The following is a 72,089-nucleotide window of genomic DNA, read 5'->3' as shown; positions in this document are numbered from 1 at the left end:
TTAGAATGCAAGAAAGTGCATAAAACCTACTAAAATTAAAGAAAAAGGCTAGTGAAACTAGGCTAAGATGACTTGTCATCAACGCGTTCATAGGGAAAGATGATGATTGTCACGTTCATCACATTCATGTTGAAGTACGAATGAATATCTTAGAAGCGGAATAAGTTGAACTGAATAGAAAACAGTAGTACTTTGCATTAATTCATGAGAAACAGCAGAGCTCCACACCTTAATCTATGGAGTGTAGAAACTCTACCGTTAAAAATACATAAGTGAAAGGTTCAGGCATGGTCGAATGGCCAGCCCCCTAAACGTGATCAATAGTCTTCTAAGATGAACAATTGATTAAAACTGAGACCAAAGATGTCTAATACAATAGTAAAAAGTCCTATTTATACTAAACTAGTTACTAGGGTTTACAGAAGTAAGTAATTGATGCATAAATCCACTTCCGGGGCCCACTTGGTGTGTGCTTGGGCTGAGCTTGAAGTTTACACATGGAGAGGTCATTCTTGAAGTTGAACGCCAGTTTGTAACGTATTTCTGGCATTCAACTCTGGCTTGTAACGTGTTTCTGGCGTTTAACTCTAGACAGCAGATAGAACTGGCGTTCAACGCCCTTTTACGTCGTGTAAACGCGGCCAAAGTATGGACTATTATATATTTCTGGAAAGCCCTGGATGTCTACTTTCCAACGCAATTAGAAGCGCGCCATGTTGAGTTTTGTAGCTCCAGAAAATCCACTTTGAGTGAAGGGAGGTCAGAATCCAACAGCATCAGCAGTCCTTCTTCAACCTCTGAATATGATTTTTGCTCAAGTCTCTCAATTTCAGCCAGAAAATACCTGAAATCACAGAAAAGCATTCAAACTCATAGTAAAGTCTAGAAATGTGAATTTAACATAAAAACTAATGAAAACATCTCTAAAAGTAACTAGATCCTACTAAAAACATACTAAAAATATTGCCAAAAAGCGTATAAATTATCCGCTCATCACAACACCAAACTTAAATTGTTGCTTGTCCCCAAGCAACTGAAAATCAAATAGGATAAAAAGAAGAGAATATACTATAAATTCCAAACTATCAATGAAACATAGCTCCAATCAGATGAGCGGGACTTGTAGCTTTTTGCCTCTTGAATAGTTTTGGCATCTCACTTTATCCATTGAGGTTCAGAATGATTGGCATCTATAGGAACTCAGAGTTCAGATAGTGTTATTGATTCTCCTAGTTCAATATGTTGATTCTTGAACACAGCTACTTTATGAGTCTTGGCCGTGGCCCTAAGCACTTTGTTTTCCAGTATTACCACCGGATACATAAATGCCACAAACATATAACTGGGTGAACCTTTTCAGATTGTGACTCAGCTTTGCTAAAGTCCCGAATTAGAGGTGTCCAGGGTTCTTAAGCACACTCTTTTTTTTTTTTGCTTTGGACCTTGACTTTAACTGCTCAGTCTCAAGTTTTCACTTGACACCTTCACGCCACAAGCACATGGTTAGGGACAACTTGCTTTAGCCGCTTAGGCCAGGATTTTATTCCTTTAGGCCCTCCTATCCACTGATGCTCAAAGCCTTGGGATCCTTTTTATTACCCTTGCCTTTTGGTTTTAAGGGTTATTGGCTTTTTGCTCTTGCCTTTTGGTTTTAAGAGCTTTTGGCTTTTTTTGCTTGCTTTTTCTTTTTCTTTCTATTTTTTTCGCTAATTTTTTTCTCTTTTTTTTTCTGCAAGCTTTGTTCTTTGCTGCTTTTTCTTGCTTCAAGAATCATTTTTATGATTTTTCAGATTATCAAATAACATGTCTCCTTGTCATCATTCTTTCAAGAGCCAACATATTTAACATTCTTAAACAACAACTTCAAAAGACATATGCACTGTTCAAGCATTCATTCAGAAAACAAAAAGTATTGTCACCACATCAATATAATTAAACTAAGTTCAAGGATAAATTCGAAACTCATGTACTTCTTGTTCTTTTGAATTAAAATATTTTTCATTTAAGAGAGGTGATGAATTCATATTCACTTACTTTAAGGCATAGACACTTAGACACTAATGATCATGTAGTAAGACACAAATATAAATAAACATAAAGCTCAAAAATCGAAAAACAGGAATAAATAGACAAGGCGATTAAGGAATGAGTCCACCTTAGTGAGGATGGCGTCTTTCTCTTCTTGAAGAACCAATGGTGCTTTTGAGCTCCTCTATGTCTCTTCCTTGTCTTTGTTGCTCCTCCTTAGTGATTTTTGGTATTTCTATCCTCAATTGCTCCCAATAATTATGTGGGTAAAATGTATCCCCTGAGGTATCTCAGGGATCTCTTGATTTGCAGTCAAATGTTCTACCACTAAGCTATAGATCCTTTACATTAATCTCTCCATCTCTCATGACTTGGAGGTGGAAGCTTTTGTCTTCCCTTTTCTCTTCTCTCTTCTTTCTCTTTTTTTTTTTTGAGGTTTCTCTGGCCTTAGGTGCCATCAATGGTTATGGAAAAGCAAAATAAGCAATGCTTTTACCATACCAAACTTAGAATGTTGCTCGCCCTCGAGCAAAAGAAGAAAGAATAGATGATGAAGAAGATGTGGAAAAAAAAACTACGATTATTAGGAGGGAAGGTGGGGATCCTGTGGGGTCCACAGATCTTGAGATGATCATGTGAGCTCCACAGATCTTGAGGTGTCAAGGATTTACATCCCTGCACCAATTAGGCATGTAAAATGCCTTTGCATGCAATTCTGGCGTTTAAACGCCAAATTGATGCTTGTTCTGGGCGTTCAGCGCCCAGATGCAGCATATTTCTGGCGTTGAACGCCAGCCAGATGCTTGTTTCTGGCGTTCAGTGCCAGCTCTTCTTCACTGTGCATTTCTGGCGTCTGAACACCAGGATGCTGCTTGTTTCTGGCATTCAACGCCAGAAACATGCTCTGTTCTGGCGTTGAACGCCAGACAGATGCTCCTTACTGGCGTTTGAACGCCAGTGAACTCCTCCTCCAGGGTGTGCTATTTTTTTTCGCTGTTTTTTATTTTTCTTCAATTTTTCAGTTGTTTTTGTGACTCCACATGATCATGAACCTATAAAGACATATAACTAATAAAAATATAATTAAATAAAAATTAGGTTGCCTCCCAACAAGCACTTCTTTAATGTCAATAGCTTGACAGTGGGCTCTCATGGAGCCTCACAGATGTTCAGAGCATTGTTGAGACTCCCCAACACCAAACTTAGAGTTTGGATATGGGAGTTCAACACCAAACTTAGAGTTTGGTTGTGGCCTCCCAACACCAAACTTAGAGTTTGACTGTGGGGGCTCTGGTTGACTCTGTTTTGAGAGAAGCTTACTGTGCCTCTTTTCCATGTTTACAGAAGGATGTCTTTGAGTTTTAAACTCAAGGGAGTCCTCATTCAATTGAAGAACTAGTTCACCTCTGTTAACATCAATCACAGCTCTTGTTGTGGCTAGGAAGGGTCTTCCAAGGATAATGGATTCATCTTCATCCTTCCCAGTATCTAGGATTATGAAATCAGCAGGGATGTTGGTGCACGAAATTGTGATGTCCAGGCTCGAACAATCCCTGGCAACGTGAGCAACTTGGTACGCGTAATCGTGATTACACTTTAATGATGTAGAATTCATGGCTCTTTCTTTCCCTGGCATTGACACCAATAACATGGTGCCAATACCATGGTTCACAACTTCGATACAACTGACCAGCAAGTGCACTGGGTCGTCCAAGTAATACCTTACGTGAGTAAGGGTCGAATCCCACGGAGATTGTTGGTATGAAGCAAGCTATGGTCACCTTGTAAATCTCAATCAGGCAGATATAAAGTGATACTGGTGTTTTTGAATATTATATAATAAAATAGGGATAGAGATACTTATGTAAATCATTGGTAGGAATTTCAGATAAGCGAATGGAGATGCTTTTCGTTCCTCTGAACCTCTGCTTTCCTGCTATCTTCATCCAATCAGTCTCACTCCTTTCCATGGCTGGCTTTATGCAAGGGCATCACCGTTGTCAGTGGCTACATCCCCTCTATCACAGCACGGCCATTCATCTGTCGGTTCTCGATCATGCTGGAATAGGATTCACCCTCCTTTTGCGTCTGTCACTAACGCCCAGCACTCGCGAGTTTGAAGCTCGTCACAGTCATTCAATCATTGAATCCTACTCGGAATACCACAGACAAGGTTTAGACTTTCCGGATTCTCTTGAATGCCGCCATCATTCTAGCTTACGCCACGAAGATTCTGGTTAGGAGATCTAAGAGATATTCATTCTAGCTTATTTCATGTAGAACGGAAGTGTTTGTCAGGCACGTGTTCATAGGGGAGAATGGTGATGAGCGTCACACATAATCATCACCTTCATCACGTTCTTGGGTGCGAATGGATATCTTAGAAGCGAAATAAGATGAATTGAATAGAAAACAGTAGTACTTTGCATTAATCTTTGAGGAACAGCAGAGCTCCACACCTTAATCTATGGAGTGTAGAAACTCTACCGTATGAAAATACATAAGTGAAGGTCCAGGCATGGCCGAGATGGCCAGCCCCCAAAGTCTAAGAACAATGCATTCAAAGATGATCCTAAGATCCTAAGATGATCAAAAGATGCCTAATACAATAGTAAAAGGTCCTATTTATAATAAACTAGCTACTAGGGTTTACATGAGTAAGTAATTGATGCATAAATCCACTTCCAGGGCCCACTTGGTGTGTGCTTGGGCTGGGCTTGAGTGTTGCACGTGTAGAGGTCCTTCTTGGAGTTGAACGCCAGTTTTTGTGCCAGTTTGGGCGTTCAACTCTGGTTTTGGCTCCTTTTCTGGCGCTGGACGCCAGATTTGGGTAGAAAGCTGGCGTTGAACGCCAGTTTACGTCATCTATTCTTGGCCAAAGTATGAACTATTATATATTGCTGGAAAGCCCTGAATGTCTACTTTCCAACGCAATTGGAAGCGCGCCATTTCGAGTTCTGTAGCTCCAGAAAATCCACTTTGAGTGTAGGGAGGTCAGAATCCAACAGCATCAGCAGTCCTTTTTCAACCTCTGAATCTGATTTTTGCTCAAGTCCCTCAATTTCAGCCAGAAAATACCTGAAATCATAGAAAAACACACAAACTCATAGTAAAGTCCAGAAATGTGAATTTAACATAAAATCTATTAAAAACATCCCTAAAAGTAACTAGATTCTACTAAAAACATACTAAAAACAATGCCAAAAAGCGTATAAATTATCCGCTCATCACAACACCAAACTTAAATTGTTGCTTGTCCCCAAGCAACTGAAAATCAAATAGGATAAAAAGAAGAGAATATACTATAAATTCCAAACTATCAATGGAACAGAGCTTCAATCATATGAGTGGGACTTATAGCTTTTTGCCTCTTGAATAGTTTTGGCATCTCACTTTATCCATTGAGGTTCAGAATGATTGGCATCTATAGGAACTTCAGATTTCGAATAGTGTTATTGACTCTCCTAGTTTAGTATGATGATTCTTGAACACAGCTTCTTTATGAGTCTTGGCCGTGGCCCTAAGCACTTTGTTTTCCAGTATTACCACCGGATACATAAATGCCACAGACACATAATTGGGTGAACCTTTTCAGATTGTGACTCAGCTTTGCTAAAGTCCCCAATTAGAGGTGTCCAGGGTTCTTAAGCACACTCTTCTTTTGTTTTGGACCTTGACTTTAACCGCTCAGTCTTAAGTTTTCACTTGACACCTACACGCCACAAGCACATGGTTAGGGACAGCTTGGTTTAGCCGCTTAGGCCAGGATTTTATTCCTTTAGGCCCTCCTATCCACTGATGCTCAAAGCCTTGGGATCCTTTTTATTTGCCCTTGCCTTTTGGTTTTAAGGGTTATTGGCTTTTTGCTCTTGCCTCTTGGTTTTAAGAGCTTTTGGCTTTTTCTGCTTGCTTTTTCTTTCTATATATATATATATATATTTTTTTTTTCGCCTATTTTTTTTTTCTGCAAGCTTTGTTCTTTGCTGCTTTTTCTTGCTTCAAGAATCATTTTTATGATTTTTCAGATTATCAAATAACATGTCTTCTAGTCATCATTCTTTCAAGAGCCAACATATTTAACATTCTTAAACAACAACTTCAAAAGACATATGCACTGTTCAAGCATACATTCAAAAAACAAGAAGCATTGTCACCACATCAATATAATTAAGCTAAGTTCAAGGATAAATTCGAAACTCATGTACTTCTTGTTCTTTTGAATTAAAACATTTTTCATTTAAGAGAGGTGATGGATTCATAGGACATTCATAACTTTAAGACATAGTTACTAACTACTAATGATCATGTAATGAAGACACAAACACAGATAAGTACATAACATAGAAAACGAAAAACAAAAGAAATAAGAACAAGGAATGAATCCACCTTAGTGATGGTGGCGTTTCCTTCTTGAGGAACCAATGATGTCCTTGAGCTCTTCTATGTCTCTTCCTTGTCTTTGTTGCTCCTCCCTCATTGCTTTTTGATCTTCTCTTATTTTATGAAGCATGATGGAGTGCTCTTGATGTTCCACCCTTAGTTGTCCCATATTGGAACTCAATTCTTCTAGGGAGGTGTTGATTTGCTCCCAATAGTTTTGTGGAGGAAAGTGCATTTGAGGCATCTCCGGGATCTCATGGTGATGAGCTTCCTGCGCCTCTTGAGCTCCATGAATGGGCTCTCTTGCTTGCTCCATCTTTTTCTTCGTGATGGGCTTGTCCTCTTTAATGAGGATATCTCCCTCTATGAAAGCTCCAGCAGAGTAACATAGATAGCAAATGAGGTGAGGGAAGGCTAACCTTGCCATAGTGGAGGACTTGTCAGCCACCTTGTAGAGTTCTTGAGGTATAATCTCATGAACTTCCACCTCTTCTCCAATCATGATGCTATGGATCATGATGGCCCGGTCTATAGTAACTTCAGACCGGTTGCTAGTGGGAATGATTGAGCATTGAATGAACTCCAACCATCCTCTAGCTATAGGCTTGAGGTCCAATCTTCTTAGTTGAACTGGCTTGCCTTTGGAGTCAACCTTCCATTGAGCTCCTTCTACACATATGTCCATAAGGACTTGGTCCAACCTTTGATCAAAGTTGACTCTCCGTGTGTAGGGGCGTGCGTTCTCTTCCATGTTTGGCAAGTTGAACGCCAACCTCACATTCTCCGGACTAAAATCTAAGTATTTCCCCCGAACCATTGTAACATAGTTCTTTGGATTCGGGTTCCTACTTTGATCATGGTTCTTGGTGATCCATGCATTAGCATAGAACTCTTGAACCATTAGGATGCCGACTTGTTGGATGGGATTTGTTAGAACTTTCCATCCTCTTCTTTGAATTTCATGTCGGATCTCCGGATACTCATTTCTTTTGAGTTTGAAAGGGACCTCAGGGATAACCTTCTTCTTGGCCACAACATCATAGAAGTGGTCTTGATGGGCTTTGGAGATGAACCTTTCCATCTCCCATGACTCGGATGTGGAAGCTTTTGTCTTCCCTTTCCCCTTTCTAGAGGATTCTCCGGTCTTAGGTGCCATCAATGGTAATGGAAAAACAAAAAGCTTATGCTTTTACCACACCAAACTTAGAATATTGCTCGCCCTCGAGCAATAAACAAAAGAATAGGAGAAGAAGAAGAAGAAATATGGAGAGGGAGAGGGAGATGTGGTTTCGGCCAAGAGGAGTGTAGAGGGATGTGTTGTGTGAATTTGAAGGAGAATGGAGGTCTTTATATAGGGAAGGGAGGGGGGGTTAAGGTTCGGCCATATGGGTGGGTTTGGGTGGGAAATTGGTTTTGAATTTTGAAGGTAGGTGGGGTTTATGAGGTAGGTTTATGGGGAAGAGTGGATGGATGTGAGTGGTGAAGAGTTTTTAGGGAAGAGTGTTTATGGGGTTGTGTGAAAGAGAGCGGTGAGAAGAAGTGAGTGGAGGTAGGTGGGGATCTTGTGGGGTCCACAGGTCCTAAGTGGATCCTATGGGGTCCACAGATCCTGAGGTGTTCAAGGATTTACATCCCTGCACCCATTAGGCATGTAAAAATGCCTTAGCACACAACTCTGGGCGTTCAGCGCCAGGTTGGTGGCCATTTTGGGCGTTCAACGCCCATTTGTATGCCATTTCTGGCGTTGAACGCCAGAACCATGCCTGTTCTGGCGTTCTGCGCCCAGAAGCTGCCCATTTTGGGCGTTCCGCGCCAGAACCATGCTCTGTTCTGGCGCTGAATGCCAGACAGATGCTCCTCTAGGGTGTGATTTTTCTTCTGCTGTTTTTGATTCAGTTTTCAATTTTTATATTTATTTTGTGACTCCACATGATCATGAACCTACAAATACATGAAAAACTATAAAAATAAGAATTAGATAAACATTGGGTTGCCTCCCAACAAGCACTTCTTTAATGTCAATAGCTTGACAGTGGGCTCTCATGGAGCCTCACAGATGTTCAGAGCATTGTTGAGACTTTCCAACACCAAACTTAGAGTTTGGATATGGGAGTTCAACACCAAACTTAGAGTTTGGTTGTGGCCTCCCAACACCAAACTTAGAGTTTGACTGTGGGGGCTTGGGTTGACTCTGCTTTGAGAGAAGCTTTTCATGCTTCCTCTTCAAAAGAAAATGCCATTTAACAAAGACGGACTGGACTCTCCCGTACTGAAGGCAACGCAAAGTTGCCAATGCTTCTAGTGCGAATCTTGCTTTCGAAAGGATCAGAGCCTAGTGTACTCTCTGTTCTTTCTAGTCTGGGTCTGCTTTGCCAATGCACTGATAGCTATGATTCTTCGATCTCGAAAGTGAAAAGATAAGGATTGGATGCTGTTCAAAGATCTCCCCTGCTTACCTTTAGCGGGGATCAAAACAACTTTTATAAAGAATATCTAAATAATAGACTGGTACTGGCTGGGCGAAGTAGGCTCGCAGGTAAAGGATCAGGCCTAGGCCTAACTCTAATGGAAAGGGTACTGGCACTAGAGAAATGACCCTAAGGGAGTCCTCATTCCATTGAAGGACTAGTTCACCTCTGTCAACATCAATCACAGCTCTTGCTGTGGCCAGGAAAGGTCTTCCTAGGATGATGGATTCATCCTCTTCCTTTCCAGTATCCAGGACTATGAAATCAGCAGGGATGTAAAGGCCTTCAACTTTTACTAACACGTCCTCTACTTGTCCATAAGCCTGTTTTCTTGAACTGTCTGCCATCTCTAATGAGATTTTAGCAGCTTGCACCCCATAGATTCCCAGTTTCTCTATTACAGAGAGGGGCATGAGGTTTATTCCTGAACCAAGGTCACACAGAGCCTTAAAGATCATGGTGCCTATGGTACAGGGTATTATGAACTTTCCAGGATCCTGTCTCTTCTGAGGCAATGTCAGTTGATCCAGATCACTTAGTTCATTGATGAACAAGGGAGGTTCAACTTCCCAAGTATCAATGCCAAATAATTTGGCATTCAGCTTCATGATTGCACCAAGAAACTTGGCAATTTGCTCTTCAGTAATATCCTCATTCTCTTCAGAAGAGGAATACTCATCAGAGCTCATGAAGGGCATAAGGAGGTTCAATGGAATCTCTATGGTCTCTAGATGAGCCTCAGAGTCCCTTGGTTCCTCAGAGGGAAACTCCTTATTGATCACTGGACGTCCCAGGAGGTCTTCCTCCTTGGGATTCACGTCCTCTCCTCTCCTCACAGGTTCGGCCATGATGCTTATGTCAATGGCCTTGCACTCTCCTTTTGGATTCTCTTCTGTATTGCTTGGGAGAGTACTAGGAGGGATTTCAGTGATCCTCTTACTCAGCTGGCCTACTTGTGCTTCCAAATTTCTAATGGAAGACCTTGTTTCATTCATGAAACTTACAGTGGCCTTAGATAGATTAGAGACTAAGTTTGCTAAATTAGAAGTATTTTGTTCAGAGTTCTCTGTCTGTTGCTGAGTGGATGATGGAAAAGGTTTATTATTGTTAAACCTATTTCTTCCACCATTATTAAAGCCTTGTTGAGGCTTTTGATCCTTCCATGAGAAATTTGGATGATTTCTCCATGATGAGTTGTAGGTGTTTCCATAAGGTTCACCTAAGTAATTTACCTTTGCTATTGCAGGGTTTTCAGGATCATAAGCTTCTTCTTCATAAGAAGCCTCTTGAGTACTGTTGGATGCAACTTGCATTCCATGCAGACTCTGAGAGATCATATTGACTTGCTGAGTCAATATTTTATTCTGAGCCAGTATGGCATTCAGAGTATCAACTTCAAGAACTCCCTTCTTCATAGGCGTCCCATTATTCACAGGATTCCTTTCAGAAGTGTACATGAACTGGTTATTAGCAACCATGTCAATGAGTTCTTGAGCCTCTGCAGGCATTTTCTTTAGGTGAATGGATCCACCTGCAGAAGTGTCCAGTGACATCTTTGATAGCTCAGATAAACCATCATAGAATATATCCAGGATGGTCTATTCTGAAAGCATGTCAGAAGGACACTTTTTGGTCAACTGTTTGTATCTTTCCCAAGCTTCATAGAGGGATTCACCTTCTTTCTGTCTGAAGGTTTGAACATCAGCTCTAAGCTTGCTCAGCTTTTGAGGAGGAAAGTACTTGGCTAAGAAAGCCGTGACCAGCTTATCCCAAGAGTTCAGGCTGTCTTTGGGTTGAGAATCCAACCATAATCTAGCTCTGTCTCTTAGAGCAAAAGGGAAAAGCATGAGCCTGTAGACTTCAGAATCTACTCCATTAGTCTTAACAGTATCACATATCTGCAAGAATTCAGTTAAGAACTGAAAAGGATCTTCAGATGGAAGTCCATGAAACTTGCAGTTCTGCTGTATCAGAGAAACTAATTAAGGTTTCAGCTCAAAGTTGTTTGCTCCAATGGCAGGAATGGAGATGCTTCTTCCATGTAAATTGGAATTAGGTGCAGTAAAGTCACCAAGCATCTTCCTTACATTATTATTATTTTCGGCTGCCATCTCCTTTTCTTGTTCGAAAATTTCTGAAAGGTTATTTCTGGATTGTTGTAATTTAGCTTCTCTTAATTTTCTCTTCAGAGTCCTTTCAGGTTCTGGATCCGCTTCCACAAGAATGTTCTTATCCTTGCTCCTGCTCATATGACAAATAAGAGGGTACAGAAAAATAATAATAATAATAGAGATCCTTTATACCACAGTATAGGGATCCCTGTGTGAGTAGAAGAAGAGGGGGAGATAAAGAATGTAATATAATGGAAGAAACACAACTGTGAGGATGGCAGAGATGTGAGATGAGATATTAGGATATGAATGAATAAATAGAATAAGATGGGGGAGGGATAATTTTCGAAAATAATTTTTGAAAAAGAGTTAGTGATTTTTGAAAATAGTTTTTGAAAAAGGTTAGTATTTTTTTCGAAAAAATTTTAAAATAAAAAAAATTAAAATAAAATTAATTAGTTAATAAAAAAAGAAATTTTTGGAAAAGAGGGAAGATATTTTCGAAAAATGAGAGAGAGAGAGTTAGTTAGGTGGTTTTGAAAAAGATAAGAAACAAACAAAAAGTTAGTTAGTTAGTTGAAACAAATTTTGAAAAGATAGGAAGTTAGGAAGTTAGAGAAGATATTTTGAAATCAAATTTTTGAAAAAGATAAGATAAGAAGATATTTTTGAAAAGATATGATAGGAATTAGTTTTGAAAAAGATTTGATTTTTAAAATCTCAATTAATGACTTGATTCATAAGAAATCACAAGATATGATTCTAGAACTTAAAGTTTGAATCTTTCTTAACAAGTAAGTAAAAAAACTTCAAATTTTTGAATCAAAGCATTAATTGATTATGTTATTTTCGAAAATTATGATATAAGATAAGAAAAAGATTTTTGAAAATTATTTTTGGAATTTTCGAAAATAACCAAGAATTTTGAAAAAGATTTGATTTTTGAAAAAGATTTTGAAAAAAGATAAGATTTTCAAATTGAAAATTTGATTTGACTTATAAGAAACAACTTGATTTTAAAAATTTTTGAAAAAGTCAATCCCAGTTTTTGAATTTGATGAGAGAAAAAGGGAAAGATATTTTTTTTATTTTTTGAATTTTTATGATGCAAGAGAAAAACACTAAAAAGATGCAATGCATGAAATTTTTAGATCAAATCAATGAATGCATGCAAGAATGATATGAATGTCAAGATGAACACCAAGAACACTATGAATGTCAAGATGAACATCATAGACACAATTTTGAAAAATTTTTAATGCAAAGAAAACATGCAAGACACCAAACTTAGAATTCTTTAATGCTTAGACACTAAGAATTCAAGAATGCATATGATAAACATGAAAAGACACAAAACAAAAAATCATCAAGATCAAACAAGAAGACTTACCAAGAACAACTTGAAGATCATGAAGAACACTATGAATGCATGATATTTTCGAAAAATACAAGATGCACATGCAATTGACACCAAACTTATAATATGACTCAAGACTCAAACAAGAAACAAAAAAAATATTTTTTTGATTTTTATGATTTTCTAATTTTTTTTTTGTCATTTTTTTCGAAAATTATATGAAAAAGGAAAATAAGGATTCCAAAGATTTTTAATATGAATTCCAGGAAAATTGCATTCTTAGACATGGCTCACTAGCCAGCCAAGCTTTCAATGAAAGCTCCAGTCCAAAACACTAGACATGGCCAATGGCCAGCCAAGCTTTAGCATGTAACACCAGAGTATATTGCTCTTGATAACAAATTGCTGCTCATCATTTATCAAGTATGTAACTTACCTCTGATGGTTTGGAATCCTCAGTCCAAAAGAATTTAGACATGGCTTTACAGCCAGCCAGGCTTCACATGCTTCATGAAACACTAGAATTCATTCTTAAAAATCTTGAATAAAATTTTTGAAAACATTTTTTTTTTCGAAAACAGATGAGAGATTTTTGAAAATATTTTTGAAAGATTTTTGAAAACAAAATGAAAAGAAAATTACCTAATCTGAGCAACAAGATGAACCGTCAATTGTCCAAACTCGAACAATCCCCGGCAACGGCGCCAAAAACTTGGTGTTATTGCCGGGATTGGGATTTCAGACGATTCTTGGCGCCAAACAGGAACAATTAAGTCCCCGGCAACGGCGCCAAAAACTTGGTGCACGAAATTGTGATGTCCAGGCTCGAACAATCCCTGGCAACGTGAGCAACTTGGTACGCGTAATCGTGATTACACTTTAATGATGTAGAATTCATGGCTCTTTCTTTCCCTGGCATTGACGCCAATAACATGGTGCCAATACCATGGTTCACAACTTCGATACAACTGACCAGCAAGTGCACTGGGTCGTCCAAGTAATACCTTACGTGAGTAAGGGTCGAATCCCACGGAGATTGTTGGTATGAAGCAAGCTATGGTCACCTTGTAAATCTCAGTCAGGCAGATATAAAGTGATACTGGTGTTTTCGAATATTATATAATAAAATAGGAATAGAGATACTTATGTAAATCATTGGTAGGAATTTCAGATAAGCGAATGGAGATGCTTTTCGTTCCTCTGAACCTCTGCTTTCCTGCTATCTTCATCCAATCAGTCTCACTCCTTTCCATGGCTGGCTTTATGCAAGGGCATCACCGTTGTCAGTGGCTACATCCCCTCCTTTCAGTGAAAGATATGCTCACATGCTCTGTCACAGCACGGCCATTCATCTGTCGGTTCTCGATCATGCTGGAATAGGATTCACCCTCCTTTTGCGTCTGTCACTAACGCCCAGCACTCGCGAGTTTGAAGCTCGTCACAGTCATTCAATCATTGAATCCTACTCGGAATACCACAGACAAGGTTTAGACTTTCCGGATTCTCTTGAATGCCGCCATCATTCTAGCTTACGCCACAAAGATTCTGGTTAGGAGATCTAAGAGATATTCATTCTAGCTTATTTCATGTAGAACGTAAGTGTTTGTCAGGCACGTGTTCATAGGGGAGAATGGTGATGAGCGTCACACATAATCATCACCTTCATCATGTTCTTGGGTGCGAATGGATATCTTAGAAGCGAAATAAGATGAATTGAATAGAAAACAGTAGTACTTTGCATTAATCTTTGAGGAACAGCAGAGCTCCACACCTTAATCTATGGAGTGTAGAAACTCTACCGTATGAAAATACATAAGTGAAGGTCCAGGCATGGCCGAGATGGCCAGCCCCCAAAGTCTAAGAACAATGCATTCAAAGATGATCCTAAGATCCTAAGATGATCAAAAGATGCCTAATACAATAGTAAAAGGTCCTATTTATAATAAACTAGCTACTAGGGTTTACATGAGTAAGTAATTGATGCATAAATCCACTTCCAGGGCCCACTTGGTGTGTGCTTGGGTTGGGCTTGAGTGTTGCACGTGTAGAGGTCCTTCTTGGAGTTGAACGCCAGTTTTTGTGCCAGTTTGGGCGTTCAACTCTAGTTTTGGCTCCTTTTCTGGCGCTGGACGCCAGATTTGGGTAGAAAGCTGGCGTTGAACGCCAGTTTACGTTGTCTATTCTTGGCCAAAGTATGCACTATTATATATTGCTGGAAAGCCCTGGATGTCTTCTTTCCAACGCAATTGGAAGTTTGCCATTTCGAGTTTTGTAGCTCCAGAAAATTCACTTTGAGTGCAGGGAGGTCAGAATCCAACAGCATCAGCAGTCCTTTTTCAACCTCTGAATTTGATTTTTGCTCAAGTCCCTCAATTTCCGCCAGAAAATACCTGAAATCATAGAAAAACACACAAACTCATAGTAAAGTCCAGAAATGTGAATTTAACATAAAATCTATTAAAAACATCCCTAAAAGTAACTAGATTCTACTAAAAACATACTAAAAACAATGCCAAAAAGCGTATAAATTATCCGCTCATCAGATGTAAAGGCCTTCAACCTTTACTAATATGTCCTCTACTTGTCCATAAGCCTGTTTTCTGGAATTGTCTGCCATCTCTAATGAGATTTTAGCAGCTTGTACCTCAAAGATTCCTAATTTCTCCATTACAGAGAAGGGCATGAGGTTTATCCCTGACCCAAGGTCACATAGAGCCTTCTCAAACGTCATGGTGCCTATGGTACAAGGTATTAGGAACTTTCCAGGATCCTGTTTCTTCTGAGGCAATCTCAGTTGATCCAATGCATTTAGTTCATTGGTGAATAGGGGAGGTTCATCTCCCCAGGTCTCATTACCAAATAAATTGGCATTCAGCTTCATGATTGCACCAAGGTACTTGGCAACTTGTTCTTCAGTGACATCCTCATTCTCTTCAGAAGAAGAATACTCATCAGAACTCATGAATAGCATAAGGAGGTTTAATGGAATCTCTATGGTCTCTAGATGAGCCTCAGATTCCTTTGGTTCCTCAGAGGGAAACTCCTTATTGATCACTGGACGTCCCAGGAGGTCTTCCTCACTGGGATTCACGTCCTCCCCTTCCTCCTTAGGTTCGGCCATGATGGTTATATCAATGGCCTTGCACTTTCCTTTTGGATTTTCTTCTGTATTGCTTGGGAGAGTACTAGGAGGAATTTCAGTGATCCTTTTACTCAGCTGGCCCACTTGTGCCTCTAAATTTCTAATGGAGGACCTTGTTTCATTCATAAAACTTACAGTGGCCTTAGATAGATCAGAGACTAAATTTGCTAAGCTAGATGGATTCTGCTGAGAATTCTTTATCTGTTGCTGAGTGGATGATGGAAAAGGCTTGCTATTGCTAAACCTATTTCTTCCACAATTTTTAAAGCCTTGTTGAGGCTTTTGATCCTTCCATGAGAGATTTGGGTGATTTCTCCATGAGGGGTTATAGGTGTTTCCATATGGTTCACCTATGTAATTCACCTCTGCTATTGCAAGGTTCTCAGGATCATAAGCTTCTTCTTCAGAAGATGCCTCTTGAGTACTGTTGGATGCAGCTTGCATTCCATTCATACTCTGAGAAATCATATTGACTTTCTGAATCAATATTTTGTTCTGAGCCAATATGGCATTCAGAGTATCAATTTCAAGAACTCCCTTCTTCTGAGGCGTCCCATTACTCACAGGATTCCTCTCAGAAGTGTACATGAACTGGTTATTAGCAACCATGTCAATGAGTTCTTGAGCTTCTGCAGGCATTTTCTTTAGATGAATGGATCCACCTACAGAAGTATCCAATAACATTTTAGCTAATTCAGACAGACCATCATAGAATATATCCAGGATGGTCCATTCTGAAAGCATGTCAGAAGGACACTTTTTAGTCAGTTGCTTGTATCTTTCCCAAGCTTCATAGAGGGATTCACCTTCTTTCTGTCTGAAGGTTTGAACATCCACTCTAAGCTTACTAAGCTTTTGAGGAGGAAAGAACTTGGCTAAGAAAGCCGTGACCAGCTTATCCCAAGAGTTCAGGCTATCTGTGGGTTGAGAGTCCAACCACACTCTAGCTCTGACTCTTACAGTAAAAGGGAAAAGCATGAGCCTGTAGACTTCAGGATCTACTCCATTAGTCTTAACAGTATCACATATCTGCAAGAATTCAGTTAAGAACTGAAAAGGATCTTCAGATGGAAGTCCATGAAACTTGCAGTTTTGTTGCATTAGAGAAACTAGCTGAGGTTTCAGCTCAAAATTGTTTACTCCAATGGTAGGGATGGAGATGCTTCTTCCATGTAAATTGGAATTAGGTGCAGTAAAGTCACCAAGCATCCTCCTTGCATTATTATTATTTTCGGCTGCCATCTCCTCTTCCTGTTCGAAAATTTCTGAAAGGTGCTTGCTGGATTGTTGTAATTTAGTTTCTCTTAATTTCCTCTTCAGAGTCCTTTCAGGTTCTGGATCTGCTTCAACAAGAATATTCTTGTCCTTGCTCCTGCTCATATGAAAGAGAAGGGAACAGAAAAATAATAATAGGGATCCTTTTTACCACAGTATAGAGGTTCCCTTATGTGAGTAGAAGAAAAGAAGAAGAGAAAATCTGAACTCAGAGAGAGAGAGGGTTCGGATTTTTGGTGAGTGAGGGAGAGTAGAGATGTGAGATGAAGAGAAGTGTTAGTAGATGAATAGATAAATAGAAGGAGATGAGAGAGGAAGAGGATTTTTGAAAATTATTTTTAAAAAATGGTTAGTGATTTTTGAAATTAGTTTTTGAAAAAGGTTAGTAATTTTCGAAAATTAGGAATAAAATTAAAATCAAAATTAAAATAATTAGTTAATTAAAAATAATTTTTCAAAAAGAGGGAGATATTTTCGAAAATTAGAGAGAGAGAGTTAGTTAGGTAGTTTTGAAAAATATAAGAAACAAACAAAAAGTTAGTTAGTTAGTTGAAACAAATTTAAAAATCAATTTTGAAAAGATAAGAAGATAGGAAGTTAGAAAAGATATGATTAAAATTAGTTTTGAAAAAGATTTGATTTTTAAAAATCACAATTAATGACTTGATTCACAAGAAATCATAAAATATGATGTTAGAACTTAAAGTTTGAATCTTTCTTAACAATCAAGTAACAAACTTGAAATTTTTGAATCAAAACATTAATTGATGATGTTATTTTCGAAAATTATGAGATAAAATGAAGAAAAAGATTTTTGAAAAATATTTTTATAATTTTCGAAAATAACTAAGAAAAATGAAAAAGATTTGATTTTTTGAAAAAGATTTTGAAAAGATAAGATTTTTAAATTGAAAATTTGATTTGACTCATAAGAAACAACTAAATTTTAAAAAGTTTTGAAAAAGTCAACTCAAATTTTCGAATTTATGAGAAGAAAAAGGAGAAGATATTTTTTTGATTTTTGAATTTTTAATGATGAGAGAGAAAAACATGAACAATGATGCAATGCATGAAAATTTTGGATCAAAGTATGTGATGAATGCAAGAACACTATGAATGTCAAGATGAACACCAAGAACACTTTGAATGTCAAGATGAACATCAAGAACTTATTTTTGAAAATTTTTTATGCAAAGAAAATATGCAAGACACCAAACTTAGAAATCTTTCATGTTCAGACACTATGAATGCAAAAATGCACATGAAAAACAAGAAAAGACACAAAACAAGAAAACATCAAGATCAAACAAGAAGACTTACCAAGAACAACTTGAAGATCATGAAGAACACCATGAATGCATGATTTTTTCGAAAAATGCAAGATGAACATGCAATTGACACCAAACTTAAAATCTGACTCAAGACTCAAACAAGAAACACAAAATAATTTTTTTGATTTTTATGATTTTCTAATTTTTTTGGATTTTTCGAAAATTAATTTCAAAAATAGAAAAATAAGGATTCCAAAATTTTTAATATGAATTCCAGGAATCTTGCAATCTTAGTCTAAAGCTCCAATCTGAGGGTTAGACATGGCTTAATAGCCAGTCAAGCTTTAGATGATATTTATACTTTCCATGTATAGAGCAACTAAGTGTGTGAGAATCAACAAGCTCTTGTGATGATAAGTTGAAACCCCAGTCCAAAAGATTAGACATGGCTTACAGCCAGCCAGGATTCAACAAATCATCATGAAACACTAGAATTCATTCTTAAAAATTCTGAAGAAAAATATATTTTTGAAAAGATTTATATTTTTTTCGAAAATTTATTTGAAGAAAAACGAAAACAAAGAAAAATTTTTGAAAAAGTTTTTGAAAATAAAATAAGAAGAAAGTTACCCAATCTGAGCAACACGATGAACCGTCAGTTGTCCAAACTCGAACAATCCCCGGCAACAGCGCCAAAAACTTGGTGCAAAAAATTGTGATCTCAGGCAACGGCGTCAAAAACTCTGTACGCACGTCTTAATAAATCGTTTTTCATTCACAACTTCGATACAACTAACCAGCAAGTGCATTGGGTCGTCCAAGTAATAAACCTTACGTGAGTAAGGGTCGATCCCACGGAGATTGTTGGTATGAAGCAAGCTATGGTCACCTTGTAAATCTCAGTCAGGCGGATATAAAATAGTTATTGAGTTTTCGAATATTAATAATAAATAAACAGAAAATAAAGACAGAAATACTTATGTAATTCATTGGTGGGAATTTCAGATAAAGCGTATGGAGATGCATTCGTTCCTCTGAACTTCTGCTTTCCTGCTGTCTTCATCCAATCAATCCTACTCCTTTCCATGGCTGGCTTTATGTAAGGACATCACCATTGTCAATGGCTACTTTTCATGCTCTCTAGAAAATGGTCCGATGCGCTGTCACTGCATGGCTAATCGTCTGGAGGCATCACCGTGGTCAATGGCTGCATCCTATCCTCTTGTGAAAATGGTCCAAATGCTCTGTCACAGCACAACTAATCATCTGAGGTTTTCGATCATACTGGAATAGGATTCACCCTCCTTTTGCGTCTGTCACTACGCCCAGCACTCGCGAGTTTGAAGTTCGTCACAGTCATTCAATCCCAGAATCCTACTCGGAATACCATAGACAAGGTTTAGAATTTCCGGATTCCCATGAATGCCGCCATCAATCTAGCTTACACCACGAAGATTCTGATTAAGAGATCCAAGAGATACTCATTCAATCTAAGGTAGAACAGAAGTGGTTGTCAGGCACGCACGCGTTCATAGGGAATGATGATGATTGTCATGTTCATCACATTCATGTTGAAGTGCGAATGAATATCTTAGAAGCGGAATAAGTTGAATTGAATAGAAAACAGTAGTACTTTGCATTAATTCATGAGGAACAGCAGAGCTCCACACCTTAATCTATGGAGTGTAGAAACTCTACCGTTAAAAATACATAAGTGAAAGGTTCAGGCATGGTCGAATGGCCAGCCCCCTAAACGTGATCAATAGTCTCCTAAGATGAACAATTGATTAAAACTGAGACCAAAGATGTCTAATACAATAGTAAAAAGTCCTATTTATACTAAACTAGTTACTAGGGTTTACAAAAGTAAGTAATTGATGCATAAATCCACTTCCGGGGCCCACTTGGTGTGTGCTTGGGCTGAGCTTGAAGTTTACACGTGGAGATGTCATTCTTGGAGTTGAACGCCAGTTTGTAACGTATTTCTGGCATTCAACTCTGGCTTGTAACGTGTTTCTGGCGTTTAACTCCAGACAGCAGCATAGAACTGGCGTTCAACGCCCTTTTACGTCATCTAAACTCGGCCAAAGTATGGACTATTATATATTTCTGGAAAGCCCTGGATGTCTAATTTCCAACGCAATTGGAAGATTGCCATTTTGAGTTCTGTAGCTCCAGAAAATCTACTTTGAGTGCAGGGAGGTCAGAATCCAACAGCATCAGCAGTCCTTCTTCAACCTCTGAATCTGATTTTTGCTCAAGTCCCTCAATTTCAGCTAGAAAATACCTGAAATCACAGAAAAGCATACAAACTCATAGTAAAGTCCAGAAATGTGAATTTAACATAAAAACTAATGAAAACATCCCTAAAAGTAACTAGATCCTACTAAAAACATACTAAAAACAATGCCAAAAAGCGTATAAATTATCCGCTCATCAGTTCCTCACCCCCAACCATGGGGTTTAGAGAGTCATGCCGTCAGAAATACAAAATGAAGCGTAAAAATGTCATAGGTTGCTAAATGAATCTCTAAAAGTAGTTTTTATACTAGACTAGTAAACCTTGGTTTACAGAAAATGAGTAACTAAGTGCAGATAGTGCATAATTCCACTTTTGGGACCCACTTGGTATGTGCCTGGGCTGAGCTTTCAAGCTTTCACGTTCATATGCCCAAAGTTGGCATTAAACACCACCCCAGGTGCCAGAATGGGCGTTTAACGCCGAAAAAGGTGCCAGTTCTGGCATTTTACGCCAGACAGTTTTAGGCTGACTTTGAACGCTGATTTAGGCCATCAAATCTCGGGAAAAGTATGGACTATTATATATTACTGGAAAGCCCAGAATGTTTACTTTCCAACGCAATTAAGAGTGTGTCAATGGGGCTTCTGTAGCTCCAGAAAATTCAGTTCGAGTGCAGGGAGGTCAGAATCCAACAGCATCTGCAGTCCTTTTTGAGCCTCTGAATCAGGTTTTTGCTCAGGTCCCTCAATTTCAGCCAGAAAATATCTGAAATTACAAAAAAACACACAAACTCATAGTAAAGCCCAAAAATGTGATTTTTGAATAAAAATATAATAAAAAGTAACTAAATTATACTAAAAACTACTTAAAAACACTGCCAAAAAGGGTATAAATTATCCGCTCATCATGAGTCATGTGCAACATCGGCGTGTACGCATACTGTGCACGTGTGCATCCTTAAACGCAATGCAACTATGGCAAATTTTATATCATTTTGAAGCCCCAGATGTTACCTTTGCAACGCAACTAGAACCGCCTCATTTGGACTTTTGTAGCTCAAGTTATGATCGATTTAGTGTGAAGAGGTCGGCTTGACAGCTTTGCGATTCCTTCATTTCTTCATGAGTTCTCCATTTTTACATGCTTTTTCTTCATTCCCTCAATCCAATCCTTGCCTCCTAAATTTGAAATCACTTAACAAACATATCAAGGCATCTAATGGAATCAAGGTGAATTAAATTTAGCTATTTTAAGACCTAAAAAGCATGTTTTCACTCTTAAGCACAATTAAAGGAGAATTTACAAAACCATGCTATTTCATTGGATACATGGGAGAAAAGTTGACAAAAAATCCTCTAAATTCAACACAAGATAAATCCTAAAAATGGGGTTTATCAACCTCCCCACACTTAATCCATAGCATGTCCTCGTGCTAAACCAAGAAGGATAAGAGAAGAGGTATGGACATTTATTCAATGCAAATAACCTAAATGCATCTATCTATATGAATGCAACTAAATGCAAAATGATTCTACCTACTTGGTTAAAAATAAATCAATCCTCCAAGAGCATGTATAAACGGGTAGTGCTAAGGTCATATGACGACTCATGAATCCTACCAATTCAAGTATAAAAATGAAGTTCAAGTAGACTTGCAAGAGGAACGCTCATGAAAGTCGGGAATCAAGGAATTGAGCGTCGAACCCTAACCAGAAGTGTTTACACTCTAGTCGCTCAAGTGTATAGGGTCGATTCTCTGAATTCTCTCCTAATCATGCTTTCCAAGATTTGTTTTTCATCTAACAATCAACAATTATTCAATGCATGTATACATTCATCATGAGGTCTTTCCCAAAGGTTGTAATGGGGCTAGGGTCAAGGTAGGGCTATATATGGTTAAGTGGACTAGAATTTGAATCTTTGATCAACTTAAACTTTCCACCTAACCTATGACATCCTGTGCAATTTAAGTGATAACCTAACTACCCATCCTTCACTTTTTCACATACTCATGCATTTTCTGTTTCATTTCACAACACTTATGCATTGATCTTATTGAGCTTCACTTTGGGCTATTTTGTCTCCTTTTTATTATTTTTCTTCTTTTTTCTTTCTCTATTTTTTTCCCTTTTTTTTCTTTTCTTTTTCACATACAAGAACATCAATGCATACGGTCTATACATTTAATCAATACATGAGTATGCACCTAATTTCCAAATATAGAAATACAAAATACCCTTTTATCCCAACCAGTGTTCCCAAATCTCCCCAAACTTGAATAATAAGCACTCTCACTAGCCTAAGCTAATCAAAATTCCAAACACGGGACTTTTATTGTTTTTTGCTTTAGGCTTGTAATGTGCTAAAATAAAAAATAATTGGGTTAAGCGTAGGCTCAAAATTGGTTAACAATGGAGAGTAAAAGGTAGGCTATTTGGGTAAGTGAACTAATGAAATGATGGCCTCAATCATATAAATGCATGAAAACACAAAATAATAGACATAAAGAATCAAACAAATCAAAGATCAAAATCATAAGAAGAGAACAATTGCACACAAGAAGGAAAATAAGTGGTTATAAGATGTAACCATACCATTAGGCTCAAATCTCACAAGCTTGTATTCTTAGCTCAAAAACCATGTTCCAACATAAATTCTTTCAAGCAAGTTCAACAACATTTTTTTTCAAATTGGTAGGGTGCCCTAAAAATAGTTTCTTGGAAAAGAGATCATCATCCTAACCAAGTAGTCCTAATAAGAAAGAAGTGGTAAAAATATGTACAAATTCTAACTAACATGCATCCTAACATGCAATGCAACAACTAACTAATAAAGAAGATCAAGAATTGGTGTTGAGAAAGGAATTGTTACCCATGGAGATCGGTCAGACAACCTTCCCACACTTAAAGATTTCACCATCCTCGGTGCATGCAAAGAAGAGCAATGTGGATGGGTTGCTACAATTGATGAGCTCCTTCAAAAGGTTATGCGGATGACTTGTTTGTCGCCCCATTTAGAAACTTTTCCGTTTCCTCTTTTGGTGGCCAACCTAAAAAGAGCGAAAAAGAAAGAAAATTAAGCCTATAACAAAGGTATCAAAGCGAATAGAACATAGGCGGGGGCTAATGCCAAATAAGAGTATGGTTCTCTACTACATGTTAGCTACGCATGTGAGTGAGAAAACAATATAAGCCAAGGTGTATCAACTAATACTTGATGCAAGAGTAAAGTCAAAGCATGAAGAGCATATTGAGCATCAAGACCAAACAAGAATTGACACAAACAAGATTAGTGATAAGCATGAGAGCAATTGGTCCCATCCTAACTCAATGATAATAAGGCACAAGAACAAACAATAATGAGTTAGGAAGGACTAAAGCACTAATCTCGTGTGTAGAACAAACATTACAATTAATGCAACAAGTCACGAAGCACCAAAATAATGCAAGAGAGCCGCAACAATTGAGTAGGAAAGTTCAACATCCTTATTAAAATAAGAGACTTAGAAAATAAAATGAAAACAGGCTATAAAAATAAAATTGAAATGCAAAGAACAAAAGCATGCAAATGCAATAAACAAAAGAAAATGGAAGAGGAGAAAAAAACTCTTTTTTTGTGATGCGGACGCGTCATGCACGCTTACGCGCCGATGCGCAGATTGGCAGAAGGACGCGTACGCGCCAGGTGTGCGCACACGTGGGTTAGGTTGTGGCTTAGGCACAATGTCAGCTCAGAGTTTGCCTAACTCTCTGGAAAATGTACCTGGTATGCAGATGGCGCAATCGACGCGCGCGTGCCATGCACGCGTGCGCGTGCATTGCGCATTTGGGATCTTGAACGCGTACGCGCCAGGTGTGCATACGTGCGGGTAGTGTTGGGCCTGGGGCTCATTGTTGGCTCAATGTTCACATAACTCTCTGGAAATTGTACCAGGAGCTGCGACTACATCTCAAAACTGATCAAAAATGCAAAATTACAAAAATCTTTTTTTTTTTTTTACTTTTGAAACTTTTCCAACTACTAAACAAGAGAAACACTACCTACAATGGTAACTCAATCACTTATTAATCAAAGCTACATAAGAGTGGAAAGAGTTTACCATGGTGGGGTGTCTCCCACCTAGCACTTTTATTTATTGTCCTTAAGTTGGACTTATGGAGAGCTCCTCTCAAGGTGGCTTGTGCTTATATTCTTCTTGGAACTCCCACCAATGCTTGGTTCTCCATTGTATTTCAAGATTTCTCATGAGTTGCACCAAGTCTTAATGGAGTTCTTCACAAGCTTGGGGCTCCCAAAGTCAATCCTCTTCTTGTAATCCGGGATCCCACTCTCTATTTTCACACCCGTCTTGAAGTTGATCATTATTAGTCCATCCGGGTGGCAAGCAAGGTGAATTCTCAATGAAATGCCCAACAAGCCTCATAGACCCATCTAATTGAGCTCTATTCCAACCCTTATATTCCATCTTTGATGCATCGACCATAATGAGCCTTGATTTACAACGCCAACCACGAAACATCTTTCTCTTACGCTTCATCCCGTAAAGCATCCTAAGTTGACCATCTGTTTCAAGCAAGCCATACTCAAGTGGGACAATAAAGCTAATAGAGATGAATTTTACCCACTCAAATGAAAGAGTGGATGACAACCTAGGTAATGAAGCTTCTAAGGGTCTTGATAAAGCGTATCCAACTCCCGTCCTTCTTTTTCTAAGGACTTCCACCTCTTTACAAGACTCTTCAAATTCAATCCTTTGTTCATTAAGTTTATCTAAGCCTTTCCCCTACTCAAATCATAATTAGGAGGATGAGAGAGATTTACCTCCACATTGCTTCTAATTTCACTGGGAAAAGGCTCTACAAGCTCAAAGGCTTCTTCACCACTAAGACTTGATGCTTGATCTTCATTACCAAGGGGACTCAATTCTCACTCTATCCCATCCAAGTCTTCATATGGAATATGCCTTGGAAGTTGTGCACATTCCTCCTTAGCATCAAATTCAATCTTCTTAGAGGGGTTTCCTTCAACTCTATGTTCCCAAGGTAGTTCTGCATCTCCTAAGTCTTAAACCATCGCTTCCTCTTCTTCAACAATTGTAGCTTCCTCCAATTGTTCCAATACAAAGCAATTTCCCTCGTTCTCCACCAATCTCTCCTTCATGTTATGCTCTTCATTTGATTCTCCACATGTAGCCATGGGAGTTCCTTGAGTATTTAAGCATTGGGATGCTAACCGGCTTACCACCTCGTCTAAGGTGGTCGTGAATTGTTGCACATCCCTTTTTATCTCCTCTTGTCCTTGAACAAGAACATCAAGGATGTCATTCATTGGAGGTTGAGGTGGTTGGCAGGGTTCATCCATTTGGGGGAAGGGTTCATAGTAGGATGGTGGTACTTCTTGGTAGAGTTGTGGCGGTTCAATATTTTCCATTCTTTCTACTTGTTGCATAACACGCTCCATGGTTGCTTGAAATTGATCCATGTAAGACGCAGAACCTTTAAAAAGTCTTATTATGATCAAGTCTCAAATCATATGGTTATTTATAGCCTTAATTTCAGAAACGATTTTATTAAAGATAATTAAGGTAAGTTTTGATTTATTGAATTTGAGACGAGTTATGATTATTATCCAATTTTATAATTATTGGATTATTTTCTATATTTGAATTATAAAGTTGGTAGTTGTGAAATAATAAATATTTTATATAATTTGGATTAGACAAGTAATATTTTAAATATTAGTACTGCTATTTTGAAAAATGAAAAAATTAAGTATATTATTTCTAATTATTTGATTTAGACATTTTATTGAAAGTAATTTGTCAAAATTGATGAATAAATAGTCTTTTCTATATATAATTAGTGTTGAATTTAAATTGGATTTCAATTATTGTATCATTCCCAATTTTATATGGAATTACCAAATCACCCTCAGCCCTAATTTTCAAAAATGAAACCCTAACCCTGAAAACCCTAACCTGACCCGTTTCACCCACACCCAATTCCCTAATGCTACAGCAGCAGTTGCTGCTGCCCTTCTCTACCCTAGACACACACACACACATACACACACGCGTGGAGACAACATAGAAAGAAAGAAAGAAAGAAAGAAAACAAACGAAGGGGAAGGGGAAAAAGCAGGGGAAGGGATCCGTGGAGAGAGAGACAGGGAGCTGCGGCGGGAGAAGAGGAAGAGAGGGAGAAGGACTTGGCGCCGCCACTGTTTTTGTGTTCCCCAACGGCGCTGCTGCACACAAGCCGGAGAAGCTCGTCCCTGCTAAACTGATTCCACCACCACAAGGGTTTTGTCGTCGCCACTTGTGCCACCGCCGGCGAGCACGAAGAGAGAGAGAGAAAGGGATCGGGCAGGAACAAGGGACCGAGGGCAGAGGGAGCACGACAGGGGAAGCCATTGCAACTTGTCACCGTCGCGTGCCTCTGTTGCATCGCCACCACGCCGTTACCGCGCCTGGTTGCTGCTGATGAAGCCACTCCCGCTGCCGCTGCTACTAGGGCTGTCGTAGTCCTTACCAGCTTCCGAGAGAAAGTCACGATGGCGCTCCGCTTCTGTTTCTCTGGTCCGCCGAGAGAGGAGCTCGTGGGTAGAGGAAGGCCAATTGAGGGGGTAAACGCCTCTGCTGTGTTTCTTGATCACGGGTGATGGAGCTCGCATTACCGTCAGCCATGGCCGCTGTGCCTCTGGTCACCGAGAAACGCCACCGCTGCTGCCGTCAGAAACCGCTGCTGCCGTCGGAAACTGCCACGGAAGCCGGTACCGTTTGGTAAGTTTTAACCCGTCTTCAATTTCCTTATCCATTAAAGTTCACCTTTACCATGAGAGTTGTGATGCGGCTGTTGTGCTAGGAGTTGCTGCAAGTTGTCGCTGCCGGAATCACTACCAAGGTTGCCGCTTCATGGTTCAGTCACTTCTTATTTGCGGTAAGCGTTTACGTTCCAGTAACCCCTTTAGTCACTGTCCTGTTAAATGTTGAAGTGTTGTAGCATTCGTTGTTATGAGAGTTAATCTCAATTGTTACATGTTGTGATTAGAGTTGTCATGGTTACTGCGAAAGTGAGCGAAGCTGTGATTCAAGCTGCTGGTTATCTCGGGTTAAGAGAGAAGGTTCCTGCGGTGCGTTTGGGTTATGGATTTGCGTTGTGGGGTAGGGGCGCTTTCCGAAAACTATATTTTGTATATTGGAATTATTACATATGGGTACTGATGTGAGGATGTGTATTTGGTGATTGTATCAGTCCTATGTATTGTTTGGTTGTTTTTTATGATTATGGGTGTTTGTTTGACTCGACTGTTGTGTGGCTTTGTGAAACGAAATGATTTTGAAATTGATTCTTTTAAAGCTTTGAGATCGAGTTGAATCCGTTGGAAATTGATTTGAATTGAATGGATTTTCTTGAGAATGTGTAAAATAGAATACACTCTTGATTTCAGCTTGGCTGGCTTTAAATGATCTGGTTTTTGATAAATGATTATTGCTGAACCTTTTCTTTAAAGCTTTAGAAATGAGTTTATTCGGTTGATAATGATTTGATGTTGAAACGATTCTCTTGAAATATGGAATTGAGATGACTGTTGGATTTTGGGTTGCCTTGGACTGATTTTGAAATTTGGGCTGTTGAAAAGGATTGTGAAACGGTTTAGTTGGGACCCGAAGCGGGTGGCAAAGTCCAAGTTATAGGGGAGGTGCTGCCGAAATTTCTATAAAATCCGAGTCTTTATTGAAATGTTGTCGGGCAAATAATGAGTTAAAGACTTCTACTATTTTATTTGAATTATCAAGAGAAGGATGATTCATGCTTTCGAAATGAGTTAGTAAAGAGCAAATTGTGATTTAGTCTTGCTTCTTAAGAAAGGCATTGTATCTCTTTCAGGAGAAAGTTATTTAGATGAAACTTGTGTTTTAAAGCTGTTTGAATGTGAAAAGGGTTTATGCCTTTGAATTTGACTTGGGGGTTTCAATTAAAGAGTTTTAATGATTTTGAAAGGACCTGACTGTCTATTAACAAGTTTCATTTTGAAATGTTTTGAGAAAGGTTTTAAGTACTCTTTGAATTCTGAATTCTTGTAAGACTAAAACAATTTTGAACAGTTGAAACGTTCTAGAATTTATCATGGGGGTTAACGTTGGTTATGCTTAAGTAAAGGAAACGGCTTTGAAAGAAGTAAATAATTACGTGACTCGGTTTGGCTTAGATCCTATTTTATTACTCAAATCGGAAAGCCAAGGTTTTAATGATTTTAAATGAATTTGGCGAAATGAGTTATGCTGTTCTCCCCTAAGGACTTGGGACTTTGCGGAGGAACTTTTGTTATAAAATCTCATTAATGTATGGGTGATTTTGAATACTTTGAAATAAATCCTTAACTTGCCATGGTTTTAGAAGTTTTGGAAAGAGAATGCCGAGAGTGGCTTTGTTTTAAAAAGGGAACTCACTTTGAGTAAATTTGGCTTATGAGCCTGAAATGATTTGAGAAACGAGATTTCTAAAGCCAAGGCTGAAAAGAGTTGAAACTTGATTTCAAAGTGAAGCGATTTGAGAAAAAGTGATTTATGGCTTAAATGCCGGTTTTATGAATTTGATGATGTTGGATGGTGGAAGTGATGTTTTGTTATGGGCCGGAATGGCTGTGTATGATTATGAATATTGGCTGGTTCTGGATTGAACCGTGAGCCGGAATGGCTGTGTATGATCTTGATTTATGGCTGATTGTTGAATGAGTTATGGGCCGTATGGCTAACTATGAATTATGAATTTAAGCCGGATGGCTGAGATGGATGTTGATCCATGGCTGGGACTGAATGAATATATGCTTGAGATACTTGGGTAGAAGCAAGGGTTGTGGTTCGTCCTACTTGCTCCAGGTTAGAGACTGTGACGCCTGGGTAGTAGCGGTAGTAGTGGTGATTCCACTCGCTCCAGGTTGAGCTTTTAAACACCCGCCTGGGTAGTAGCCGCAGTAGTGGTTATTCCACTGGCTCTGGGTTGAGCGGGTAGTAGCAATGGGGTTGTAGCTCAAACCTACTTGCTTCGCGATGGGTGTTTCTGTCCATGGTTAGCTACCAGGACGTGTCAGGTTGGCTATATAACCGACAGATGATATCATCAGCCACTAGGGACACGCAAGCATCATATGCATTTATGTGACATTGTTTGGGTGTGTATATTATACTTGGTTTGCCTATGTGATTAATTGCTAACTGTTCTACTTGCAATAACTGTTTGTTTGTGCTTGCATCTTCCTATTTGTGTTTGCTACTGGGACTCTGTTGGACTGTGATGATTGGTTGTTGTTGGATTGTTTGGGCCTAGGGCCGTGGTTGGAATGAGATGAACTGATGGTTGATTTCGGTTGTGTTTCTGGTTTGGAATAAAATATGAAAGGCTATTTTGGTTCCGCAAAGATAAACCGTTTTGAAAGGCTTTTGAGTTTTTGAAAATTGAACGGTTCTTCTTTCAGAAAAGATTTCTGACTTTACTTTTATTGTAAACCGTTGTTTTTAAAAAGAGGCATAAGATGGTTATTAATCACTGGTGCGGTTATCTTCACGTATCCTATTACAGTAATTCCCAAAAACCCTCTACTGAGAACCCTTTCGAGGATGATGTTCTCACCCCCCTACATTTTTCCCCTTTCAGGATATGGGCGCAGAAGTTACGAAGAGTTTATTTAGTTGTTGTTGAGATGCTTTGTATTGCTTTAGTATATTTTTGTACCCTCGCCTTTATCTTGATATATTCTGTAAGAGGGATAGGAATTGGATTGGTTAATGCTTGTAATATTATATATGTATATGTATATATATATATATATATATATATATATATATATGGATGTATTCTTTATGAGTTTTTGTAAGTTGTATGGTATCTATGGATGTGCGTTGTCGAACGAAAGTATTTTGGGAGCGGTATTGCGGTTTAAAGTTTTAAACAGGCTCATATTTTAGTAGTAAATAGTATAAAAGTCGTCGTAATATCCGAGCTATCAGAGTCGCGCAGCCGGAAGCGTGAGCTTTGGTAGTTAGGGTGTTACAATCCAAGGCTTCCTTGAGACGATCCCTTGACTCTTGTTCCTTTTGGATATCATGAGTAGGATCATATGGCTCTTGGATTGAAAGACATGAATATTCTTCCATGGGAGGTTGTGGTGGAGGATAGAATTCATCTTGTGGTTGAAAATTTTCATACATTGGAGGTGGTTTTTCTTGGTAATAATATAGAGAGGGTGGTTCTTGAAAGTATTGATGTTGGAAGGGTGGTGGTTCAATATTTAGCTCATATGGCTCAAATGGTTGTTGGAATGGTGGATATGGATTAGGATCATATGAAGGTGGTTAGTGAAAAGGGGCTTATGAGTATGGTTGAGGGTTATGTTGAGGATATGACTCATAGGCATATGGTGGTGGTTCTTGAAAGTCACAAGGGGATTCACCATAGCCATTAGATTGATATGCATCATAGAATGGCTCTTGTTCATAGTGTATTGGTGGAGGTTGTTGCCATGAAGATTGATCATATGCATATGGCTCCTCCCACCTTTGAATATCCCATCGTTGATACACATCTTCATTGTAGCCCTCATTTCCTACAACATAGTTAGAACCAAACTCATAGCCAAAGTGAGAATTCATAATGAAAAGAGAAGATAAGAAATAAAAGCTAGTAAGAAGGAATGAAACAAAGTCCTAAAACTAGCAAAACCTAACAAGCAATCCAAAAATCAAGCTATTCACAATATTCACATATATACAATAACCAATAACACAACACCATTGTAATTTTCCAGCAACGGCGCCATTTTGATGATTGGATTTTTGATGGTACAGAATTTCACAAATGAATTCTCGTTGCAAGTATAGTTTCTAAACCAACATTAATCATTTCATAAAAAAATTTGTTTGTCACAAGTAACAAACCACTAAAATTAATAACCGAAGAATTGGAACCTCAGGTCGTTCTCCCTAGGAATTACAATAAAGTGTCCTTGTCATTGGTTATGAGTTATGTTTGGGGTTTTGATAAGAGACATGAAAGATAAATGGCAAGGAAGTAAACTAATAGCTACAAAGGTCTTGGCAAGGTTTGGTGGTCAACGACCTCTATCCCTATCACTAACCACAACATGAGAATTGGCAAGGATCAATCCCATTAAGTCATCCTCTAACTAGTAAGGAAAAGTCAAATGAGCCATATCTATCCAAGTCCATAAGTCCTAGCTCTCCACCAATTCAATTAGTGAGACCTAGAGTTAATGGCTCCCAATCATCAATTACTTGGACATTAGTAACTCAAGAGTTCCTAAGTTACCTTCTAAAGCCAAGAACATAAAATTCTACTCTAAAATCCAACCAAGCATTTTATCAAACACTTGGAAGGCATAAAAGGAAAACATAGTAAATCAACAACAAGAGAAAGATCTAACAACAACTAATGCAAAGAATTAACAACAACAATTAAAGAAAACAAGATCTACATGAATTACCTCAAATTGCATTAAAGGAAAATAGAAGAAGAAAGAGTGCATCAACAACAAAGTAAGCAATTACAAGAATGAAATACAAAATTAGAGAGAGGAAGAGTAGAGGAACAAGAAATTGTAAAGGAAAAGTAAATCAAAGCATGAAATTAACCTAGATCTAAGAAATCCTAATCTAGATCTAACCTAATCCTAATCTTAGAGAGAAGTGAGAGCTTCTCTCTCTAGAAACTAACTTTCCCTCCAAAACTTAAACTAAAACTAACTAAGGGTCTAAGTGTCCCATCCCTCTTCAATTCTTGGGTTAAATAGCATCAGAAATGAGTTGGATTGGGCCCAAAATGCTTCAGAAATCGCTGGCCACGAGTTGCACTTTAGTGAGTCACGTGCAACATCGGCGCGTACATGTACTGTGCACGTGCACATCTCTAAACGTGATGCAACTATGACAAATTTTATATCATTTTGAAGCCCCGGATGTTAAGTTTCCAATGCAACTAGAACCGCCTCATTTGGATCTTTGTAACTCAAGTTATGATCGATTAAGTGCAAAGAGGTCGGCTTGACAGCTTTGCGATTCCTTCATTTCTTCATGAGTTCTCCATTTCTACATGCTTTTTCTTCATTCCCTCAATCCAATTCTTGCCTCCTAAATCTGAAATCACTTAACAAACATATCAAGGCATCTAATGGAAATAAGGTGAATTAAATTTAGCTATTTTAAGACCTAAAAAGTATGTTTTCACTCTCAAGCACAATTAAAGGAGAATTTACAAAACCATGCTTTTTCATTGCATACATGGGAGAAAAGTGGACAAAAAACCCTCTAAATTCAACACAAGATATACCCTAAAAATGGGGTTTATCAAATGCGTCAACTATGCGCGCCGATTCCCAGCAGCATGCATCCACGCGTTCGCGCAAGGCACACGTACGCGTCGATGCTTAAACTCCAAAGCTCCAAAGCTCCAAAGCTCCATGTTTCTTCCACTTATGCAGGCTTCCTTTCCATTTTCTAGACCAATCTTGCCCTATAAACTCTTAAATCACTTAACAAATGCATCACGGCATCGAATGGTAATAGAAGAGATTAAAATATGGCATTTTTTGGTCAAGTAAGCATGTTTTCAATCATGAGGCAAAATAAGGAAGGAAACACAAAACCATGCATTTTATATTGATAAGTACGGAAAGTATTGACAAAATCCCATAAAATCAACACAAGATAAACCACGAAATTGAGGTTTATCAATTTCCAAAATGTCATCCTGCGTGTAAGTGTCTTGTACGCGTGCGCGTCGCTTAGAGAGCGTAGCGTTCTTCAATTGAATGCAGCATTTATCTGCACCCTTTTATTTCTCTGTTTTTCTTTCTTCATCTTTTCACCTGCCATCAATCAAACATGCCATCAAAGTCTCACCAAAATCATAAGGTTTTGCATCATTCATAATAATCAACTAAATTATGCATAAATCTCATGATTTTGTATAAAATCAACAACGTTTGATTGAGTCAAGATAAAAATGAAATTCCACTCCAATCACTAGCTTATTGTGCAAGAAAGTGCATAAAACCTAATAAAAACAAGGAAAAAATGCTAGTAAAACTAGCATAAGATGACTTGTCATCAGTACACAATACGGAACAAGTTGTGATTGGCTAATGAGGCTTAGCATGATCCGCAGAAAGTACTATTGGGAAATAAGTAGGTACAATAGTAGTCACACTTGTACTAGAGCCACCATTTCTCGGGACCATTCGAAGCTAGATTCTAACACAATTACAGAAGTAATAAAGTCATTGGTAGATGTTGACCCCTCTATAAAGGTAAATTCAGTCATTTGGGAAGGATAGTCAAAGTTCAATTACACCATAAGTTATCACAAAGCATGGTTGGCAAAGGAAAAGTAGGTGAAAAAGCTCTGTTGATATGGTTTGAGGCCTTGTGTCACAAGGAGCCTTCAATAACCATTCATTTTGAAACCATGCCTGCGTATTAGGGGGATGACTTGATAACTGATATGGTATTACATTGAGTCTTCTGGATTTATTACCCCTTGCATGAGAGCATTAAATATTGCAAACCAGTTGTTCAGGTAGATGGGACTCACTTGTATGAAAAATATAAGGTTTGTCTATTAGTTGTAGTTTCCCAAGATGATAACAACAACATCGTGCATATTGTATTTTCCATTGTGGAGGGAGAGAATTTTTATGCATGGCAATTTTTTGTTAGTAACTTGTGCTAACATGTGGTGACACGCGATTGTGTGGACCTTATCTCTGATCGACATGACTCCATTAGTTTAACTGTTTCTCGTAGTAATGGAACTTGGTCGCCTCTTAGAGCTTTCTACATATTTTGCATCAGCAATATAGAGTTGAACTTCTTGAGCAAGTTCAAGGCACCGTACTTGCAGTTGCTTATCATCAACACAGGTTTAGTTGAATATATTAAATTTTGTTTTTGTTAAAGTTACCGTTATTATGGATGTCATTTATACTTGGCATTTATACTCTTTTTTATTGCAGGATATTCGAGGATGGTTCACGAATACGAGATGTATTATTGGCATTTACGCAAATGGAGTGAGGCTTACACTAACTGGTTGGACCGGATCCTACTTGACAGTATGCTTTGGTATTCGATGGTGGATACCGATGGAGTGATGGCGGAAAATTACATCCACACAAACTACCGGCAAGTATACCGGGTCACATCAAGTAGTAAGACTCAAAAGAGTGAGGTTGATCCCACAGGGAATGATGGATCAAGCAACTTTAGTGAGGTGATATGTCCAGTCAAGTGAAATATTGAAAAAGTGTGGTGAAATTTGAGTAACAGAATGTAAATTGAAAGAAATTTAAAACACTGAAAATATAAATTGTTGAATTTAAATTGGTTAAAACGTAAATGGCAAAAAACTTAAAGGACTGAAACTTAAAGAGCAAGAAAGTAAAAGAGCTGAATGTAAATGGCAACGGAATGTAAATTACATGAAATGTAAAGGGCTTTGGGTGCTGGGAAACTATGAAAGCAATAAATTCAAGGCAATTAAAGTGAAGAACAACAAAGAGAAAGATTCATTAAGGATTAGAGATATCATAATCCATCATGAAGCAAATGGATCTCAACTTCATTCTCAATCATATGAAGTAGATCTATGGCGGATTGGAATTAATTGAGTCCCAATTCCTTGGCAACCCAATTTCTTTAATCATAATCAATTTGCCAGTTCCTTGATCTAATTGTCATGAGAAGAGGTTAAGTGCATATCTCTTATCCATGAGCCACACAAATTCTCAAGACCTCAATTCCTTTCGAATGGTGTTGATCAAGAGAATTGTGAAGGATAGAGCTTCAATTCTAATGTCAATTGAGAAGAAGAAGAATTTCATTCAGTCATGTGAATTACAATAGAGCTCTTCCCCCTAATGAAGTGGGGTTTAGTTGATCATCGCTCTAAGAACACTTGCAGGAAATTTAAATTGAATGAAAGTAAATTGAACTCAATACGAACTGAAATGTAAAATTGCAAAGAGAAGAAGTGCAAGATATTAAATTGCATAAAAGTAAATAAAGCTCAATACAAATTAAAATGTAAAACTGCAGAAAAGAAAAGTTTATCTAAACTAAGAATCCTATACTGCGCTCTTTGGAGTCTCTAATCCTCCATGAGAGCTCTGGAGTCTCTAATCCTCCAGCCTCCAAAGCCTTCTTCTAACTTCAAAATTATTCATATATATACTCTTCAAAAATGGGTCTTCAAGTACTTAGATATGGGCTTTTGGCCTTGGTTGAAGTAAGCTTGGAGTGTCTCTCACTAACGTTCATACATATGCATGGGTGTCATTGAGATTGAGGTTAGCATTGGCGTTATTGGGGCTGTTAGTAGTGTTGCCAACGTTGAAAAATGCTCACAGGCCCTCTTTAGCGTTTGTACCAACGTTGGTCAATGTTTTTGCTAGCGTTTGTCATGCCAACGTTATCACCAACGTTTTCACAGTCACGCGTATACGTAGGCGATGCGTACGCATGACCCTTATCACTGGCGTTTATATGAGCATTGGTGACAATGTTGGTGCGCCAACACTCCCCTCACGCGTGCACGTCAACCATACGTATGCGTGGATTTGTCAATTTTCCACTTTCACGCGTGCGCGTCGACCATGCGTACGCGTAGAGTTGTCAATTTTCCACTTTCACACGTATGCGTGGGCCACGCATACGCATCGCCGCCAATTTTTCCAATGCATTCTTCTTGAAATTGTCAAAGACGTTGGTGAGCAACGTTGGTTCACCAATGTTCCCACCAACGTTGGGGACCCTTTTCTTTACTAGCAATGTTGTTAGCAACGCTGGTGAGCCATTGATGAATCCATATTTGATGATGATTTTTGGTTGAAATTAAATGGATTTCATCATATAAACTTGCACTTATTCCCTTAAATAGCATGCTTTTGAACTTTCCTCCTAAATTGTGCCTTATTAGGAAAACATGCTCTTTTATGCCTAATTTGATCAATTCTTATCCCATTTGCCTTCCATTTGATGCCTTGATGTTGTTTGTGAGTGATTTCATATGTATAAGGTAGGAATGGCTTGGAGAGAATGGAAAAGGAGCATGCAAAGAGGAGGAAGCATGAAAAATCAAAGGAGAAGAGTAAAGCGATGTGTGCGTATGCACAGACCTGCGTGCGTACGCACAGGCATCAAAGCAGAGTGAAGCGTGCGTGTGAGCTACATCGTACACGTCGCACGACCATCCGGAGAATTGCCTAGTGTGCGTGCGCACAACCTCTTGTGCGTACGCACAGGTAGAGATTTTGGCAGAGTGTGCGTACGAACACGTCTGTGTGTACGCACAGGTACCCGCACATGCCTTCATGAAAATTGCACGTGATTCGTGATTTTGATGGATTGGAGGCCCATTTCTAAAGCCAATAGGTCATAATGAATGGAAAAATGGAGACCATAGCATAGCATAATATTAGGAGAGTTTAGGAGTAGTAGTAGGAAGTTTTGTAGTTAGTTTTTCTCTAAGTTTTCTCTCAAATCTATTAGGATTTATATTAGGTTTTTACATTCAAGTGCCATTTCTATTTTTTATCTTGGATTTTGCTAGCTTCCATTATAAGTATGTCTTTGTTGCTACTCTTTATAGTTACATTTTTCACACTCTTTCTTGTAATTGAAGTCATAGTTCAATTTTATCAACTTTTTGCAATTTCAATTTCTTGTTGATGAATTTGATGATTGATGATTGTTATATACTTGCATGAGTTATTATTGTTGATTAAGATCATTTATTGCCCTTAGTTTCAAGCATTTTCTCATTTTCCCATGTTTAGTGTTTTTGCCCACTAAGTGTTTGACAAAATGTCAATTATGATTATGGGCTAATTTTCTATTTCTTGGCTTGGAGAAAGTGAGCAATTGGGTTCCTAGAGTTGGAATGTCCAACATTTAGTGGCGATTCTTGGGTTGTTAATTGTTCTTGTTCCCACTAATGCTAATTTGTTGCTAAGGTAATTAGCAAGCAAGTTAGGATTTGTGGGTTAAGAACACTTATGCTCATTTAACTTACTCTCCGATGTGAGGATTGACCAAGTGGGATTAATCCATTCTAATTGTCATATTTGTGTTTTCAACAAGGAAAGGACCCATAGCTCATTCCAAGCGAAGATTCCATTTATGCTTTAAGTCTTTCACACACATTTACATTAATCCTTTTTATACCTTATTTGTCTATATTGCATAGTTAGCTTTTTAATTCCTTTATTAGTTCATTTATTACAATTTTGAATGTTATTTCATTTCTTTATATGTTCATCTCTTCATTGGAAACCCCTTGAGCATCACAACTGGAATTATACACTGATTGTTCTCAAGTGTCCTTAGGAGATGACCTGGGAATTGAAAACTCTCAGAATTGAATTGGTTTTGAATAGTGACATCTTTGAATTGAAACTTTGATGTTGGTTGATTGTGGGTTTGGAACTATACTTGCAACGCCTATCTTGTTTTGAGAAAAAATTCCTATATGCACGTTGGGCCATCACCAAGTTTTCGGCGCCATTGTCGGGGAATCACTTTAAGAGCAATGAGTGCTATAATTTTGATTGTTGTGAATTTGTGAATAGTGTGAATACTTGGTTTTTGTCTGCTACTTGGCACTAATTGTAGATAGCGCTTCTATCTAGCTAGTCTTAGTAGTTATTGCCTATTAAGTTGGTTTTTGTTTATTTTCCTATTCTTGCTTTGCTTTTGGTAATTGCATGCTTTTATTGATTCTTCAGTTGAATGACACGGTTGCTTCCAGACCCGATCTTGGCCCCTTTTGATCCAGAAATAGAAAGAACTTTAACTCATATTAGGCAAGCTCAGCGCCGGCTAGCATTTGTGAATAGTGAATCGAGCTCTCTTGAAGAGCAACCCAATTCACTATCACCATCAACCCGTGACCCTCATTCTTCAAGTAACAAGGAAACCTTATATTCATCTGTAGGGAGTGCTGAAATCTCTTTGAGTGAATCAGGTGATAGCACCATGGCGGAGCCACGGCGTAGAATCACCTTATGGGAAGCCGAAGCTCCAGATATCAACTTGCAACCGATACAAATTCGGTATCCGAATTTGGATCCAAACTTTGAGCTCAAGACTGGCATGATAAACTTGCTCCTCAAATATAATGGAATACCCGGAGAAGATCCTTTTAAGCATCTATAGGACTTTCAAGTTGTGTGCTCCACTACTAGAAGACATAGGTCGGATGAAGTAGCGGTTATGATTTTCACTTTTTCTTTCTCTTTGGAGGGAAAAGCGAAAGAATGATTTTATACTCAACCGGAAGATGTGATTTCCAATTGGGACTTGCTGCGTAAGAAATTTCTGGAAAAGTTCTATCCACCTCAGAAAACAGATCGGCTTCGGAAGGAAATCTCTTGCATTATGCAAAGAGATGGGGAGACTCTTTATGAGTACTGGGAGAGATTCAAAAAGTTATTGAAAGCTTGCCCCCACCACCGTATTGACGAGTTGGTGCTTATCAGTTACTTTTGTCAAGGGATGAATCCTCAAGACAAGCTTCTTCTGGATGCCTTAAGTGGAGGATCCTTCACCAAAAACAAGACCGTTGAGGAAGCTTGGGAAGTCATAGCAGACTTGGCGGACTCAACTCAACACTCAAGGGCAAGAAATCCACAACCAAAATCTATAAGCGAAGTTTCTCTTTCCGGAGATGCTATTTTGACCAAGACCCTCGGTGAGATGACAATTTTGTTAAGACAAATCACCCAAGGGTAACAAATTCCCCAAGCATTCTATCTCCTCCACCTCAACCTCCAAGACTCAAAGGACCACCAAGATCATGTGGTATTTGTGCTTGTAATGGCCATTACACTGATGAGTGCCCTCAACTCCAAGAGGACATTACATTGGCGGTAGCTAACCCATACCCACAAAGGTCCAACTACAATCAAGGATCTCATCAATATGGAGGAAATCAAAATCAAGGATGGAGGGATAATTCTCATTAAAGGTGGAACCAAACCTCTCTGGCTCAATCCTATCCAACCGTGCAAGCCTATTATTATTAACCTTCCCAAGGCCAACCACAATACCAACAACCCTACCAACAACCACCACACTCTCAATTTCAAGGAAGATATCAACACCCAAATAGTAGACCTAACCCTCCTCAAGGCAATCAAATCACCTCTCTAAATCAACCATACATGAATGACACACTTCAAACCATTATGAAAGAGCAACGAGACTTTCACAAGAAGAAAGAAACATATATGGCTACCATTGCCGAAACTCTCTCCTATTTGACTCTTTCTCCTCCAACCACACAAAATGCCCATCAAGCCTCTACTTCTAGTGGTCTACCTTCTCAACCCCATCCAAACCCAAAGGGAAGCATCAATGCTATAACCCTTAGGAGTGGCACCAAGTTGGATGAAATTGGTATTGTGCCTACAAGTTTGAGCAAGGAACCCCAAAATGAAGAGATAGGAGAAGAAGTGGAAGTGATGAAAGATAAGGTAAAAAATGTTGCAAGAGGTGAGGAGGAACTACTCAAGGTCAAGGAGCCCAAAAGGAAGAATCCTCTTGAAGAGCCTATGCCGATTCCCTTTCCAACTTTGGCTAAGAAGGCCAAAAAACATGAAGAACTTGACCCCAGCAAGATGGAAATTTTTAAGAATGTGAAAGTCACTGTCCCCCTCTTTCAAGCCATCCAACAAGTACCCAAGTATGCCAAGTTCCTCAAAGATGTTTGCACAGATAAAGACAAGATTGGCGAGCTCTACAAAAGGCCAGTAAATGATTCTATCTCTTCTCTCATTCCAAAAAAGTGCAATGATCCCAGTCCATGTTTGGTTACTTATGTGATTGGTGGGGTGGAGTTCATGGATTGTATGTGTGACTTAGGGGCGTATGTTAGCATTATACCACTCCCCATTTATGAGAGATTGAACTTATCACCACTAAAGAGGTCCGGGGCGAGATTTGTGTTGGCAGATTGACGTTAGGATTTTTGCTAGTAAAAAATTTTACAAAAATAGTCGCGTTGTAGATATAGATTCTAAACCAACAGAAATCCCTTCATACAAATGTTTTGGTTGTCACAAGTAACAAACCCCTAAATAAATTGATAACCGAAGTATTCAAACCTCGGGTCGTCTTCTCAAGGAACTGCAGGGAAATATGTTCTTATTATTGGTTATGGAGATTGTAAATTGGGGTTTTGAGAATGAGGAGCGAATGGTGTAATTAGCAAATAAAGTAAACGAAGAACAAGCAATTTAATTGTCAAGTAAAATAAATAAATGACTGTAAATAAACTTTTGGCAAGGTATGAGAAATTGGAGGTCCTATCCTAGTTATCCTTATCAATGATGATGAGAATTGAATCTTAATTCCACTTTGTTAACCTTTACTAAGATAAAGGAAGGTCAAGGGATTAATTGGTTTGATCTTCGAATCCTATTTATTTCCTAAGAAAAGATTGGGATTATTGAAGTTCAATTTAATTAACAAGATAACAATTATCAATCATGTTTGAGTTTGATAACTCCTGAGTTACTGATTTCTTAACCAAGACCAAAAGGAGAAAAGTAAATCTACTAGAATAAAAATGTCTTCAGATGGGAATAACAATAATGTAAATAAAAGAAAGCAATATTAAACTGAAATACCTCAAATAACATTAATTCAAAAAAGTAATCTGTAACATGGAAGAATTCATAAATTAAATTGCAACATCAAATAACCAACTAAAGTAATGGAATGAATAAAAAGTGAAAGGGAAGCTTAAAGTAAAGGAACATTGAACCTGGGATCGAGAGTCACTCCTAAAACTAAGAGAAATCCTAAATCCTAATCCTAAGAGAGAAGAGAGAGGAGAGAACCTCCCTCAAAACTAAATCTAAATCATGAAAACTAACTAAAGTGGAGACTTCCTTTGAATGGATGCATTCTCCCACTTCATAACCTCTGGTCTATGCCTTCTGGACTTGGATTTGGGCCAAAAAGGGCTTCGGAATTCGCTGGGAGCGTTTTCTGCAATTTCTGGTGCGTGGCCTCTGTCACGCGTCCGCGTGGGTCACGTGGTCGCGTCATTGGGAGTTTTTCGTTGTCACGCGGTCGCGTCAGTCACGCGTTCGCGTCGCGCTCTCTTCGCACTGGCATGCGGCCATGTCGCCCATGCGATCGCGTGGCTGCCAGTTTCTTCACAAACTCCATTTTATGCTTTCCTTCCCTTTTTGTCTATTTTCTTTCCATCCTTTGATTCATTCCTGCCTTAGAAGATCTAAAACTACTCAACACACTAATCACGGCATCGAATGGAAATAAAGGTAATTAAAATAATTATTTTTATGCATTGGAAACATGTTTTTCACATACATCACATAATAAGGAAGGAAAAGTAAAACCATGCAATTAATATGAATAAGTGGGTGAAGGATTGAATAAATCACTCAAACTAAGCACAAAATATATCACAAAATATGGGTTTATCACAGATAAGAGCATTGTGTCAGTTGTAGGGATTGCGGAAAGTGTCCTAGTTGACATCCAAGGATTACTCTTCCCGGTAGATTTTCACATCTTGGAGACCCCTCCCATTGACCTAGACAAGCCATCATCCATTCTCTAAGGAAGACCATTTTTAAAGACATCCCGGTTCAAGCTGGATGCACATTTGGGAGCCTACTCTTTTAAGGTCGATGGCAAGGTAGTAAAATTTACTTTGGAGGAATACAAGAAGCCCGTTCTTGAAGGCTATTCTATCTTTGGTTGCGATATAATTGAAGATCAAGTAATTAAGTTCAGCAAGGAGGAAGAAGAAGAGAATGTTGTCAAGAAGTTTAGTTCAATGGATAACACTCAACCCAAGAATACCAAGGAGTTGGAGATTTTTCTCCTTGGAGAGGTTTCAAATTGATCAATGAAATCATGCAAGTCCAACTTAGGACTCTAAAATAAAGTGCTTGGTGGAAGACACCCCACCATGGTAAAATTGTTCTAACTTTACCTTTTGTTTATAGCTCGTTGATTTAATTGCTTTCTTGTGTTACGATGATTTGCTTAGGATTGTTTTGATGTTTGTGAGTTAGAGAAATTGTATTGCTTGTGGATCATGAATATATGAATGCTAGTATGATTGGGGATGAAATGTTGCTTGTACTAAGGCTTGGTGCCTTAGTTGTTGAAAGAAAAATTTTATAGAACAGTGCCTCTTTGCGTACGCACAAGCCTGTGCGCCCCGCACACTCCTTGTAGTGCCCTCTGTTCGCAGCACCAGCACAATCTGTGCATGGGCACTGCCCTGTTTTCCATGATCTGTGCGTGCGCACCACCTTGTGCGTACGCACGCATATCCCTTATCGCGCTCTTTGTGCGGCTGCACAGACATGTGCTTCCGCTCACCAATATGCAGCTCCTCTGGTGGGAGCGTTGGCATGGCTTGTGCACGTCGACCCTCCTGTCTTTGCTTCTATGCGTGCGCACAGACTTGTGTGCGCACGCACAGAAGATTTTTTTTCCTCAAGCAATTTCTTTTCAAAAAAAAAAAAGAAAAAAAGAAAAGAAAAGAAAGAGAGAAGCCATCTGTGCGAGCGCACGACCTTGTGCGTCTGCACACTCTGATGCAACCCCTCTGTTAGGGGCAATCGCACGCTTTGTGCGCTCGCATCCCTCTCTTTTTCACATCTTGTGCATGCGCACCTGCTTGTGTGTATGCACACACCCCTCTTTCTAGCGACCCCTGTGCGCGCGTTCATTGTTGTGCGCCCGCATACCCCTTTTCACACCCTCTGTTTACAGCGATCACACGCTGTGTGCGTTCGCACCTTTCTCTTTCTTGTCTTCTGTGCGTGCGCACAGACATGTGTGTGTACGCACATAACTCGACTTGGGCGTTAACAGGGTAACCTCCCTTGTTGAGACAGCCACTTCTTCACTTCTTCTCTTCTCCACTGCTACTCACCCCCAGCCTATCCCCCTCAGGCGACCCTGCTGCCGTCAGCCGCCGCCCCTCTCTCTCTCTCTCTCTCTCTCTCTTTCTCACATGAAATCTCTCTTACTTCTATTTTCTTTCGTTCCTTCTTTTCTTTCTCTTTTCTTTCATTACCACTGGTGAGTTTTCCTACTCCGGTGTATCTCGGGCAAAGCTAATTGCCGCAAGCTCGCAATGGCTATAAGAAGTGCCATTGTTTCCTCTCTAATTCTTTCTTTCTTCAACCTTCAATTTTCAGGTTCTCATTTTCTTTTTACGTTGATCTTTGAAGTTGTTTTTATTTTCTTTTCATGTTACTTAGATTAAGTTTATTACTTTCTTTGTTTCCTTTTGTATTGCAAGTGTTAATACTTGATTGTTGGGTTGATTATGATCAAATTTGAGCTTAATTGTGATAAGTTTGCACATTGCATACCACATGTTTGATGAAATGCCTTAATGAAACTTTTGTTTGATTCGTATGACATGGCCGTCATATGCTTTCAATATATCTCTTGTTTGGCATGTTGTATGAATTCTGCAACTTCAATTATGACTTTTGATGATGATCAAGTTGAATTTACCAATGCATTTTCTTGTTCTTAAGCTTGAAGTTCCAACCACCCACATCCTTCTTGATTCTTGTATTTTTTTGATGGGTGATTTGTTTGCAAATGCATTGTACTTGATGGATTTCAAATATCATTGTTCATCTTGGAATTTTGGTTAAGTGATCACTTTACAAATTTTCAATTTTTATGATGTCTTGATCAAACATCTTTTGGCTTTAAATCAAGGACATTGTACATGTGATTACTACTTCTTGAAGATGAACAAATGACACTTCACTTTGCTTGAATGGTTATTGTTGTTCTGCAACTCTTTTATTAATGAACTTTCACGCCGACAACCTTAATGACCATTTCAATTCAAAGATTTCAAATGCATCATTTGGTGTTTGCTTGAAGTTGCTTTCATGTTCATGTTTTAGATTTGAAACTTAAGCACTTAATTGAGAAGCATTGAGCTTTGATTGGTTCCGAGTGTGATCGCCGTTGTATCCGGCTGGTGTGTGTGTTCTAACCGCGCGCACCCTTGGAATACACACTGTCTCCTTGTAAATCACACTATTTTAAAAGCTTCCAATTAAGAATTTAATTTTCTTGACCTTAATTGTGCTTCATCGTTACTCTTATTTTATTGTTGCCCTATGATCTCGTAAATCTTTTGTTCTCATTTTAGGATGCAGAAAAAAGGTAAAGCACTGGTTACTCCACCGGTTGTGCAACCTACAACTTGCCCACCTAGACCTTACTTCATGGATCGCCCAAGTGATAGACCAAATATCTTGGTTAACCAAAGAGCCGACTTCCGATATGAAAAAATTGAGAAAAGAGAAATCCATTGGGAGCGAACGCTAAAGGTTCCAAACAAATACAAGGCGTTCATCCATGAACGGATTGCCTCACCTGATTGGAAATTTCTTGAGCAATACCCAATTGAAGTTAATGAATCCATGGTGCGGGAATTCTACGCCAACTACCAAGCTTGGGAAGCAGAGTCGGTATTCCTCCGGAGAAAGAGGTTGGACACTTCGAACAAGGCTCTAGAAGCTCTTTTGAAAATCTCCCACATTCCGCTTGAGAAGAATGATTATTCAAGAATCAAAGTGAATGTGTTCAAGGGGAGGATATCTTTGGCTCCTATTCTTGAGAGAATTGGCCGTCCCAGTGCATCTTGGGAGTTTAGCAAAGGGAGAAAATCTGTTCCCACTAGTATTTCTTACTCCAATTTGAATGTCGAGGCTCGTATTTGGCATCAAATGGTGGCGGACTACATCATTCCTAACACCCATGTTACCCATGTCAGACTCAAAACTGCTTTGCTACTTTAGGCTATTATGGAAGAAAAGAACATAGCCATTGTGTCTTTGATACACACATCGATTTGGAAACTCGTTGAGAAGAAGAAGATCAACATTGCTTTTCCATCGATGGTGATGCGTTTAGCAATAGCAGTGGGGGTAGAGAGGCAACTGACGGACATCATGTTCGAGATTCCAAGAGGCAACAAGTTCATTCCGAGGGGAGAATTAGAAGGATCAACAAAGAAGAGACCCCCAAGAGGAAGGCACCCACAACACCACCATCAAGTATACCAACTTCATCAACTCCTTTACCGTTTCTCCGGTCTCTTTCGGACTTATTCCGAGACATCTTACACAATATCCACAACATGGAGCAACTGAAGCACAAGCGTTTCGAGTGGATATCAGCAAAGCTAGAAGGAAGAGACCCCGGCCCAACTCCCACAGCTTAATCCAAGTTAGTTAGGGAGGAAGATAATGAAGGTGAGCAACCCATGCCCGAGACCACCGGCTGAAGGTGGACCCCCGAGGTTATCATTCTCCCGGATCATAAGCATGCACGGAGGACCGTGCATGAACTAAGTGTGGGGGAGGATTGGCGACTTTGTGGGTGGTAAAAATTCTTTTCTCAGAACACTTTTCAATACATTTTTAGTCCTCTTTTCCTCATTTTTAGTAGTTTTATTTCTATTGCACCTTGGTTGGTTTGTTTGTATATATCTCTTTAGTGTTTATAGTTATATAGTAGTTAATGTTTGCATGTTGCATGATGGAGTGAATAAGTTTGGTGAAACACCAAGAAATTTCCATGAAATCTTTCTTAGGGTGAGCCATTGATTGAATTGAAGAAAAATTGTGTTTTTCAACTTGCTTGGAGTATTCTGTTTATAGAACATAGAAAAAGAGCTAGAATAACATACCTTGTGAGATTTGAGCTCTAATAGATGGTTGCATACTTTCAACCATAATGTTAGTTCTTGTATGATTATACTCCTTTTTGATTGTGATCTTTAATTTGCATGAATCTTTATGTCCTGTATTTATTGTTTAGATGCATTTAACATGATTGAGGCCATCTTTGATGTTGAACTCACTAACCTATATGGCCAACCCTTGCATTTACCTTTGTGAACCTCTTTTGAGCCTTTAAATCCCCCTTTGTTCCGATTCTTAGCACATTATTCTCCCTTAAGCAAAAAACTATTGATGTCCCTGAATTACTCTTTGATTAGCTTGGGTGGAGTAGTGTGTACATTCTAAATGTGGGGGAATTTGTTGGGAAGCATTGATGATAAAAGCATGGAACTCATTGTGAAAAAAATTGGCAATTGAGTAATACTCATGCATTCATTGTTTAAGTCATATGCATCTCTTGTGCTAACAAAGACAAGAAATGTTGTAATTAAAAAAAAAACCTTGTGCATAATAGAATGTGAAATAAAAGTTAAATAAAGGATGCATATATTCATGATTTGAAAAGAAAATGCATGAGTAAAGGTGAGATAGGAGAAAAATGGGTAGATAGGTTGTATTGTCATGTGTATATAGGTGATATAGGATTAGGTGGACACTTAAGCTAATCAAAGAACTAATTCTTTAAGTCCACTTAACCATATTTATCCTACCTAAACCCTAGCCCCATTACAACCCTCCAAAGACCTCATGATATTTGTTTTTCATGCATCAAATACAATTTGATTGTTAGATGACTTGCAATTCTTTGAAAAGCATGATTAAAGAAGAATTGAGTGATAAGCCCTAAACACTGAGCGAATTGAGTGAATACACATTCGGTGAGGGGTTCGATCGCTCAATTCTATGTTCTTACATCTCATGTTGTATCTTCTTGCAAGTTGTTTGTTGGTTACTTTTGAAAATTTCAATTCAATTCTTTGGACATTGATCTTGATGCATGAACTCTATGTCTTGGCCCTAAAGCTTTCTTATAATGGATTGGAATTTCATGGTTTGTTTTACTAACTTTCAGCGTAGTACATATTAATAAGTAACCTTTAGGATAGTTGTATGCATTTAGGTAGTACATAGAATAAATTGTTTTCCCTTCCATCTATCTCCTTTGAGTGTGATTAGCATGAGGACAAGCAAGTGTTTAAGTGTGGGAGAATTGATGAATCCATATATGATGATGATTTTTGGTTGAAATTGAATGGATTTCATCATATAAACTTGCACTTATTCCCTTAAATAGCATGCTTTTGAACTTTCCTCCTAAGTTGTGCCTTATTAGGAAAACATGCTCTTTTATGCCTAATTTGATCAATTCTAATCCTATTTGCCTTCCATTCGATACATTGATGTTGTTTGTGAGTGATTTCAGATGTATAAGGTAGGAATGACTTGGAGAGAATGGAAGAGGACAATGCAAAGAGGAGAAAGCATGGAGAATCAAACGAGAAGAGTAAAGCGATATGTGCGTACGCACAGACCTACGTGCGTACACACAGGCATCAAAGTAGAGTGAAGCGTGCGTGTGAGCTGCATCATACGCATCACGCGACCATCCAGAGCATCGCCTAGTGTGCATGTGCACAACCTCTTATGCATACGCACAGGCAGAGATTTTGGCAGAGTGTGCGTGCGTACACGTCTGTGCGTACGCACAGGTACCCGCACATGCCTTCATTAAAATTGCACGTGACTCGTGATTTTGATGAATTGGAGGCCCATTTCTGAAGCCAATAGCTCATAATAAAGGGAAAAATAGAGACCATAGCATAGCATAACATTATCATAGTTTAGGAGGAGTAGTAGGAAGTTTTGTAGTTAGTATTTCTCTAAGCTTTCTCTCAACTCTATTAGGGTTTATATTAGGATTTTACATTCAAGTGCCATTTCTATTTTTTATCTTGGATTTTTCTAGCTTCCATTGTAAGTATCTCTTTGTTGCTACTCTTTATAGTTACATTTTTCACACTCTTTCTTGTAATTAAAGTCATAGTTCAATTTTATCTACTTTTTGCAATTTCAATTTTTTGTTGATGAATTTGATGGTTGATGATTTTTATATGCTTGCTTGAGTTATGATTGTTGATTGAGATCATTTATTGCCCTTAGTTTCAAGCATTTTTTCATTTTTCCCATGTTTAGTGTTTTTGCCCACCAAGTGTTTGACAAAATGTCAATTATGATTATGGGCTAATTTTCTATTTTTTGGCTTGGAAAAAATGAGCAATTGGGTTCCTAGAGTTGAAAGTCCAACATTTAGTGGCGATTCTTGGGTATTTAATTGTTCTTGTTCCCACTAACGCTAATTTGTTACTAAGGTAATTAACAAGCAAGTTAGGATTTGTGGGTTAAGAACACTTATGCTTATTTAACTTACTCTCCGATGTGAGGGTTGACTAAGTGAGATTAATCTATTCTAATTGTCATAGTTGTGGTTTCAACAAGGAAAGGACCCTTAGCTCATTCCAAGCCAAGATTCCATTTATGCTTTAAGTCTTTCACACACATTTACATTAATCTTTTTTATACCTTATTTGTCTATATTGCATAGTTAGCTTTTTAATTCCTTTATTAGTTTATTTATTACAATTTTGAATGTTATTTCATTTCTTTATATGTTCATCTCTTCATTGGAAACCCCTTGAGCATCACAACAAGAATTGTACACTCATTGATCTCAAGTGTCCTTGGGAGACGATCCGGAAATTGAAAACTCCGAGAATTGAAATGGTTTAGAATAGTGACATGTTTGAATTCAAACTTTGATGTTGGTTGATTGTGGGTTTGGGATTATAATTGCAACGCCTATCTTATTTTTAGAAAAAAATTCCAATATCCACTTTTGGCCATCACCAGCCACCAACGTTGCTTGTTAAGCCTTGGAACATTGTGAGCAACGTTTGTGGCAACGTTGGTGAGCCACTTTGGCCACCAACATTGCTTCTTCTTACATAATCAACGTTCATGGCAACGTTGGTGAGCCAAATAGGGCCACCAACGTTGCTTAGTCCTTCCTTTGCCAATGTTTGTGGCAACGTTGGTGAGCCAATTTTGGCCACCAATGTTGCTTCCTCTGCTTTTTTGCCCTTCTCTTGCTTCTTCTTACTTATCATCAACCAAACAAATGCATCAAAGTCTTGCCATAATCATAAGATATTGCATCATTGATAGCATCAAACAATTATTTCATAAATCTCATAAAAATGTACATAATTAACAATGTTTGATTGAATCAAGGCATGAATACAATTCTCATCCAAATGCTTACTTATTTCCTAAGAAATGCATGAAAACCAAGTAAAAACTAATGAAAAAGGCTTGTGAAACTAGCCTAAGATGCCTAGGCATCATGGAGTCATATGACCATGAATCTAGTGGAGTGCATCAATTCGGTCTTGAAAGAGGCGGGCAATTTCCTAGTCACTACACTTGTCAATAATTTATAGGCTTAATGAGTTGTTCACCAGGAAAAGAGGCAAGAATGAGGCTCGCATTAATGCTGGACATGTTTTTTCTGAGCTTGTGACCTTCAAATTACATGCAAATCAAGGTGCATTGTGAAACATCTAGGTTAATTATTTCAACAAATGGAATGAGGTCTTTGAAGTGCATCTGCCTAGTGGAGTGGAGTATGCAGTTGACCTACGTCAATAACGTTGTGACTGTGGTGAATTCCAAGTGGACTGGATTCTATGTCGACATGTATTTACTTGTTATGCAAATCAGCGACTAGATTGGCAAGTGTACGTGCATGAAAAGGAATGGAACAGAAGCCTAATAAATTAAATTTTTCTACCATTCAAAGCTAAGTAGATTTTGGACATCCCAATCCCTAAGCCAAAGCAGGCAGACAAATTCATTTGGAAGAAAGCTAGAGATTAAAATTTTTAGATCAAATTTGTCTTTCATGAAATTAAAACCCTGCACAGAAATCAATCACATAATTTCATCATAAATCAAGAGGAAGAAGAGAGTACTTGGAAGGAGTTATGAAAGATCAAAGCACCTCCAAGAATTTTGAACTTCACTTGGAGATTTTTGCATAACTTGCCGCCAACAAAGAAGAGCTTAAGTTGAAGTGGGATGAATTGCTCACCAATCTGCACTAGATGTTGGAAGGAAGAAGAGACTAATGTGCAAATCTTCAGGCACTACAAATTTGCCAAGATATTCTAGTTCACATCCCCTTCATGTTGGGAACTGAGGCTGGAGGAGACAAACCTAAAAGAATAGATTGCGAGCACGATTAAAAGTCTCTAAAGAGGGGATTATTTTCTACCTTGCTAAATTAGCTATTGGAGGGCAAGAAATTCCATGATTTTTGAAGAAAAGAAGTTGCCCACTGAAAAAGAATTAGAAAAAGTTGTAGAGGTGAGAAATTCCATGATTTTCAATGAAAACATGTTGATCATTGAAGATGAATTAGAGAAAGAAAGAATCCTCTTTGATGAATCGTTCTTAATACTAATGAAATTGGGTGGAATGGAAGTATGAACCCTTTTTCTACATGAGTTCTAGTGATACTCTGACCAAGGTCGCCTGAACTACAACTTGAGAACACACCTCCTAGACTGCGAATTGCCAAGGACTAATTAGGATATGTGACATAAAATCTGGTTAGCTTTGGGTAATTGAGGTTTTTGTGGCGCCAAACTAGTTTTCTGAACTGCCTCTAATTCGTATTGAATGACCATTGACCCTGGCGTTTGATAAAGATCTGAGGAGATTAAATCGCTAAGGAATTAGGGTTTAATCAGTTACAGTTTGTCATAGAATGAATCATTCATTGTTAAAATAGTTAGTAAGAAGTATTGATCCGAAAAGATAAACATCTATGAGTCCTTAACTGTTTTCACATATTGATCTTACAGCAACCTTTTATTGCCTTCTTTGTTATTCTATCATATGCATTTACACCAACAACAATCTTTCACCGTTTGCCTGACTAAGTCCAACAAGATAGCTATTGCTTGCTCAATCCAAAAATTCTCGTGGAATCAACCCTCACTCCAGGGATTGTTCGTGATTGACAACTACCGGTTGTCTTGTTGCTTAGATTAGGTATTGTTACTAGTTTTTGTTTAATTATTTTTCTTTTTAATTTTGGGTTCTTATTTTGTATGCTTTTTCTTAATTTTTTTATTTTTAGATTTTAAGTTTGGTGTCATATTTGTGTTTTTCTTTTCTTTTGGATTTTTCGAAAAATTTTATTTTGTTATTTCCCTTAATTTTCGAGTTTTATCTTATTTATCTTTCCCCTTAATTTTGAATTTGTTTTAGTTATCTTATCTTTTATTTAATTTCAAATTTTATGTTTGGTGTTTTTTTCATTTTAAATTTCAAAATTTTTAAAACCCTTTCTTTCTAATTTTCAAATATTTTTAAATTAATTCTTGCATCTTTATCTTATTTTTATTTAATTTCAAATTTTAAATTTGGTGTCCCATTGGTGATTTTCTTTAGTATTTAATTAATTTTCTTTTTAAATTTTTGAATTTTATTTTAGTTATTCTAATTTTCATTCAAATTCAAATTTTGAGTTTGGTGTTTCTTTGGTGTTTCTTTTCTTTTTTTTATTTTTGAAAACCTTTAAGAAAACACTCTCTCTTTTTAATTTTCAAAAAGTGTAGGTTAATTCTTGCATTCTTGTTTTGAATCTTTTAGTTACTTGCTACCTTATCTTCTTTTATTTCTTTTAAGATATCTCACTGGGAGTCCTCTATACTTTGACATAGAGACTCCCACTCTTTCTCTTTTCTTGATTGTTTATGAGCAGGAACAGGGACAAGAAATTCCTTCTTGATCTTGATCCTGAACTTGAGAGGACCTTAAGGCGGCGTTTGAAACAAGCTAAAGCACACAAAGCCGGAGAGAATCTCACCGAAAATTTTGAGAAGGAAGCTGAAGAAACCACTATGGCAGCTGATTCGAATGATGAAGAGCACACAAGGAAGGTCCTTAGTTCATACACTATACCCACATCTGACTTCTATGGGCATAGCATATCCATACTTGCCATCGGTGCAAACAAGTTCGAGCTCAAGCCTCAACTAGTCACTCTAGTGCAACAGAATTATCAATTCCATGGACTCCCGCTGGAAGACCCCAATAAGTTCATATCTGAATTCCTACAGATCTGTGATACTGTTAAGACTAATGGAGTAAACCTGGAGGTTTACAAACTCATGCTCTTTCCATTTGCTGTAAGGGATAGAGCAAAGTTACGGTTGGATTCTCAATCCAAGGAGACCCTGGACACGTGGGACAAGGTGGTCACTGGATTTCTGGCCAAGTTCTTTCTACCCCAGAAGCTGAGTAAACTTAGAGTGGAAGTCCAGACTTTCATACAGAAAGAGGGAGAGTCCCTCTATGAGGCTTGGGAGAGGTACAAGTAGTTGATCAGGAGATGCCCTCCTAATATGATTTCAAAATGGACCATGTTAAAGATCTTCTATGATGGCCTCTCTGAGATGGCCAAGACGTCATTGGATTACTCTGCAGGTAGTTCACTCCACATGAAGAAGACGCCTGAGGAGGCACAGGAGCTTATTGATATGGTTGCCAATAACTAGTACATGTATACTTCTAAGAGGAACCCTGTGAACACTAGGACTACTCAGAAGAGAGGAGTCATGGAAGTGGACACACTGGACACAATTTTGGCAAAGACCAAGCTCATGTGCCAGCAGATAAACATGATGTCAAAACACTTGGTCGGGATGCAAGTTTCAGCTATTAGTACTCAAGATACATCCTATGGAGGGGACATGTGTGACATTGACCATCCCACTATGGAAGAAATAAATTACATGGGAAATTCATCTAGGAATCTCAACAATGATTCCTATGGGAATACTTTTCATCTGGAATGGAGGAATCACCCAAATTTTTCATGGAGAGATCAGTAAAGGCCTCAACAAGGCTTCAACAACAATCAGTGTGGAACTATCCAAATAGATTCAACAATAGGCAGTTCCAGCCCTCTCAGAAGCACATAGAGACGTCTAAACAAAGCTTCTCTGACTTAGCCATAATAGTCTCTGATCTCTCCAAGACCACCCATAGCTTTATGGCAAAAACTCGGTCTTCAATTCAGAACTTGGAGATACAAGTGGGTCAGTTGAGCAATAGGATACCTGAGAGATATTCCAACACTCTTCCCAGCAATACAAAGATAAACCCAAGGGAAGAATGCAAGGCCCTCACTGTGGACAAGAAGGCCGAAATCGTTAAGGAGCATGCTGCTGAGGAATTGAAGGAGAACGAGGCGCAAGAGAAGGCTGGGAGTGAACTTGTACACGCCCCTATGGAGATGAAAGATCCTGAAGCACAACACTCTTTGAATGCACAAAAGGAGGCTGAGGATAAGCAACTTGCTCAATTCTTGGCAATCTTCAAGAAGTTGCAAATCAATATTTCTTTTGCTGAGGAGTTGGAGAAGAAACCCCCCTATATGGCCTGTTTGAGAAGTGTGATTTCTGAGAAGAAGGCCCTAAGGTGAGATAAAACTGTAGTGCTGACCAAGGAGTGCAGTGCCCTTGTGCAGAAGAAGCTACCTCAGAAGATGCCAGATCCTGGAAGCTTCCTGATTCCCTGCACTATAGGGACCATCACGTTTGAGAAGGAACTATGAACCTTGGATCAAGCATAAATTTGATACCTCTCTTTGCAATGAAAAAGCTAGGGATTCAAGAGGTGCACCCCACAAGGATATCACTGGAGATGACAGACAAGTCCCTAAAACGAGCATATGAAATGGTGGAGAACGACCTTGTAAAAGTTGAAGACATTTACCTCCCTACAGACTTCGTGATACTTGACACTGGAGAGGACAAGAATGACTCCATCATCCTTAAAAGGCCCTTTCTAGCTACTGGGAAGGCCTTGATAGATGTTGAGAAAAAGAGAGTTAATTTTGAGGTTGTGGGAGAATCATATTCTGTTTACGATTCCCAAACCTCATTCTCTCCTAGACAAAGGAGGTACTACCATACAACAGTTAGTGTTTCAACCTTCTCTCTCAGTGGAGAGCTACACAGAGCCCCCTAACATTAAACTTAAGTTTGGTGTTGGGAATCTACCACCAACCATTGATGAAGGAGGCACCAAGAAGAAAGTACCCAAAGGCTGGAGGAAAAAGAAAATTCTTACTGAAAATCTCTCACCTGGCATGAGAGTTGTCTTCACAAGAAGTCCAGTCATACCACATACTGTGAATCGGATCCTGTCTCTGGAGCATGTTGAACTGATTCACGAGAGCACAAGAAGAAAGTTCACCATGAGGGGTATGAACCTCTATAAAAGGAGCTGTCCGTCAAGCTAATGACGGTAAAAGAAGCGCTTGTTGGGAGGCAACCAAACCATATGTATCCTATAGTTTACTTTTACTTTCTTTTATGTTATTTTAATCTATTTGAATTTGATTACATAACATTTTATTTTCTATTGATTTTCATAGTTTTTCTCCTTTTTCTAACGTTTATGATCATGTACAGTACTTAGAACAGACACAGAAAAGCACAGCAGGACAAACAGAACACCTTGAAGGATATCCCTACTGGGGTAAAAATGCCAGATCTAGCGTTCAGTGCCAGAGGAGGGTTTCCAAAGTTGGCTATTAAACGTCCAAATGGGAGTGGAACCAAGCCAAATTTTTATCCCCCTAGGGTGTTCAATGCCATTCTTGGCATTGAACGCCCTTAAAAAAAAGGATCCCCCTCTGGCATCCAACGCCCAGCCTGGAGGTGAACGCCCATGGGGAGGCAGCAAGGGATTCGAATTTTCAGTCTTCTTTAGCCATTGGATAATACCCAACCACCAACCACTTCACCATTTACTCACTCTTATCCTTTCTCTCTCCTCTTTCAGCCACTTTTCCATCTACATTCATCCATCCCATCACCCATCACTTCCTTTGATTTCCTAACCCCACCTTTCACTCTACCCAATAACCTCTCATCAATACCATCAATTTCTTTTTCCACCAACCTTATTCACATTTAATTTCAAATCCCCCACCATTTTTCCCTCCCCATGACCGAATGCACCCCACCCCACTCCTACAAATACCCCTCACTTTATCCACCTTCACTACTCCTCTCCTCTTTAACACTCTTCACCATATACATTCCCTCTCTTCATTTTTGCTTTCTTCCCCCCAAAGGTCGAAGCCTATCCATATCCCACCCCTCTACTTCTTCTATTTCCGTTACTTTTTATTTTCTTTTTTTTAATTTGCTCAAGGACAAGTAAAATTCTTAAGTTTGGTATTGGAAGCTCCGCTTTTTGCTCCTTATTTTTACCTTCATGGCACCAAAGACAGAAGAATCCTCAAGAAAAAGAAAAGGAAAAGCCCCCGCCTCTGAGCCTTGGGAAACCACAAGATTCCTCACCAAGGCCCATAAAAACCATTTCTATGACGTGGTGAGGAAGAAGAAGGGTGATTCCCGAGGTCCCCTTCAAGCTGAAAGGCGATGAATACTCGGAGATTGATGAATCCATATTTGAAGATATATTTTTGTTTGATTTGAGTAGATTTTCATCATATAAATGCACATTTATTCACCTAAATAGCATGTTTTTGTGTTTTCTCTCTAAATTATGTCCAATTGTGAAAACATACTATTTTGTGCTTAATTTATTCAATTTTATTCCACTTTCATTCTATTCGATGCCTTGATATGTTTGATGAGTAATTTCAGGAGTAATAGGCAGGAATGGCTTGACAAGGGTGGAAGAGAAGCATACAATTAGGAGAAAACATGAAAAAATCAAAGGAGAGAAGCATTTCAGAGTGTGCCCATGCACACCTTCTATGCCTATGCACAAGGGTCAAAATCAGCACCTGTGCCCAAGCACAGCCCTGTGCATACACACAAGTACAGAAATCAGCACGTGTGCCCATGCATAACTTCTGTGTGTACGCACAAGTCCCAGTGCGTGACTCATTTATTGCGAATCGCTGGGGTCGTTTCTGGGCCTCGAGAGCCCAATTTTGGACTTTCTGAAGCTGATTGAGTGCTATATCAAAGGGCCATCATTCTATGTGAAAGGGGGAGAGCAATTAGGGTTAGTTTTAGCATCGTGTAGGTCACATTCTAAAGATAGAAACTCCCCATTCTCTCTAGAATTAGGGTTTCTTAGTTTAATTTCTTTGTAATTTCTCTTTTTAATTCTTGTTTTCATCTAGTTTCTTCTATCTTTCTTTGTTCTATTGCTTTAATTTGCTTAGTTTATCTTGTTAATTTCTCATTTTAGTTACTTTTTATGTTTATGAGCACTCTGGTTATTTTGATTTCCATTTAATGCAATTTATGTTTTATGTTCTTTTATTATTTAATTGAGTTGTTATTCTTACTTTCCTTGCTTTTGGTAGTATAGAATTTATTATTTCTTGTTATTTTACCATGCTTTCTTTTTATGCCCACCAAGTGTTTGATAAAATACTTGGTTGGATTTTTGCCTAGTTTTTCACGCTCTTGGTTGGAAAATTGGGTAATTGGGTGAATTTGAGTGGTGGATGTCCATTCCACATTGTGTGAGGATTGTTAATTGATTTGGTTTCCACTAACTCTAAGCCTTCCATTAATAGAGTTGGCTAGGAATTGTGATCAATTATACCCTTTTGACTAATTCTCGATGTTAGGATTGACTAATTGGGATTAATTCCATACAATTACCATGTTTGTGGTCCACAACTAGGATAAGAATCCTTAGTTCCCCAATTCTTGCCAAGAGTCCATCTTGCCATTTAATTCTCATTTCCATTGCTTTTACTTGCTTTCCATTTAATTACTTGCATGCATCTTTATTTTATTGTCATTTATATTTCTTTCCAATTGATATCATCCAACCCCACTTTCCCCAATAGCCAATAACAAGATCATTTCATTGCAAGGATCCATTGAGAGGATCCATTGCCGGTTTGGACTATACTTGCAACAGAAGTTATTTTGTCTAAATCCAAATTAGCATAATTCTCTCATCATCAGAGATCCTATACCAAGTTCTGAGATGAGATTGGGAAATTCTGGCCAATCCCGTGACCGAGGTGGGGACATTAATGGTTCAAGAGTTTTATGCCAACGCTTGGGTCACAAAGAGGCATGATACAAGCGTGAACCCGCCAAAGAATTGGCACACCATGGTCAGAGGGCACATTCTGGATTTTAGCCCTGAAAGTGTGAGGGTAGCGCTACAACTGCCAGAGCCACGAAATGACCCTCACTCATACACTCGAAGAGTCAATACTGACTAAAGGCTGGAGAAAGTTCTTGCTGACATCTGCGTACCTGGAGTTCAGTGGAGGAGGGATGCTAAAGGTAAGCCTTACCAACTAGGTAGGCTTGACCTTAAGCCAGTGGATAGAGGATTATTGGAGTTCATCCAACGTTCGATCATCCCTACGGGTAACCACTCTGAGGTTACAGTCGAGAGAGCATTGATGATCCACTGCATTATGCCCGTCAATGAGGTGGAGGTACATGAGGTGATCCCTCAAGAGATTTACAAAGTAGCTGACAAGCCCTCCACTCAAGAAAGGATAGAATTCCTTCATCTCATCTACCACCTCTGTGTAACAGTTGGAGCTTACATTGAGGATAATACCCCAATCGACGTTGAGAGATCGATCACTGGTGTACGAAATTGTGATCTCAGGCAACGGCACCAAAAACTCTGTACGCACGTCTTAATAAATTGTCTTTCATTCACAACTTCGATACAACTAACCAGCAAGTGCACTGGGTCGTCCAAGTAATAAACCTTACGTGAGTAAGGGTCGATCCCACGGAGATTGTTGGTATGAAGCAAGCTATGGTCACCTTGTAGATCTCAGTCAGGCAGATATAAAATAGTTATGGAGTTTTCGAAAATTATATAATAAAATAAGGATAGAAATACTTATGTAAATCATTGGTGAGAATTTCAGATAAGCGCATAGAGATGCATTCGTTCCTCTGAACCTCTGCTTTCCTGCTGTCTTCATCCAATCAATCCTACTCCTTTCCATGGCTGGCTTTATGTAAGGACATCACCATTGTCAATGGCTACTTTTGATCCTCTTTGGAAAATGGTTCGATGCGCTGTCACTGCATGGCTAATCGTCTGGAGGCATCACCGTGGTCAATGGCTGCATCCTATCCTCTTGTGAAAATGGTCCAAATGCTCTGTCACAGCACGGCTAATCATCTGAGGTTCTCGATCATACTGGAATAGGATTCACCCTCCTTTTGCGTTTGTCACTACGTCCAGCACTCGCGAGTTTGAAGTTCGTCATAGTCATTCAATCCCAGAGTCCTACTCGGAATACCACAGACAAGGTTTAGACTATCCAGACTCTCATGAATGCCACCATCAATCTAGCTTATACCACGAAGATTCTGATTAAGAGATCCAAGAGATAATCATTCAATCGAAGGTAGAACGGAAGTGGTTGTCAGGCACGCGTTCATAAGGAATGATGATGATTGTCACGTTCATCACATTCATATTGAAGTGCGAATGAATATCTTAGAAGTGGAATAAGTTGAATTGAATAGAAAAACAGTAGTACTTTGCATTAATTCATGAGGAACAGCAGAGCTCCACACCTTAATCTATGGAGTGTAGAAACTCTACCGTTGAAAATACATAAGTGAAAGGTTCAGGCATGGCCGAGAGGCCAGCCCCCATGATCTAAGAACCAGACGTTCCAAGATGTCTAATACAATAGTAAAAAGTTCTATTTATAATAAACTAGCTACTAGGGTTTACAGAAGTAAGTAATTGATGCATAAATCCACTTCTGGGGCCCACTTGGTGTGTGCTTGGGCTGAGCTTGAATGTTACACGTGCAGAGGTTCTTTCTGGAGTTGAACGCCAGTTTGTAACGTATTTCTGGCGTTCAACTCTGGCTTGTAACGTGTTTCTGGCGTTTAACTCCAGACAGCAGCGTAGAACTGGCGTTCAACGCCCTTTTACGTCGTCTAAACTCGGCCAAAGTATAGACTATTATATATTGCTGGAAAGCCATGGATGTCTACTTTCCAACGCAATTAGAAGCGCACCATTTTGAGTTCTGTAGCTCCAGAAACTCCACTTTGAGTGCAGGGAGGTCAGAATCCAACAACATCAGCAGTCCTTCTTCTACCTCTGAATCTGATTTTTGCTCAAGTCCCTCAATTTCAGCCAGAAAATACCTAAAATCACAGAAAAATACACAAACTCATAGTAAAGTCCATAAATGTGAATTTAACATAAAAACTAATGAAAACATCCCTAAAAGTAACTAGATTCTACTAAAAACATACTAAAAATAATGCCAAAAAACGTATAAATTATCCGCTCATCACAACACCAAACTTAAATTGTTGCTTGTCCCCAAGCAACTGAAAATCAAATAGGATAAAAAGAAGAGAATATACTATAAATTCCAAACTATCAATGAAACATAGCTCCAATCAGATGAGCGGGACTTGTAGCTTTTTGCCTCTTGAATAGTTTTGGCATCTCACTTTATCCATTGAGGTTCAGAATGATTGGCATCTATAGGAACTCAGAGTTCAGATAATGTTATTGATTCTCCTAGTTCAGTACGATGATTCTTGAACACAGCTACTTTATGAGTCTTGGCCGTGGCCCTAAGCACTTTGTTTTCCAATATTACCACCGGATACATAAATGCCACAGACACATAATTGGGTGAACCTTTTCAGATTGTGACTCAGCTTTGCTAAAGTCCCCACTTAGAGGTGTCCAGGGTTCTTAAGCACACTCTTTTTTTGCTTTGGACCTTGACTTTAACCGCTCAGTCTCAAGTTTTCACTTGACACCTTCACGCCACAAGCACATGGTTAGGGACAGCTTGGTTTAGCCGCTTAAGCCAGGATTTTATTCCTTTAGGCCCTCCTATCCACTGATGCTCAAAGCCTTGGGATCCTTTTTATTTACCCTTGCCTTTTGGTTTTAAGGGTTATTGGCTTTTTGCTCTTGCCTCTTGGTTTTAAGAGCTTTTGGCTTTTTCTGCTTGCTTTTTCTTTTTCTATTTTTTTTCGCTATTTTTTTTTCTGCAAGCTTTGTTCTTTGCTGCTTTTTCTTGCTTCAAGAATCATTTTTATGATTTTTCAGATTATCAAATAACATGTCTCCTTGTCATCATTCTTTCAAGAGCCAACATATTTAACATTCTTAAACAACAACTTCAAAAGACATATGCACTGTTCAAGAATTCATTCAGAAAACAAGAAGCATTGTCACCACATCAATATAATTAAACTAAGTTCAAGGATAAATTCGAAACTCATGTACTTCTTGTTCTTTTGAATTAAAACATTTTTCATTTAAGAGAGGTGATGGATTCATAGGACATTCATAACTTTAAGACAAAGTTACTAAATACTAATGATCATGTAATAAAGACACAAGCATAGATAAGTATTTAACATAGAAAACGAAATACAGAGAATGTAAGAACAAGGAATGAGTCCACCTTAGTGATGGTGGCATTTCCTTCTTGAGGAACTAATGATGTCCTTAAGTTCTTCTATGTCTCTTCCTTGTCTTTGTTGCTCCTCCCTCATTGCTTTTTGATCTTCTCTAATCTCATGAAGGATGATGGAGTGCTCTTGATGTTCCACCCTAAATTGTCCCATGTTGGAACTTAATTCTCCTAGGGAGGTGTTGATTTACTCCCAATTGTTTTGTAGAGGAAAATGCATTTGAGGCATCTCCGGGATCTCATGGTGATGAGCTTCATGCGTCTTTTGAGATCCATGAATGGGCTCTCTTGCTTGCTCCATCCTTTTCTTAGTGATGGGCTTCTCTTCCTCAATGGGAATGTCTCCTTCTATAAAAGCTCCAGCTGAGTAATATAGATGGAAAATAAGATGAGGAAAAGCTAGCCTTGCCCCAGGAGAGGGCTTTTCGGCTATTTTGTAGAGTTCAAGGGAGATGACTTCATGAACTTCTACTTCCTCTCCAATCATGATGCTATGGATCATGATGGCCCGATCCACAGTAACTTCAGATCGGTTGCTAGTGGGGATGATGGAGCGTTGAATGAACTCCAACCATCCTCTAGCTACAGGCTTGAGGTCCAGTCTTCTTAGTTGAACCGGCTTGCCTTTGGAGTCAATCTTCCATTAAGCTCCTTCCACACATATGTCCATGAGGACTTGGTCCAACCTTTGATTAAAGTTGACCCTTCTAGTATAGGGGCGTGCATCTCCTTGCATCATAGGCAAGTTGAACGCCAACCTCACATTTTTCGAAGTAAAATCTAAGTATTTCCCCCGAACCATTGTAATATAATTCTTTGGATTCGGGTTCTTACTTTGATCATGGTTCTTAGTGATCCATGCGTTGGCATAGAACTCTTGAACCATTAGGATGCCGACTTGTTGGATGGGGTTTGTTAGAACTTCCCAACCTCTTCTTTGGATTTCATGTCGGATCTCCGGATACTCATTTCTTTTGAGCTTGAAAGGGACCTCGGGGATCACCTTCTTCTTGGCCACAACATCATAGAAGTGGTCTTGATGAGCTTTGGAGATGAATCTTTCCATCTCCCATGACTCGGAGGTGGAAGCTTTTGTCTTCCCTTTCCCTTTTCTAGAGGATTCTCCGGTCTTAGGTGCCATCAATGGTAATAGAAAAACAAAAAGCTTATGCTTTTACCACACCAAACTTAGAATATTGCTCACCCTCGAGCAAGAGAAGAAAGAAGAGATGAAGAGGAAGAAGAAAATATGGAGGAGAGGAGGGAAAGGTGTATTCGGCCAAGAAGAGAAGAGAGGGTTGTGTTGTGTGAAAATGAGGAAGAATGGAGGGCTATATATACGGAAGGGAGGAGGGTAAGGTTCGGCCATAAGGGTGGGTTTTGGGTGGGAAATTGATTTTGAATTTTGAAGGTAGGTGGGGTTTATGAGGTAGGTTTACGGGGAAGAGTGGATGGATGTGAGTGGTGAAGTGGTGATAGGGAAGAGAGATTGAGGTGATTGGTAAAGAGTTTTGGGGAAGAGTGTTTATGGGATTGTGTGAAAGAAGGGTGAGAAGAAGTGAGTGGAGGTAGGTGGGGATCCTGTGGGGTCCACAGATCCTGAGGTGATCCTGTGGGGTCCACAGATCCTGAGGTGTTCAAGGATTTACAACCTTGCACCAAATTAGGCATGCAATATACCCTTGCACACAACTCTCGGTGTTCAGCGCCAGATTGGTGCTTGTTCTGGGCGTTGAACGCCCATTTGTTGCCCATTTCTAGCGTTGAACGCCAGAACCATGCTTGTTCTGGGCGTTCAACGCCAGCTCTTCTCCAGGGTGCAATTCTGGCGTTCAAACGCCCAGATGCTGCCCATTTTGGGCGTTTAGCGCCAGAACCATGCTCTGTTCTGGCGTTGAATGCCAGCCAGATGCTTCTTACTGGCATTTAAACGCCAGTGAGATCCTCCTCCAAGGTGTGATTTTTCTTCTGCTGTTTTTTTTTTTCGTTCTCAATTTTTTTGATTTATTTTGTGACTCCACATGATCATGTACCTATAAAGACATATAACTAATAAAAATATAGTTAAAAATAAAAATTGGGTTGCCTCCCAACAAGCGCTTCTTTAATGTCAATAGCTTGACAGTGGGCTCTCATGGAGCCTCACAGATGTTCAGAGCATTGTTGAGACTCCCCAACACCAAACTTAGAGTTTGGATATGGGAGTTCAACACCAAACTTAGAGTTTGGTTGTGGCCTCCCAACACCAAACTTAGAGTTTGACTGTGGGGGCTCTGGTTGACTCTGCAATGAGAGAAGCTTTTTATGCTTCCTCTCCATGTTTACAGAAGGATGACCTCGAGTTTTAAACACAAGGGAGTCCTCATTCAATTGAAGGACTAGTTCACCTCTGTCAACATCAATCACAGCTCTTGCTGTGGCTAGGAAGGGTCTTCCAAGGATGATGGATTCATCCTCATCCCTCCCAGTATCTAGGACTATGAAATCAGCAGGGATGTAAAGACCTTCAACCTTTACTAACACGTCCTCTACTTGTCCATAAGCCTGTTTTCTTGAATTGTCTGCCATCTCTAATGAGATTTTAGCAGTTTGCACCCCAAAGATTCCCAGTTTCTCTATTACAGAGAGGGGGCATGAGGTTTATCCCTGAACCAAGGTCACACAGAGCCTTCTCAAAGGTCATGGTGCCTATGGTACAAGGTATTAGGAACTTTCCAGGATCTTGTTTCTTCTGAGGCAATGTCAGTTGATCCAGATCACTTAGTTCATTGGTGAACAAGGGAGGTTCATCTTCCCAAGTCTCAATACCAAATAATTTGGCATTCAGCTTCATGATTGCACCAAGGTACTTGGTAACTTGCTCTTCAGTAACATCCTCATTCTCTTCAGAAGAGGAATACTCATCAGAGCTCATGAATGACATAAGGAGGTTTAATAGAATCTCTATGGTCTCTAAATGAGTCTCAGATTCCTTTGGTTCCTCAGAGGGAAACTCCTTATTGATCACTGGACGTCCCAGGAGGTCTTCCCCCTTGGGATTCACATCCTCCTCTCCCTCTTTGGGTTCGGCCATTGTGGTTATGTCAATGGCCTTGCACTCTCTCCTTGGATTTTCTTCTGTATTGCTTGGGAGAGTACAGGGAGGGATTTCAGTGATCCTTTTACTCAGCTAGCCCACTTGTGCTTCCAAATTTCTAATGGAAGACCTTGTTTTATTCATGAAACTTACAGTGGCCTTGGACAGACCAGAGACTAAGTTTGCTAAATTAGAGGTATTTTGTTCAGAGTTCTCTGTCTGTTGCTGAGAAGATGATGGAAAAGGTTTACTATTGTTAAACCTGTTTCTTCCACCATTATTAAAGCCTTGTTAAGGCTTTTGTTGATCCTTCCATGAGAGATTTGGGTGATTTCTCCATGAAGGATTATAGGTGTTTCCATATGGTTCACCCATGTAATTCACCTCTGCTATTGCAGGGTTTTCAGGATCATAAGCTTCTTCTTCAGAAGATGCCTCTTGAGTACTGTTGGATGCAGCTTGCATTCCATTCAGACTCTGAGAAATCATATTGACTTGCTGAGTCAATATTTTATTCTGAGCCAATATAGCATTCAGAGTATCAATTTCAAGAACTCCCTTCTTCATAGGCGTCCCATTACTCACAGGATTCCTCTCAAAAGTGTACATAAACTGGTTATTAGCAACCATGTCAATAAGTTCTTGAGCTTCTGCAGGCGTTTTCTTTAGGTGAATGGATCCACCTGCAGAAGTATCCAATGACATCTTAGCTAATTCAAACAGACCATCGTAGAATATATCCAGGATGGTCCATTCTGAAAGCATGCCAGAATGACACTTTTTGGTCAGTTGCTTGTATCTCTCCCAAGCTTCATAGAGGGATTCACCTTCTTTCTGTCTGAAAGTTTGAACATCTACTCTAAGCTTACTCAGCTTTTGAGGAGGAAAGAACTTGGCTAAGAAAGCCTTGACCAGCTTATCCCAAGAGTTCAGGCTATCCTTAGGTTGAGAGTCCAACCATACTCTAACTCTGTCTCTTACAGCAAAAGGGAAAAGCATGAGCCTGTAGACTTCAGGATCTACTCCATTAGTCTTAACAGTATCACATATCTACAAGAATTCAGTTAAGAACTGAAAAGGATCTTCATATGGACGTCCATGAAACTTGCAGTTCTACTGCATCAGAGAAACTAATTGAGGTTTCAGCTCAAAATTGTTTGCTCCAATGGTAAGGATGGAGATGCTTCTTCCATGTAAATTGGAATTAGGTGCAGTAAAGTCACCAAGCATCCTCCTTGCATTATTATTATTTTCGGTTGCCATCTCCTCTTCCTGTTCGAAAATTTCTGAAAGGTGCTTGCTGGATTGTTGTAATTTAGCTTCTCTTAGTTTCCTCTTCAGAGTCCTTTCAGGTTCTGGATCTGCTTCAACAAGAATATTCTTGTCCTTGCTCCTGCTCATATGAAAAAAAAGGAACAGAAAAATAATAATAATAGGGATCCTTTTTACCCAAATATAGAGGTTCCCTTTGTGAGTAGAAGAAAAGAAGAAGAAAAGAATGTAATGTAAGGAAAGAAACACAAGGGTGAGGAGAGCAGAGATGTGAGATGAAGAGAATTGTTAGTAGATGAATAAATGAATAGAAGGAGATGAGAGAGAAAGAGAATTTTCAAAAATTATTTTTGAAAAAGAGTTAGTGATTTTCGAAAATAGTTTTTGAAAAAGGTTAGTAATTTTCGAAAATTAAAATCAAAAATTAAAATAATTAGTTAATTAAAAAGAAATTTTGAAAAAGAGGGAAGGGATTTTCGAAAATTAGAGAGAGAGAGTTAGTTAGGTAGTTTTGAAAAAGATAAGAAACAAACAAAAAGTTAGTTAGTTAGTTGAAACAAATTTGAAAATCAATTTTGAAAAGATAAGAAGATAAGAAGTTAGAGCAGATATTTTAAAACCAAATTTTTGAAAAAGATAAGATAAGAAGATATTTTTGAAAAAGATATGATTTTGAAATTAGTTTTGAAAAAGATTTGATTTTTTAAATCACAATTAATGACTTGATTCACAAGAAATCACAAGATATGATTCTAGAACTTAAAGTTTGAATCTTTCTTAACAAGCAAGTAACAAACTTGAAATTTTTGAATCAAAGCATTAATTGATGATGTTATTTTCGAAAATTATGTGATAAAGATAAGAAAAAAGATTTTTGAAAAATATTTTTATAATTTTCGAAAATAAGAAAAATGAAAAAGATTTGATTTTTGAAAAAGATTTTGAAAAAGATAAGATTTTTAAATTGAAAATTTGATTTGACTCATAAAAACAACTAGATTTTAAAAATTTTTGAAAAAGTCAAATCTAATTTTCGAAATTTTAAGAGAGAAAAAGGGGAAGATATATTTTTTTTTATTTTTTAATTTTTAATGATGAAAGAGAAAAACATGAAAAATGATGCAATGCATGGAAATTCTGGATCAAAACAATGAATGTATGCAAGAACACTATGAATATCAAGATGAACACCAAGAACACTTTGAAGATCATGATGAACATCAAGAACATATTTTAGAAAAATTTTTATATGCAAAGAAAACATGCAAGACACCAAACTTAGAAATCTTTCATGTTCAGACTCTATGAATGCAAAAATGCACATGAAAAACAAGAAAAGACACAACAAGAAAACATCAAGATCAAACAAGAAGACTCACCAAGAACAACTTGAAGATCATGAAGAACACTATGAATGCATGATTTTTTCGAAAAATGCAGGATGAACATGCAATTGACACCAAACTTAAAATTGACTCAAGACTCAAACAAGAAACACAAAATATTTTTGATTTTTTTATGATTTTCTAATTTTTTTGTATTTTTTTTTTATATTTTTCGAAAATTAGTGTGAAAAAGAAAAATAAGGATTTCAAAATTTTTAATATGAATTCCAGGAATCTTGTATTCTTATTCTAAAGCTCCAATCTGAGGGTTAGGCATGGCTTAATAGCCAGCCAAGCTTTTGTATGTAACTCAGACATGACACGGCTGACATTCCAATTAACTTGCTTCCATGCTGATGGTTGGAAGCCTTAGTCCAAAAGAATTTAGACATGGCTTTACAGCCAGCCAGGCTTCACATGCTTCATGAAACACTAGAATTCATTCTTAAAAATTCTAAAGAACATAAATTAAATATTTTTGAAAAGAATTTTTATTTTATTTTTTTTCGAAAACAGATGAGAAATTTTTTTGAAAGATTTTTGAAAAATTTTTTTTGAAAAGAAAACAAAAAGAAAATTACCTAATCTGAGCAATAGGATGAACCGTCAGTTGTCCAAACTCGAACAATCCCCGGCAACGGCGCCAAAAACTTGGTGCACGAAATTGTGATCTCAGGCAACGGCGCCAAAAACTCTGTACGCACGTCTTAATAAATTGTCTTTCATTCACAACTTCGATACAACTAACCAGCAAGTGCACTTGGTCGTCCAAGTAATAAACCTTACGTGAGTAAGGGTCGATCCCACGGAGATTGTTGGTATGAAGCAAGCTATGGTCACCTTGTAGATCTCAGTCGGGCGGATATAAAATAGTTATGGAGTTTTCGAAAATTATATAATAAAATAAGGATAGAAATACTTATGTAAATCATTGGTGAGAATTTCAGATAAGCGCATAGAGATGCATTCGTTCCTCTGAACCTCTGCTTTCCTGCTGTCTTCATCCAATCAATCCTACTCCTTTCCATGGCTGGCTTTATGTAAGGACATCACCATTGTCAATGGCTACTTTTGATCCTCTTTGGAAAATAGTCCGATGCGCTGTCACTGCATGGCTAATCGTCTAGAGGCATCACCGTGGTCAATGGCTGCATCTTATCCTCTTGTGAAAATGGTCCAAATGCTCTGTCACAGTATGGCTAATCATCTGAGGTTCTCGATCATACTGGAATAGGATTCACCCTCCTTTTGCGTCTGTCACTACGCCCAGCACTCGCGAGTTTGAAGTTCGTCACAGTCATTCAATCCCAGAGTCCTACTCGGAATACCACAGACAAGGTTTAGACTTTTCGGACTCTCATGAATGCCGCCATCAATCTAGCTTATACCACGAAGATTCTGATTAAGAGATCCAAGAGATAATCATTCAATTGAAGGTAGAACGGAAGTGGTTGCCAGGCACGCGTTCATAGGGAATGATGATGATTGTCACGTTCATCACATTCATATTGAAGTGCGAATAAATATCTTAGAAGCGGAATAAGTTGAATTGAATAGAAAAACAGTAGTACTTTGCATTAATTCATGAGGAACAGCAGAGCTCCACACCTTAATCTATGGAGTGTAGAAACTCTACCGTTGAAAATACATAAGTGAAAGGTTCAGGCATGGCCGAGAGGCCAGCCCCCATTATCTAAGAACCAGACGTCCCAAGATGTCTAATACAATAGTAAAAAGTCCTATTTATAATAAACTAGCTACTAGGGTTTACAGAAGTAAGTAAATTGATGCATAAATCTACTTCTGGGGCCTACTTGGTGTGTGCTTGGTCTGAGCTTGAATGTTACACGTGCAGAGGTTCTTTCTGGAGTTGAACGCCAGTTTGTAACGTATTTCTGGCGTTCAACTCTGGCTTGTAACGTGTTTCTGGCGTTTAACTCCAGACAGCAGCGTAGAACTGGCGTTCAATACCCTTTTATGTCGTCTAAAATCGGCCAAAGTATGGACTATTATATATTTCTGGAAAGCCCTGAATGTCGACTTTTCAACGCAATTGGAAGCGCGCCATTTTGAGTTTTGTAGATCCAGAAAATCCACTTTGAGTGCAGGGAGGTCAGAATCCAACAGCATCAGCAGTCCTTCTTCTACCTCTGAATCTGATTTTTGCTCAAGTCCCTCAATTTCAGCCAGAAAATACCTGAAATCACAGAAAAACACACAAACTCATAGTAAAGTCCAGAAATGTGAATTTAACATAAAAATTAATGAAAACATCCCTAAAAGTAACTAGATTCTACTAAAAACATACTAAAAACAATGCCAAAAAGCGTATAAATTATCCGCTCATCAATCACCAAGAAGGGTATGGAGCACGGACAGAGACTATAGCAGGAGCCAGTTCCACCACCTCCATAGGATCTTCCAAAGATGCCTCAATGGATGTACTTCCCTCCCCGTGATTACTGGGACCAGTTGACCACATGCATAGAGGAGCTGTCTTCATCTGTTGCTGAGATGAGGATGGAGCAAAGGGATCATAATGCACTCCTCCATGAGATGATAGAGGAGCAGAGGAGGCGAGGGTGTGACATTGAGGAGCTTAAACGCTCTAGAGGATTCCCCAGAGGGAGCAGTAGGCAACATCACTGAGATGGTCTAGTTTCATTCTCCCTATCTTTATCTTTATCACTGTTTTCCTAGTATTTTATTATATTATCTGTTCTCTAGTCTATTTGCATGATCACTAGTAGGATTTCCTTGCTTTCTAGTTGAGTTATTTATTTCAGTACTTTTCATTTTATTTAAAAATGTCTTATGTATTCCCCATCAAGCTTAAAAAAATTATTGAAAAAGAAGAAGTAAAATGCATAAGATCTAGAGTTATATTATGAATTGATATGGTAGTGTTATCTCTATTTTCTAAATGTATAATTCAACTATGCATATTTGATATTGAAGTTGAGAATGATGGTTCTTGAGGAATAGAAATTTAGAGAAATATTATTGATGCTTTAAAATAAGAAAAAGATTGAATCTTGAAGTAAAAGAAACAGCAAAAAGAATTAAATAGAAAATAAAAATGAGAAGAAAAAGGTCTAAGGCTTTGAGCATCAATGGTTAGGAAGGTCAAAATTGATCTAAAAGCTCAAAAGAGTGGTTTTCCCTAACTATATGCTTGTGGTATGGAGGTATCAAGTAACCCTTGAGACTAAACACTTAAAGTCATGACCCAAGGCTGTTAAAGAGTATGCCTAAGGCTCTGAGCACCACTGATTGGGAATAAAAGCAAAGTAAAAGTCGAATCCAAAGGGTTCCCCTAGTTAAGTGCTTGTGGTGTTTATGTATCAAGTTAAGCTTGAAAACAAAACACTTAGAGTCACTGCTAGGCTCAAAGATGTAAGACACCAAAAGAAAAATAAAAGTTGTATTCAAGAATCAACAAGAGTCTAAAGAAGAGAAACAATAATAGTATCCGAGTTCTAGTCCCAAGGGATGCCAATATTTCTGAGCTTCAAAGGGTAGTGAGATGCCAAGGCTATTCAGAAATAGAGTGTTAATAGCTCCATTCAGTAATTGGACCTAAGCATAATTGACAACTCGAATCTTGTGTATTTTCTCTCTTCCTTGGTCCTACATTATTTTTGGTTACTTAAGGACAAGCAACAGTTTAAGTTTGGTGTTGTGATGCGTGAGCATCTTATACCCCTTTTCTAGTTGTTTTTATATTATTTTTAGTTAGATTTTGTTAAGTTTTATTAGATTTTAGTGCAAAATTCACCGTTGGATGCTACTTTGAATTTTTCTTGTGTTTTTATGGTTTTAAGTGAAATTCGGAATAGTTTGGAGAAGCCTAGAGCAAGAAAGGAAAAAGCTATCACACCCCCCTGGGCGTTCAGCGCCCAAACTGGCGTTCAACGCCAGCAAGGGGGTAAAGCCAGAAAGCGTGTGATAAACCCCGTTTTTAGGGTTTATCTTGTGTTGAATTTAGAGCATTTTGATAACCTTTCCTCACATTTATTCAATGAAATAGCATTATTTTGTGATTGTCTCTTTATTTGTGCTTAGATGTGAAAACATACTTTTTAGACCTTTAATTTGATGATTTTTATCTTCCTTTGATTCCACTAGATGCTTTGATGTGTTTGTTAGTGATTTCAGATTGAAAAGGGCTAAGAAAGGATCAAAGGAGTGAAAGAAAAGCATACAAAGTAGAGAAATCATGAAAAGCCAAAGATTTGGAAAACGCCCATGGACGCGCGCACTATGCGCCTACGCGTGGATCGTGAAATGCTCCATGGACGCTTACGCGCACTGCACGCGTACGCGCCGAAGGCCGCACATGACTCTTTTAGTCAAACTCGTGCTTGGCGATTTTGGAGGGTTTCTGGCCCCATTTGGAGCTGAGTTTTTGGCGGAAAAAGATAAAAGGAACCAAGGATTGAAGGGGAAGGGAAGACTTCACATTAGACACACATTAGGATTAGCTTTAGTGAGTTTTAGAGAGAGAAGCTCTCACTTCTCTCTAGGATTAGGATTAGGATTAGGTTTAGTTCAATTTGAGGTAATTCATGTCAATAATGTTCTCTTTGATTGTTGTTGATTGATTCTTTGCAATAATTGTTGTTAGATTTCATTCTTGTTGTCAATTTACTATGCTTTCCTTTTGTGCCTTCCAAGTGTTTGATGAAATGCTTGGTTGGATTTTAGAGTAGAATTTTATGTTCTTGGCTTGGGATGGTAACTTAGGAACTCTTGAGTTACTAATGTCCAAGTGATTGATGATTGTGAGCCATTGACTCTAGTTCTCACTAATTCAATTAGTGGAGAGTTAGGACTTATGGACTTGGGTTAATATAACTCATTTGACTTTCCTCTACTACTAGTTAGAGGATGATTTAATGGGATTGATCCTTGCCAATTCTCATATTGTGGTTAGTGATTAGGATAGAGGTCTTTAACCACCAAACATTTCCAAGACCGCTTTATCATTTACATTTCCATTGTCATTTACTTTTCTTGTGTCTCATCCAAAACCCCAAAATACACAAACTCATAACCAATAACAAGAACACTACCCTGCAATTCCTTTGAGAGACGACCCGAGGTTTGAATACTTCGGTTATTAGGATTATTAGGGGTTTGTACTTGTGACAAACAAAATTTTTGTATGAAATGATTATTGTTGGTTTAGAAACTATACTTTACAACGAGACTTTATTAGTGAAATTCTAAACCATCGAAAATTCCATTCATCAAAATGGCACCGTTACCGGAGAATTGTAATGCTGTTATGTTATTGGTTATTGTACATATGTGAATAGTGTGAATAGGTTTGTCTCTTGCTTGTTTACTAGATTTTGTTAGTTTTATTTTGTTTTTCCACTATGAGTTCTCACTTTGGCTATGAGTTTGCTTCTCACTATGTTGTAGGAAATGTGGATTTTAATGACAACATGTGCCAAGGATGGAATGCTTCAAGATGGGAGGAGCCTCAAGGAATTGATCACTTCTATTGGCAACAATCCTCGGATACTTATAGGTATAATTCACATCCTAGTGCATGCCAATTCAATGGCTATGGTGACTCTTTTTGTGATAATCAAGTACCACCACCATATGCTTATGAACCTTATCCTCAACATGACTATCACCATGCTCACAAACCCATTTTTACCAAGCACTTTCTTGTGACCCACATCCATCATATGACCAATTAACCATGACATTTCCCTGTGACCGTTATGAGCAAGAACCTTTAGAACCACCATAA

The 72,089-nt window shown here is 38.5% G+C and overlaps 5 non-coding genes across 5 annotated transcripts; 3 read left to right on the top strand and 2 right to left on the bottom strand.

Moving 5' to 3' along the window:
- The first annotated feature begins 10,483 nt into the window (after positions 1–10,483).
- On the top strand, positions 10,484–10,591 carry LOC112730939 (small nucleolar RNA R71). Its single transcript, XR_003166739.1, has one exon. It is a non-coding gene; the product is annotated as a small nucleolar RNA R71 (small nucleolar RNA).
- A 5,633-nt stretch (positions 10,592–16,224) lies between these two features.
- Positions 16,225–16,332, top strand: LOC112731572 (small nucleolar RNA R71). Its single transcript, XR_003167345.1, has one exon. It is a non-coding gene; the product is annotated as a small nucleolar RNA R71 (small nucleolar RNA).
- Positions 16,333–38,696: 22,364 nt separating this feature from the next.
- Positions 38,697–38,803, bottom strand: LOC112731762 (small nucleolar RNA R71). The gene has a single exon (XR_003167524.1). It is a non-coding gene; the product is annotated as a small nucleolar RNA R71 (small nucleolar RNA).
- A 13,624-nt stretch (positions 38,804–52,427) lies between these two features.
- Positions 52,428–52,535, bottom strand: LOC112731933 (small nucleolar RNA R71). Its single transcript, XR_003167681.1, has one exon. It is a non-coding gene; the product is annotated as a small nucleolar RNA R71 (small nucleolar RNA).
- An 11,890-nt stretch (positions 52,536–64,425) lies between these two features.
- LOC112731937 (small nucleolar RNA R71) lies at positions 64,426–64,529 on the top strand. The gene has a single exon (XR_003167685.1). It is a non-coding gene; the product is annotated as a small nucleolar RNA R71 (small nucleolar RNA).
- The last annotated feature ends 7,560 nt before the right edge of the window (positions 64,530–72,089 follow it).

The sequence above is a fragment of the Arachis hypogaea genome, chromosome 12 (assembly GCF_003086295.3).
Source record: "Arachis hypogaea cultivar Tifrunner chromosome 12, arahy.Tifrunner.gnm2.J5K5, whole genome shotgun sequence".
NCBI lineage: Eukaryota > Viridiplantae > Streptophyta > Magnoliopsida > Fabales > Fabaceae > Arachis > Arachis hypogaea.
The sequence above is the reverse complement of the archived record's forward strand: the minus strand, read 5'-3'. Positions and strand labels throughout refer to the sequence as shown.